Source organism: Balaenoptera acutorostrata, chromosome 20 (genome assembly GCF_949987535.1).
Source record: "Balaenoptera acutorostrata chromosome 20, mBalAcu1.1, whole genome shotgun sequence".
Classification (NCBI taxonomy): Eukaryota; Metazoa; Chordata; class Mammalia; order Artiodactyla; family Balaenopteridae; genus Balaenoptera; species Balaenoptera acutorostrata.
Window position 1 is genome coordinate 36,914,747 of NC_080083.1, and position 67,733 is coordinate 36,982,479.

At 51.6% G+C, this 67,733-nt stretch overlaps 3 protein-coding genes across 9 annotated transcripts; 2 read left to right on the forward strand and 1 right to left on the reverse strand.

The window, feature by feature from the left end:
- Positions 1-4,553: 4,553 nt before the first annotated feature.
- On the forward strand, positions 4,554-11,453 carry PNPO (pyridoxamine 5'-phosphate oxidase). 2 transcript variants are annotated; one of them, XM_007183659.3, is made up of 7 exons: positions 4,554-4,854; positions 5,747-5,871; positions 6,963-7,062; positions 8,266-8,319; positions 8,572-8,700; positions 9,024-9,094; positions 9,316-11,453. In XM_007183659.3, the coding sequence occupies exons 1-7, from the start codon at positions 4,717-4,719 to the stop codon at positions 9,482-9,484; spliced, it is 786 nt and encodes a 261-aa protein (XP_007183721.1). In that variant the 5' UTR covers positions 4,554-4,716; the 3' UTR covers positions 9,485-11,453. The 2 variants fall into 2 exon arrangements, with proteins under 2 accessions (XP_007183721.1, XP_007183722.1); XM_007183660.3 differs by having other exon boundaries at positions 8,572-8,664.
- A 2,095-nt stretch (positions 11,454-13,548) lies between these two features.
- On the reverse strand, positions 13,549-18,607 carry PRR15L (proline rich 15 like). 4 transcript variants are annotated; one of them, XM_007183662.2, is made up of 2 exons: positions 18,372-18,607; positions 13,549-14,714 (listed from the first exon to the last, which is right to left on the reverse strand). In XM_007183662.2, exon 2 carries the CDS (start codon positions 14,683-14,685, stop codon positions 14,383-14,385), a length of 303 nt encoding a protein of 100 aa, XP_007183724.1. In that variant the 5' UTR covers positions 14,686-14,714; positions 18,372-18,607; the 3' UTR covers positions 13,549-14,382. The 4 variants fall into 4 exon arrangements, with proteins under 4 accessions (XP_007183724.1, XP_057392272.1, XP_007183725.1 ...); XM_057536289.1 differs by having other exon boundaries at positions 18,567-18,589; XM_007183663.3 differs by lacking the exon at positions 18,372-18,607 and adding an exon at positions 16,527-18,348.
- A 10,435-nt stretch (positions 18,608-29,042) lies between these two features.
- Positions 29,043-38,807, forward strand: CDK5RAP3 (CDK5 regulatory subunit associated protein 3). 3 transcript variants are annotated; one of them, XM_007183667.3, is made up of 14 exons: positions 29,043-29,159; positions 29,417-29,462; positions 31,575-31,706; positions 31,988-32,088; positions 32,448-32,496; positions 33,165-33,343; positions 33,569-33,705; positions 33,869-34,013; positions 34,397-34,507; positions 35,218-35,296; positions 35,870-35,958; positions 37,277-37,482; positions 38,210-38,381; positions 38,472-38,807. In XM_007183667.3, the coding sequence occupies exons 1-14, from the start codon at positions 29,154-29,156 to the stop codon at positions 38,535-38,537; spliced, it is 1,518 nt and encodes a 505-aa protein (XP_007183729.2). In that variant the 5' UTR covers positions 29,043-29,153; the 3' UTR covers positions 38,538-38,807. The 3 variants fall into 3 exon arrangements, with proteins under 3 accessions (XP_007183729.2, XP_057392760.1, XP_057392761.1); XM_057536778.1 differs by having other exon boundaries at positions 29,138-29,183; XM_057536777.1 differs by lacking the exon at positions 29,417-29,462 and having other exon boundaries at positions 29,068-29,159.
- The last annotated feature ends 28,926 nt before the right edge of the window (positions 38,808-67,733 follow it).

Genomic DNA, 67,733 nt, shown 5'->3' on the forward strand with positions numbered 1-67,733 from the left:
TGACACTGATGTGGCCCAAGCTTGCCCCAGGCCAGAGGCCTCCCCAGGACACCTGACTGGCCCTGGTTGAAAATCTGGGGGCAGGCTACTCCCAGCAGCTTGAGAGTCGGGGTCACACAGCCCGAGTTCCCTCCCCAGGGTCCTGTGCACCAAGGCCACCCCTGTCTGCTCAGTGATGCTCAATGCTGCGGCTCATCCAGATACTAGGATTATGAGCCCGAAATAAAAGGGGGCTGGGGAAGACCCTCCCCTCTTGAAGGCACATCGGGCAAAGTACTTTTTTGTTTTCTTAACTAAACCAGCAAATAGATCTCAGGCTTCCTTCAAACTACTCAGTCCATCTTGACAATCACCTTTGAGGCCCCACACTTGAGTTTAATGATGGGAGCTGCCTGCAGCATCTCAGGTCCCTGCACCCATCAGGGGCTCGTGGCTGAGGTCTAGATGGTGGTGGATTCCAGGGAACCTAACTTGGGGGTCAGACACTGCCTTGGGACAGAGACCTCCTGTCACCTGACCAAGGTCTCTGGGGCTGGGATGAAGCCACTAAAGGAACTGCAATAATCTCAGGACAGGTGGTAGTTGGGTTTCCTAGTGAAGAGGTCCTCAGGGAGTAGAAGAGCAGGAAGTGAGCCTGGGAGGATGGAATAAAGAAGAGGGGTGTGGGTGAAAAGAAAGCAAACCATGGAGGGAGAGGCAGAGAATCAGGGCTTGGAGAGGAGCGTCAAATACCTGCTAATCGGGATTGTGGCCAAGAGGAAATAAGAAATGACCACAGGTCAGGCCAAGAGGATTGACCAGGATTTCTCAAATGAGACTAAGGAACCACCAGGTCATATCCTTTGGGCCTGCTGAGAACTCATCAGGCCTCCTCCCCCTGCCTGTGGCCCACTCTCTGATTAGCCAGTACCCGGGCTAAGAGAGATGACCCAACCAACTCACCTTGGAAACCTTAACATCCCTCCAGCCAACAAAGACCCTCTTGGTGGCCCTGCTCCTACCAGGTGCCAAAAAACCCCAAGCCCCACTCACCAAGTTCAGAGAAGTTTAAGAAAAGCAGATTATGCATAAACATTACAGATTAGCATTTCCTGGCTGGGATTTTGAGAAGGAGCCAGAGAAATTAAGCAGTCCCTCCCATGAAGGAGCTTCTCACGGGGAACACATATGAAAACAATGGGACATATTTGGGGAGCAATCCGTGAGCACATGCAAAGTATTGTGTGAGGGGTTAACCCCATAACTGCAAGCAGGACAGTCGGGTAAGGGTCAGCCTCCCTGCATCCCCCTCTGGGTCACCTGACAACCAAACTCAGGGCTCAGGCATCTGCTGGCAGAACACCAAGTACCCACCTGTCTGTGTGTCCTGAGGCTCCACACTGAGTTCACCCAAAGGTAGGCTGGAGAATTCCTGAGATCTGGGGCCCCAGCACACCCCTTCTGGCCTGCTGTTGGTCCCCTGGAAAGCTGGGTGCTATACGTCAGGAGCATCTTTACCACTCTTCCAGGCCCCCTTCCCTTCCCAGACATTGTCATCCTCCCCCATGGCTTCAAGTGCCACCTTGGAGGCTCATGACACCTAAACCATCCCATCAGCCCAGACCTCTCCCCCAGCTCCAGAATTGATTTTCCAACCCGACCGAATGTGGTTGTCCCGTAAGTCCTCACACTCAACAGGTCTGATGGCGACTTCACCTTTCCCTTAAGCCTCTCCTCCAACATTCCCCCACTTCAATGAACAGCACCGCCCAAGTCGCCTAAAGCCATCCTGCTGAGTCAAAACCCTCCTCTCCACCCCACACCCCCCAAACTCAGGCATCAGGCTCTGATGCTTAGAGAGAACACGGCAGCGTCTTGCCCTCCTTCGCCTGTCACCCACTCCATCACCAGAGCCACATCCCAAAACAAAAATCCAATCACCAAGATGTAACTGAAATGTATAATTCAATCAAACAATTCGACTAAAAGGTGACCTAAGAACATAAATGCAAAAGCATCAGAAGAAAACAGGCAAGGCATAGCCCCCAAACTCACACCCAGCCTTTTGTTGCATATTAAGAAACCGGGGTGCCTCTGTACAATGCAGTATTGCAAAATAGCTTCTATTCACTGAAGACTCTCGAGAAAAGATTAGGAACTTTACAAAGTTGGGTGTGGGGGTGGGGGTGGGGGGGTGGGCAAAATGTTTAAGAAAAAGCAGTAACAATAAAAAATTCATTTCTCCCAAGCAGACAAACCCCTTGCTGGGGTTGCAGCAGTAGCAACACAGCCAGCGGGCTTGTTTCCCCCTCTGGTTTGCACTGTGGGGCTGCTTTGTGATCTAGACACCAAATCCCACTAGGCAGAAAAGCACAATACAAGCCTACTTATTATCTTCAAGATGAAGGAGCAAATATAAAAAGGCAACCAGTTGCAAACTTCCTCACTAACAGCCAACGATGGAAGAGGCTGTCAGAATCTAGAGCTTTTTCTCTCTACCTGGCCTTAAAAAAACAGGAATTAGACACCCTGGTTTGACAGCAGCACAGGATAAAAACTTAGAATAGTTGTCTAAAGCCTAGCCCTTGCTACCTACCTGATCTTCAGCAGGCACCGAGCCCCTGACTACTTGCCTGGTCTGTTTTCTCACCACTTAGCTCCAACAATATCACACTCGAGTTGTTCCCTCTTCCTGGCATGCCTGTTCCGTTGTCCATCTGGAGAACCCTTACTCATTAAGACAAATCAAATGTCTGCTCCCTTTATGAAGCCTTTACTGACTGTGTGACCTCTGGAGACCACTTCCTCCTTTTTGCTCCCCCTTACCTTGCGGAAACATCTGTTAAAATTCCTGTAACTCCTTAGCTTACAGATCTGCCTTCCGCTGTAGACTATAAGCCCCTCGTGGGCAGGAACCATGCATCTTCATCTTCATGTTTTCAGACCTAGCTCAGTGCCTGGTCCAAAAGAAGTCTTTAACACATGTCTACCCCACTATACCGAGCCCTTGGCTTTTAATTTTTAAGCAAACCATTCAAATGATCCTAGTCTTGGTGCCCTAGAATCTTGGGTCCAGGGTAGCATAGCCCAGCAGGGCTAAGAATGTAGCTGCATGAACAAAATCATCTGAGCTGAAGGGTACTAATCACTGCTTACCCAGGTTCAAGCGCAGGGCCTTGGGAGGAGGGGAGCAATGTTCATATGTGGAAAGACAACTTCAACAAGAAAGAAAGCCCAGTCAACTCTCTCTCGATTGTGTTGACAGAGAAAAATGATGGCAACACAAAAACTTTGAACCAGCGGAGGATCCATAGATCAACATCGTTAAGCCTTGAGACATGTATTATTTCTTTGCAGCAAATTTGTCTTCCAGATTCTATTTGGCTCAAGCTATGTGCACATGATAAAGGATGACAGGTATCTAATGTTGGGCTTAATGAAGCTTGGCTGTAATGCAGACACCTGGTCAGGGCAGGAAGTTTCCCTTACCTGGCACAGTCCTGGGGTGCCTGCCTGGGTGGCTCCTGCAGCTCCCCTTCCTGATGTTGGTGGAAACCAGGACTACAGAGAGGCCTTGACCCAAGGCTGCCCCAGCCAGGTCAAAGCTGGAATGGGCACTGGCAGGTGTCCTATTTCTCAGCCCTGAGTCCACAGCCTGGAAGTGACTTTTGCATAGCCACCTGCTCCCCTGTGCCCTGGTTTACAGCTGGCACTGACCTGGGAGCTAGACTCCAGCTACCTAGAAAGGGCAAAATGTGAAAAAGGGGAAACGACAAAGATGGGGGTGGCCCGGGAGAGGTGGGGCAATCTTTCCATCTACCAGAACACTGGCTAGTGTGAACTCTGCTGCAACCACAAAAGGGGAAACCATGAGGAAAGGGAGCAGCATGCTCTGACCCAGGTTATAGCAATGAGGCTGGAGAGAGGGGATTCAGAGCTGGAAGATGGTTCTGGTCTGGGATGGCTTGATCCCAAATTTCCCTCTTCCCCTTTCCCATTCAGCCATCTGCTTTCTTACCATAGTCTTGACCCACCCCACTGCTCCTCCCCAGACCCCAGAGCACCTCCCCATACTCACACACTATACAGCACCTATCCCGTGAGATCCACAAGTCATTTGCAACCTGTCCCACTCTTGAACGCCAATTTCTCCCCCCCCCCCCACCAGATCGCCCCTTTCTGTGTCTCCACATCACCTTGCCTCAGAGTCTGGCCCCTAATTCCATTTTCCATTTGTCCTTTCCTGGCACCAGCCTCCCCCGAGGGGTACTTTCTGCACTAAACTGGCCTTCAGGCACCTGCTAGGGGCCGACCCGTTGATACTGACTACTCCCCTCAAGTCCCCAGCGGCTCATTCCCCGCCCCGGGCCAGGGCCGCTTCATTTCCTATACCTTTAACAAACTCCACGTGCGTGTTAACGGCGGTGACAGCATTTCCTTGTCTCTCTGCTCCCGCCCCCGGAGGCGCCGTCCATTGGCTGCAGGGTTCCTCCGTTCTTGCTCTAATTGTCCTCGCTCTTGGAAAACTCTGGCCAATGGCATCTCCGCGCCCGGCTCCCCCCACCAACCCTGGCTTCCTATTGGCTCCCATTGGCTTGGAGGACTTGGGGCCTGTGGCCCTGGTTCGGCAACTGGCAAATTCTTCCTTGCCGGCGTAGACTCCCGAGCTAAGAAACTGGTTCCGAACCCAACGGAACCCAGCGCGGAGCGACGCTGGGTCACGTGGCCTGCGGCCCCATGACGTTCGGGCTGCGGGGCGTCATCGTGACGTTCGGGCGACCCGCCGAGTGGCCCCGCTGCCTCCGCCACCTGTGCAGTCGCGGTGCTGTCATGGACCTGGGACCGATGCGCAAGGGTTACCGCGGGGACCAAGAGGTGCCGCCGCCCCGCAGGGCCTCCGCAGGGGCGGGGGCACAGGGGATCCGAGTCATCTCCGGGGCGGAGGGGAATGGGAGGGATCACCTGGGGTTTCTGGTCCACCCCTTGGGGCTCGGGGTCACCTCCGTGGAAGAAGGGGGTTCAAAGACAATCAAGGGGGAAGGTGTTCTGGGGAAACGAGGATGAAGGTGGACTCCAGAGGCAGCTTGTCATAGGGGCTCAGGGCGCGCACTCGGGGGTCTGCCTGGATGAAATCCTGTAGGTCGCTCCGCGCACCCTTTGGGCGGTTTACTCACCTCCCTGGGCCTCAGTTTCCTCACCTGTGAAGTGATAGTACTGACCTCACGGGGATATTATGGACTTTGATATTTGAAAAGTGCCTAGAACAGTGATAATTAGCTTATAAATGTTTGATAAAGAAGTAACACGTGGGGCAGGAGGACTATTTTACACAGGAGGGGAGGAGAAAGCTCCTGGCTCTTACTGGCTTTTCCCTCCTCAGGAGAGAAACCAAGAGAATTATTTTGGAATTGGGGCCCAGGGCCTGGTTACCAAATCTGGTTGCATGTGAGCATTTCCAGAAATGCATGTTAAACATGCAAGTTTTCATTAAACCTCAGACCTACTGAATGAGAATTTACAGGGTGGAGCCCAGGAATCTGTCTTTTTTTTTTAGGCTCCCCAAGTGATAGGTTTGACACCCATGACATGAAACCCTGATTTGTCCATCAGTAGGTGTGGGACCTATTCACCTTTTCGTGTTTTTTGTTACGAGATAGTTGTTATGAGGACTAAATGAGTTAATATTTGAAAAGTGCCTAGAACAGAGCCGTGTACACAGTATGCACTACATGTGTTTGTTAAGTGAAATAAAACTCTCCCTTCCCAGGCGTTTGAGGAGACTCAGCTGACCTCCCTGAACCCCATGAAGCAGTTTGCTGCCTGGTTTGAGGAGGCTGTCCAGTGTCCTGACATAGGGGAAGCCAATGCCATGTGTCTTGCTACCTGTACCAGGTAGGCATAGCTGTGGGCCCTTCTGAAGGTGGGTACAGATGAAGTAGGAAACTTAGGAAGCTCTCAGTTTGATGGATGACAACTTTATGATTCTAGTTGTGTTATTAACATGCTGTGTGACCTCAGGCAAGTAACTTGTCCTCTCTGGACCTCAGTGTCCTTACCTCTAAACCAAAGATTAGACTTTACTCAATTCCATTTCAATGATAAAATGTAGTGCCTCATTCATCTCTGCCCTTGATGCACCCACCCCCCAATACACACAACTTTGTCTCCCACATCTCCCGGTCTCCCCAGTTCCCATCTGCTCTTTGAGAGGCAGATCTCCTGGAACCTCTCCATAAAGCCCTCTTCCTCTCTTGAAATCTAGCACAGTGCTTGTTTGTGTCATTCATTTGACAATCAGTCATAAACCCCTTGAGACATCTCTTATATTAGCCTCTTATTCAACTCTGCTTGTCCCCTGCTCACTAAAGCATAAGGCCTTGAAGGCAGGGCTCTTGTACTGTGCCCACAGATATCCCCCAGAGCTAGTTTGCTTGGGCCACCATAACAGAGTACCACAGACTGGGGGCGCTTAAACAACAGAGATTTATTTTCTCACAGTTCCGGAGGCTAGAAGTCCAAGGTCAAGGTGCTGTCAGAGTTGGTCTCTAGTGAGGCCTCTCTTCCTGGCTTACAGATGGACACCTTTTTTGCTGTGTCCTCACATGGCCTTCCCTTTGTGTGTGCAGGGAGAGAGGTCTCTGGTGTCTCTTCCTCTTCTTATAAGGACACCAGTCCTACTAGATTAGAGTCCCACTCTTACGGCCTCATTTAACCTTAATTATCTCCCTAAAGGCCCTACCTGCAAATATAGTCACATTGTGGGTTAGGGCTTCAAAACTGAATTTTAGGGGAACCCAGTTCAGTCCATTACAGAGCCCTAGGCAGTGGTGTCATACTGCACCTCCAGGACAAATTCCCATGGGCAAGCGGGAATGGGCAGCCTGAGTGCACAGACAGTGCAGAATCAGGGGGTACACGTGTAGGGGTGCTCAGACATCCTGTGGGGAGGGGCTCTGACCACAGTGCTCTGCTCTTTGCCGCAGAGATGGGAAACCGTCCGCCCGCATGGTGCTGCTGAAGGGCTTTGGCAAGGACGGCTTCCGCTTCTTCACTAACTTCGAGAGTCGAAAGGGACAAGAGCTGGTGAGGGTTCACGGTAAATCCTTCCTGGGCCTGCAGGGTCCAGCCTTCCTGGGCCTGCAGGGTCCAGGTCATTGGTCACCTTCTCACGCCATAGCTGCCCCAACCCACTTGCCGGCTGTGCTCAGGCACCGTCCCGCCTGCGGGCCTTTGCACTTGCCCTTCTCTCTGCCGTGGATGAGTGCCCTCTGTAGGCACCCCTACCTCCCCATGTTTACCTGAGTAGCGCCTGTTCCTTTGGGTCCAGCCCCCATGTTACCTCCTCAGGAAAGCCTTCTGGACTCCCAGGCTGAGTCAGCCCCTTGCACTGTTTGCAGTCATTATAACTTGAAACTTTCCTTTCTGCCATTTTTTTAGTTTCTAACCATGCATGTATTTATGGGATTATGTGATTAATGTTTGTGTCCTCTGCTAAACCGTAAGCTCCTTGGGGTCAGAGGCTGCATCTGTGGTATCTCTGTTATACCCCCAGCACCTCTCCTGGTGTTGAGCACAGAGTTGGCACTTCGTATGCATTCAATTCGTGAATCCAAAATGAGTACCCTTCCCTGAGTCCAGTGCAGCCAAACATACATTTCTGAGGATTTGCAAATCTATGAGTGAGAGAAATGGCAAGCCTCACTTTGGAGTCCATCTGGCCCATTTACCATGTGAACCTGGGCACGTTATTTAACCTCTCTGAGCCTGTCTCCACACCTGTAAAAGTAGGCCTACCTTTGAGGATTTAAAAATGAGACGTTACAGGACTTCCCTGGTGGCGCAGTGGTTAAGAATCCGCCTGCCAATGCGGAGGACACGGGTTCGAGCCCTGGTCCGGGAAGATCCCACATGCGGCTGAGCAACTAAGCCCGTGCGCCACAACTACTGAGCCTGCGCCCTAGAGCCTGCGAGCCACAACTAATGAGCCCACGTGCCACAACTACTGAAGCCCGTGAAGCAACAAGTGAAACCACTGCAACGAGAAGCCCGCGCACCACAAGAGTAGCCCCCACTCGCTGCAACTAGAGAAAGGCCGTGCACAGCAACAAAGACCCAACGCAGCCAAAAATTAAAAAATAAATAATAAAATAAATTTATTTTAAAAAAAAGACGTTACAGTAAATGCATCTGCAGTGGACCTGCGCGATGCAAACTCCCTTCCTTCCCCCCATGCTGGAGGCATCCTCACTCCTGTCCTGATGACTGTGGATTCTGTTTCATTTCCAGGACTCTAATCCCTTTGCTTCCCTTGTCTTCTACTGGGAGCCCCTAAACCGTCAGGTGAGTGTGCATTCCTGGGACAACCTGGGGTGGGCAGGGGTGGGAAGGGCCTGAGTTTATGAATGAACCTGGTGAGGGTCCCCAGGCTGGGCAAACATCCTGCCTTTCAAACGGCTCTCACTTAGCTGGGCTAGCTGGAGTCAGGCGTGACGGGGCAGCGGATAAAGAGAAGAACAGATAGGACTGGGGCCTGTACTGGTTGGGGGGGCAGGTGGCATTGAATGCCGTCTAACCAGGACCATCCCTGTGCAGGTGCGAGTGGAGGGTCCCGTGAAGAAGCTGCCCGAGGAGGAGGCCGAGTGCTACTTCCACTCCCGCCCCAAGAGCAGCCAGATTGGGGCTGTGGTCAGTCACCAGAGTTCCGTGATCCCCGATCGGGAGGTGAATGGGGCTTCTCCTTAGTCCTCTGGGTGGTAGTGCTTTGGCTCAGCCCCAGAGGCTGTCCCCAGGGGATGCCAGGGGCCTCTCTCTCCAGCAAAGTGAAATGGATGGTCTCCCTGGGGTACGTGGATTTGGAGAGCAGGGAACAGGCCTCCTGTATCTGTCTGACCCTCCCGTTGGACTGTGCCCCTAGAGGACAGAGGCCGGCCGGCCTTGCTCACCAGTGTCCTCAGCACCTGGCACAGAGCACGTGCTCAGTAAGTGGTGATTAAACGAATCACTGACTGGGTCTGGCCCTTCCTCCATCTCCTTCCCCTGGACAGTATCTGAGAAAGAAAAATGAGGAACTGGAGCAACTCTACCAGGAACAAGAGGTGCCGAAGCCAAAATACTGGTGAGTGATACCTGGTGGTCGTCTAGAAAGGGACACTGGGACCCTCGTGCTTACTTAAAGCCACCCTGTCCATGGAATTACAGATCTGCTCCTTCCCGGCAACCCTTGTTCGATGTACGCCAGCAACTCCCTTCACGGGGCGCTGGGATGGCGCGGAGGGTGGTGGGGTTGCCTGGCTGGAAAAACGCACAGAGCATCGAAGGCTCTGCTTCTCCTTGTAGGGGTGGCTACATCCTGTACCCCCAAGTGATGGAGTTCTGGCAAGGCCAAACCAACCGCCTGCATGACCGGATCGCCTTTCGACGGGGCCTACCGACAGGAGACTCCCCCTTGGGGCCCATGACCCACCGAGGGGAGGAAGACTGGCTCTATGAGAGACTTGCACCCTGACTCCCAATCTGCTGGCGCTGACTGGAGCTGGGATCCGTGCTGAGAGAGGGTATGGGATCAGGAGCCAGGCCCTTCTAAACTCAATGCATTTCCCTTCCCACCTCTTATATTCAGGGCCCTTCAGAGAGTTCTCTGTAGTCAGCTGGTCTAGTGGAGTCTAACAGTGGCATGGACAATCACAAATGTAAAATAATCCCATAATTATTCTTGACCTTAACTATGATTTATTGGAATAGCTCCCTCTAGGGGTAGCATCTGGTGTGATTCCCTTTTCTGGTGACAGGGGGTGGGCCCACAGCAGCCTTGTCTGTTATCACGTGACAGTCATACCGGCCAAAGCCCATTGGTCCCAGCAGAAGCACCTGAGCCAATCTAGCCAATTGGTTTTTCTTGTCACCAATTTGAAATTTGAAACGGAGGGACTCAGAGCATAGGAGTGTTTGTAGCCAAGTCAATAATGGCCGCCTAGAAGCAACAGCCTCTGGTTGCTGCTCTTGCAGCTCCCTCAGCAGTCCCTGGATCCCTCCTTCCCGTGTCTGGGTTGTGCAATTCCTCCTTCTACCTCAGAAAACCCATTATCTCTTTTAAAAAAAATTTTTTTTTTCTGCTTAGACTAGCCATTATCTATTTGTGTTACTTGCAACAAAAAGAACCTTAACTAATTCATTTACTAATAGGATATTTTTATACCACTTACCCAACTGATAGCTGCCTTCCATTATCCGAAGCACAGCAATGTGGAAAAGAGACTAAATTTATTCTCTGTACCTCCAAAGGACCCATAGGTGGAAGCTGCACGGAAGTAGATTTCATCTCAATATGGGAAGAGATTTCAAACAATTGGGGCTGCCTAGGAGGGTGTAGGTTAGGTAATGAGTGCTCTGTCACTGTCAGACAGGAGTTTTGTAGAAGGAACTCGTGCTGGTACCTATGTATCAGGAAGCTTTTCATCAAGCTTTACTTTCCATATTTGGTTATAAAAACTATATGTATGTGAAATACATATATACATACATTTATATGTATTTTACTTTCCAGGTATAAAATTAAATAACAGAGATTATACTTTTCTGACACTCACACATCCTTTTACCACCACCACCCCCACCCCCCGCACCTGATGATGACTCCTAGATCACTGGTTTTCATCCTCACTGGAATTACCGAGGAGCTTTAAAACCCTGGTGCCCGGTCCCACCCTCAGAGATGATTTGACCAGTGTGAGTGCAGCCCAGACTTGGGGAAGATTAAAAGGTCCTCGGGGAATTCTGTGCAGCCGAGGTTGAGACCCCCCCGGTAGTAGATGCTTGCTACTTGCAGTGTGGTCCACAGGCCAGCAGCATCAGCATCACTTGGGAGCCCAGCCCAGACCCACTGAATCTCACTCAGCTTTCAACAAGACCACCCGCACCCCCAGGTGACCCAATGCACCAGCCTCAACTTCTAAACCAACCGCCTCCCGCCCTCACAGTTGGATTCTTCAGTCACCCTTGGCTGAGGCCTGTGCTGAGCTGTAGTATTGGCTTTCCTCGAGCCCAAGTCTGGTGACCAGGGACAACCTGAATGAGTGGCCTACAGGCTGTGGACAGGAGCCAGGCTGGGCAAATGTTTGCTGTGACTAAGCCAGGATCAGAGAACTATTTGTACACATTGGCCTTGAGCTTGCCACCCTGTAAACTGCTTCATTCCACTGCATGGGCGTGTGCTTCCGTGTCTGTTACTGACTGCCTCCTCCAAGGGCGGCCCTCTGGGTGTTGGCCCCCCTTAAGCCTGGGTGCGGGAAGGCACAACAGTAATCCTGTGGCCACCTGCAGGAGAGGGTGCTGGGGTGCCCTTCCCTACCGTGTCCTGTTTGCATTGTTGGGGGCTGTGTATCCCCCCTGCTTTGGGCCTGGTCTCAGCTGTTCCTTTCCTCTCCTCTGTCTGACAGTCACTGTGCCAAGTCTATAATAAAAGCTCGTCAGCATGATATTAATGTTCAATCTAGCCCGGTCTCGTCCCCGCCCCCCAGGACTGAGGGGAGTTGGGGACTTAAACAACTCCTCCCAACTGGCTTCTCCCCTCCGGGAGGTTGGGCGTCCAGCAGGGGGAGCCCGAAGCCCAGGGTTGGCCCCTCCTGGGCGGCGCAGGCCAGTTCTGGTCGGCCCTCCCTGCCTCCCCCTTTCCCCCTTTCCACGCCTGGGTCTTGTCCCAGTGAAACTGTGGTCGATAACCCGTAGCCTCTCCCAGCTCCCGCACATATTTGCACCCTCGCTTCCTCCTCTGGCCTCGTGAAAACTTGCAGCCGCCTTGGCTCCGACTCCCTGGGCAGCCAGATCTCCCTTTGGCTTTTAGTACCTCCCCCCACCCCCATTCATCCATCCCCCAGCTTAGGGATATATGTGGAGTTTCCCTGGAAGATTACGCAGACATCACTTTGGGCCGTGGAGTGGGGTGGTAAGCATGGGACAGGGGGGCCTGCAGACACTCTCACCTAAGAGGGGTGGTGGTGCATGCGTTGCCAGCATGAGATAGAACCACGGGTCAGTGGCCCAGGGCCCAACCTCACCCCCCCTTGCCTCAGGGAACCTCAGGATGGCTGAAGTGGCAGGTCCCTATGGTCTGGGGTCACAGGGGACACTCACCCTTGAAGCTGGTTGACTTTCCCTCACTGGTTCCAGAGTCTGGGCAGCCCCATCGGGTGGTGCTCACCTTCCAGGATCCCGAGGCCCAGGCATAACCCCACCTCCCCTTCTGCAGAAGGTGACTGTGCTCCTTTCCTTGTTCTGAGCCTCAGTTTCCCTTCCCTGAGCAGATAAAAATCAAGTGTGGAAGGGGCTGTGTGGTGCAGCAGTCATGTGCACAGCTCTGGCCTCCGTCCCAGCTCAGCCACTGCAAGCCCTGACCTAGGGCTAGTGACTTGACCTCTCTAAGCCTCAGCTAATGCACCTGGAAAACTGGAAAACAGCGATAATGACAGCACCTGTGATGAGAGAGTTAAAGGAGGACCCTCGTGGAGGACTTGTCACAGGGCCTGGCCTGTTAGAAGCCCTCTGTGAGTGTCAGCTGCTAACCCTAGGCAGAGCTGCAGCCCTGGGAAAGTCAGCTCCTCCATGGGAGGCTTTATGGACTGAGTGATTGATGGGACCCTAGAAAGTTCCATGTGGTGGGGAGGGATGGGGAAGAGGCTTTGGGGAAGGCGGCACACCTGAGCCCGCCTTCCCTCCCTCCGGCCCCTGGTCTCCCACACTCATCCTCAGAGTTCCCTCTGGCCTGGGTGAGGCCACCTAACAAAGGCACCCTTGTACAGGTCTGTTTGTTTTGGTAAATTTCCTGAGTAACCTCCCTGGGGTGGCCCAGTAGCCTGCGAGGAGTTGACCTGGAAGCCACAGAATCACATTGTTTAGTTGTCACCTTGGTCTCTCTCTGTTCCCACCATGAGCTCCAGAGATTTGGCCAATTTTTTCCAGTGCTCGGCTCCTGGGTCTGGACCTAACAGCATAGGGAGTAAGCTCTCTCCATGTCCTTAAACGGTAGCTGTGGGCTATGGTGGAGTTCCTTCATAAAGGAAGGGGAAGGAAACCGATATTCACTGGGCACCTACTATAGGACTACTTACGGGCCACTTAATACTGACCACCCCCTGTGAAATAGGTATTATTACAGTCCGTTTTACAGAAGAGGAAACTGAGGCTCAGAGGAGGTGTTTTTTGTTATTGTTGCTGTTGCTGCTTTTTTTTTTTTTTTTTTAATGTTCCCCCAAATCACACAGCTACTAAGGGGGGAACTAGAATTTGAATCTGGATCCCAAACCAAACCACTGAGATTTTGGGATTGGTCACCAAAGTTCTACTCCATTGTCTTGGAGCCCCTGACAGCCTCTCTTGCTGAGGTGTAACCAGCTCCCTCCTTCACTCTCTTCATCTCCAGATGCTAAAGATGGCTTGGTGGTGAAGTTAGTGACCCAAGTATTACATTTTTACACCTGGGGACACTTCCTGGTGCTTGAAAGGAATAGTTTGAACACAAAAAAGAATAAAGGCATGAAAAACAGCATCTCAGTAAATGCAAGACAAGAGCATAAATAGGTTCTCTGCTTTTGCAGCATTGTTTATTACAAAAAGAAACCTACGATGATTTTTTTTAAACAAAGTTCAAGGCTGCAGGACTCATCTCTGAGGCTGATCCATCTTAAATACTAGTAGGGGGAGGAGGGCTCCTGTCAGAGCCTCCCACCCCGTTTCTGAGTTTGGACCCGCGGGGCAGTGTAGCTTTCCTTTGAGGGTATGTGCAGGAACCCACGGGGTCCCTAATCTGGCCTTCTGCAGCACCCCCTAGGGAGTGCCATGGTTGCCCTCCCCCTGCACACCTGGGAGCAAAGTTCCAGGAAGTTTCCCACCTGAGTTAGGAGGTGAGCTCAAGTTCAGCATCTCTGCCTCAGCTCCAGGAAGCCACCCCGCATCACGTGGCTTCTGGAAAATGCACTCTCAGAATGGATCCAGAGAATAATCACAGGTAGAGAAAGTAGAGGGAGCAGCAATTCAAACTCACCCTTGACCCTGTGCCCCAGGAGCGGGTGAGGTCTGTCCAGCTCCCTGTTCCATTCCTTCCACGCCCACCTCCCTGCTGGTGCTTCCACCTCTTCGAGGAGGGCTGTCCTTCCTGAGTGGGACTTTTCATCCTTGAACTGGAGTGCCTTTGTGTGTGGTGGGGGAGGGCGGGAGGACCTGGGATCTCTCAGGCCTTCCAGAAAGCTGGAGCACATAAATACAAACCTAAAACCAGATGTTTCCTGCCAGCAGGCATCAACTGCCCCCGAGGCTTCAGCTGTGGCCAAAGAGGCTAGCGTGGCGAGCTCCTGTCTCAGATCCAGCTGATGGCAGGGAGTGGGGAGGTGCTAGCACCTTCCTTGGCCCCATTCACTGTCCTTTGCCCTCCCTGTCATCAAAGAGGTTGGGGTTCTCTGCTAGCGTGGCTCGGACTTTTTTCTTCTCCTTGAAGCGGCCCGAATTGGAGACTTTGACGTGCTTGCCCTTCGTGTTCTTGTCCACAATCTTCTCCAGGCGGGTGTTAAAGTTGCTGTTGGGGCCCCCGCCATCAGGCCTTGGGGGCTCTGCGCCACCCTCAGTTTGGGTGTAGGTGTCAGGGATCTCATACAGCACCTTGGGAGTGGATTTCTTTTTCCGGAGGAAAGTCAGCTTCCACCAACCAACTTCGGTCATGGTGCTCTCAGACCCGAGGGTGGGGCTTTCTGCAGGAGCAGGGGGTGTAGAGAAAGGGGTCAGTGGGGAGAAGGGGTGGGGGCCTCGGAGCAGCCCTTTCTAGTCTCCCAAACGTGGGCTCTTTTCATAGCCTGGGCTTGAAAGAATTGAAGCCTGGGGCCAAATGAACCCAGGGTTCAGGTAGGTGATGCAATACTTTTGGGGTATATCAGGAGAGAGAGGGGTCTGGGGAAGGGGTGGCCAAGAAGACATCCATGGGGAAGCCATCTGAGCCAGGCGGAGGGGACAAGGGGACAAGCAAACACCACTGCCAAGCAGCTTTGACACTCCAGGCCCCTTGGGGCTGCAGGAAGGGGAACAGCTCTCCCAGTCACACAGCAACAAGGCCTTTGCCACATTCCCATGCTCTTCCTGCTATACCGCCAGGCCCTGCTGCCAGGAATGGACAGATGGTCAGCTGGTATCAGACGGACAGAAACACCCTGTGCATTTTACTTGGAATTCATTACAAGATTAAATAGGATGTGTGATGTTCAGAGTAATTTGGACTTCCCAGTGGTCACCACCACGACTAAATGAGCAGCCGGGGTTTTTCTAAGGGGGAGAAATGTCAGGCTGGGAGCGGGAAGTCCCGAGGACTGTTCCAGCCTCGTGACCTCTGGCAAGTGACTTCTCTGGACCTCGGCGTCCTCACCCGTCCCTTTCAGCCCTAACGTTTCGCTCTAACGTTAATCCCTGCCCGTGAGGTAGACATGCTTTGCAAAGTATTCAATAAAGTTTATGCTAATGTGATCATTATTGAGGGACGGCTCCCCTTCCCCATACAGCTTCCACAAGGACAGGGGTTTGACGGGGACCTGAACATTTGGAAGGGAGTTTGGTGCGGCCAAGAGGTACATGTGGGATCTGGTCTTCACAGGCTGGACCCTCCCTAAGGATGCCCCACCAGAGGTGGGGCAAGGGGGCTGAAATCCAGCCTTCTCCCCTGACAACATAATGTGTCGTGACACAGCTGTGGCCTGGCCTTTTACTAATTTCCACAAAGTTGCCGCCTGAGCTAGTGGAACTTCTGGCAGATGAAGTTGCCTGGACAGCACAAGAAGAAGAGAGCATAGGCTGGAGGAATTAAGATCAATGAAAAAGCAGGCAGAGCAATGAGAAATGGAGACATCTCTGGGCCTGGAGGGGTTGGTGGTCTTGTTCTCAGGACACCGTGGCGTGGGCTGTGAAAGTCCTGAGGAGGAGGGTGCGATAGCCACAGTACACAGTACAGAGAGCTAGGTGGTCAGCCAGCCTAAGCCCAGGCAAACGTGTCACCTCCTTTTACAAACTGATGGTCTTGGGAATTCCCTGGCGGTCCAGTGGTTAGGACTCCACGGTTTCACTGCTGAGGGCCCGAGGGCCTGGGTTCAGTCCCTGGTTGGGGAACTAAGATCCCGCAAGCCGTGTGGCGTGGCCAAAAAAAACAAAAAACAAACAAACAAAAAAACCCTGATGATAAAAAAAAAAAAAAAAAACCCTGATGGTCTTAACTACATTTACATTTTCTAAAAAGACCAGAAAGAAATATGACAAATGATTAATATTGGTTTTCTTTATGTAGAAGGAATAGGGGATGTTTTCTCCTCTCCAATTTTTGATTCCCAGATTTTCCATAATGAGTCTGGATTTCCTTTAGAGGGGGAGCATATCAAATTCAGAAAAAATGAAAGCAGGATACTGACCTCGGCTTGGAATGAATTGCGTGCCTGCCTCCATGGCCCCCTTGTTGCGGTCATCCCCTGGCCCTCCGTATACCCATCCCCTTGCCCAAAGCAGATGCCCAGTGGATTGCTTCCCACCTCTCTGTCCAGGAAGCAGATCCCACTTTGTCAGCTCTGTCCCTCGAGCTGAGCTCAAGTAGCAAGAGAATCCCAGGGAAATCTAGTGCAGCTCCCAGTTAGAAAGTGAAGGAGGGGTGAGTAGTCAGATAAATACCTTCAGGGCACCCTGGAGAGCTGAGCGCACCAAGGGGACAGCCTGAGAGCTTTGCTTTGGCAGTCTGCCCCACCTGGGCTGAGCACAGCCTTGCACAGAACTTGGTGTGCCAGAATGGGTTTCTGGAAGGAGTTGTGGGGAGGGCTGGGAAGGAGGGACAGGGCGCTTGCTTGGCCTGTGGGTGCCCCAGTCACCACCTGGTCCGGGGCAAAGTCCACAGCCCCACCACCTCCCACTGCCAAGGAACGTCGGGAGTGGAGGATCCAGCTCCTGAACCGACAGTAACCACCAAACTGCCTAGCTCCATGAGAGCAAGTGGCCTGTGCTTGTGCCAGTTAAAATATACCCACTTTAACAGGTATTTGGACTTGGCATCCACAGGGCTTAACTCTCCTTGGCGTAAAGGGAGCGACAGATCACAAGGAACTTGTCAGAAAACCACAGAGAGAGGTCAGAATAGCCCTCGGACCCTGCCCTGGAGCCTCTACCACGGCACCAAGGCACTGGTGCCCTTGTCTCCTGGCCTTGAACTCTGGTCTCTCCAAGATGCTTTTTGCTACACCTTGTTGTCCCTTCTGTCCAGGAGGACATGCGTGCACCAGTAAGCAGGTGTTTGGCCCTCTAGGCAAGCCTGACCTATGGAAATCTGAACTTGCAGAACAGATAAATTAGTAGACTATTCTTTGTTTTACAAGATAACCTGGCTATAAGATTCTTTTAAATAGTGAGCTACCCCAAAGTAGTGTAAAATCTGATTTGCTTTAGAAAAAAAAAAAGTGACACAATAGCCAAACTTCCCAGGTATCCAAAGTTGCAAAGAGCCAGATGCCTACAGCCACATGTGCATGCCTAGTCACAGGAGGCTAGGGGGGCATGGGCGGAGGGAAGGTACTTGGGATTTTGAGCAGACGCAGCATTTGGTGACACGTCTGCTTGTGCAGGACCCTGAGCAGGCCGCGCTGAGGGCAGGACCCTTGCCCCGGGGCCTTGCCACCCATGGGATGATAGAAATCAGCCCTGAAGCTGTAAGCTACACCTCTGCTGTTTGCACAGCTTGGGAACCCACAAAGGGCCTCACGGGACAGCCTGCCACCCCCTGCCTATGGTGGTCAGCACCCTGGCATGCATTAGGCACCCCAGGACAGCCCCCACCATGCCAGCTGGGTTCTGTGAGCTCCCCTAAGGGCCTTGCCCAGACTGGGCTAGGCTCCTTCTCAGCTGGGACAAGTTAACCATTGACAGGGGTGAAGGTGGAAGGGTGGAGGAGGATTGAGGGAGCAAGTCAGCATCCATGTTGCAAGACAAAACTCAGAACCCCCATCCCCCATCTCTCTGCAGGACCCCTGTGGTACTCCTTCACTCTGCGTGAGACTGGGGGACCCTGGATAGGACAGGGAGATGGTCCTACCAGCCATCCAGAAACATCCTCCAGGCTGGGGGGTAGGAGATGGTAGGCTCCAGCTCAGCAAGAGTTAACAGAGCACTGCTCTGGAGTTAAACTTTCCCAGAAGGAGCTCTCTTGGAGGCCTGGATTGACTCCAAGAAGCCAATGGGATGAGTGGAGTTCTGCCTGCCCACCTAGCGAGAGATGGGGGCCTGCGTGCCTGGGTCCCCCTCCCAGCTGGGCTTGTCAGCTGTGGAGGCAGAACTGGGTCCCCTGACAGAGGTCTGTGCCTTGGTTTCCCCTCCTGCCCACCCTCTGCCTGTACCTGTGATCCCGACTGCTCCGGGCTGGAGGCGAGAGCTTCCCTAGAGAAGGAGCTGAGTGGAGGAGCTGCCCCGAGGCAGACTGAGGGAGGTAGGGGTGCCTCCGAGGTGCCACGCCAGGCAAGGCTCAGGCCAGGAGAGCTGAGTAGGGGCAGCTGTGCGGCAGGTGAGACAGAAACAGGTGCAGGAGCGGGTACCTGCTGGGCGCTGCAGCTCCAGGAGTCAAGGTGAACCTGAAACCCAGCCCTTCCCGGCTAAGTAAACAGAAGCAGAGGCTGGCTTGGCTGATGAATATTCATCACCCCAGAAATCCAACCCCAGCAACACCCCCCACCCCCCGCACCCACCCAGAAGCCAGGGTCCTCCAGGGACCGCCCAGCCAGGAGGAGGCAATCCTGAGAGAAGTCTGAGGTGGGGAGAACACGGGAGCCTCTCTCCTCAGTTTCCCCACTCTCAGGTGCCTGGTGGCACCCCCCAGCCATAAGCAAGGTCACCCCCACCCATTTCATGCCCCAAAGAGACCACACCCTTCCCCGGAGTGAACTGCCGCCTGGACATCGCCCCGGGCACAGTTGGGGAAGGGTTAAGGGCCGCTGCTCGCATTGGCTGGGAGGGACGGGGTGCACCCAGCTCCTTTGAACTCCGGAGTCGAAACCAGTCCCTGGTTAAACTGGTTGGCAGACCGGTTCCCAGGCTCTCCTCCCAGGCTGTCCGCTCCCACCCCAAGCCTTAGGCGGGTGCTGGCTGGGGGGCTGTGGCTGCCTCCTGACCTGAAGGGCCTTCCTCCAGATCTCCCTGGAGGTGGGGTTGGGCGGTACCAGCCCCTCCTTAGGCCAGGTTCTCCAGACCCACCCCAGCCTCAGGCATCCTCATCCCCTCCTCCCTCGCTTAGAAGTAGGCTTCAAAGACCTTGAGATCCTACCTTCCTCCATGCACCGTGTCCCGTTCCAGGCTCAGAGCGAGGCACTGGGTAGAGAAAAGGCATACGATTCCCCCTATCCCTGGCTCTCCCTCCAGGTTACGTTCTAAATTCTAATTAACCAACTCTCAGACCTGCCCTACCATCTCCAACCCTGCATCTACTCGGTTCCGCTTCTCATGGCCTCTTGAGTTCGTGTTTGCCTCCATCCTAAATATCCCCTTGTGCCCCTAGGCCTCAGGCGGACAGTCCTTCAAAGGCTCCCCATGGCCCATAGTGGAAAAGACTTGGCCTGGCCCTCCTAGGAAGGGGCCTCTGCAGCCTCCTCTTCCAACACTCCCTGAATGTGCACATGAGGTCTTTCTCTGCTTACCTTCCTGGGTGCAGAAGCTGCCTAACAGGACGAGATTAGGAATGGCCTCTCCACCCTCTGAGTAAACCAAGACAAACTCCTATTCATCCCTCAAGGCCTAAATTAATTATTATGCCCCCTGCTCCACCAGGAATTTTCTTGTTCCAACAGGGCTTACTCACATGCTTCTATTTAACATGCTATATACCACGATTGATTAAATGTGTATACACACTCACACATATATACATATATAGTATTATTTTTTAATTTATTTATTCATTTATTTATTTTGGGCTGCTTTGGGTCTTCGTTGCTGCTTGCGGGCTTTTACTAGTTGCGGCGAGCTGGGTCTACTCTTCGTTGAGGTGCGCGGACCCCTCATTGCGGTGGCTTCTCTTGCTGTGGAGCACAGGCTCTAGGCACGAGGGCTCAGTAGCTGTGGCTCACGGGTTCTGGAGTGCAGGCTCAGTAGTTGTGGCACACGGGCTGAGTTGCTCTGCGGCACGTGGGATCTTCCCGGACCAGGGCTCGATCCCGTGTCCCCTGCATTGGCAGGTGGATTCTTAACCACTGCACCACCAGGGAAGTCCACGTGTATAGTATTGTAATGATCTAGTCATGTATTTGCCTCCTTTATAGAATGTTAGCTCCTTGAGCCCAGAGTTATCTATCACTGATACTGACCTGATACATAGCAGGTACTTAATGCAAACTTTAAAATACAAATAAGAGGGGCTTCCCTGGTGGTGCAGTGGTTGAGAATCTGCCTGCCAATGCAGGGGACACGGGTTCAAGCCCTGGTCTGGGAAGATCCCACATGCCGCGGAGCAGCTAGGCCCGTGAGCCACAACTACTGAGCCTGCGCGTCTGGAGCCTATGCTCCCAACAAGAGAGCCCGCGATAGTGAGAGGCCCGCGCACGGCGATGAAGAGTGGCCCCCGCTTGCCACAACTAGAGAAAAGCCCTTGCACAGAAACAAAGACCCAACACAGCCAAAAATAAATAAATTAATTAATTTAAAAAAAAAAGAAACTGCCGAAGTGTTTAAAAAAAAAAAAATACAAATAAGAGGGACTTCCCTGGTGGCACAGTGGTTAAGAATCCGCCTGCCAATGCAGGGGACACCGGTTTGATCCCTGGTCTGGGAAGATCCCACATGCTGCGGAGCAAATAAGCCCATGCGCCACAACTACTGAGCTTGTGCGCCATAACTACTGAAGCCTGCACGCCTAGAGCCCACATTCTGCAACAAGAGAAGCCACCGCAATGAGAAGCCCGTGGACTGCAACAAAGAGTAGCCCCTGTCGCCGCAACTAGAAAAAGCCCGCGCCGCAGCAATGAAAACCCAACGCAGACAAAAAATAATTAATTAATTAATTAATTTAAAAAAATATAAATGAGATACAGAAGTATTGTCTTTAAGAAATTCTTAATGTAGCCACTTGCCTTTGTCCTACTCTCCCTGGGGCAGGTAAATGTGAGAGAAAACCCATTTATTTCACTTCTTGTGGTTTCAGCTGCACCAGGCTTGCTGATACGTTATCAGTTCCCCTGGGGTCTATGTGAATTGAGGATATTACTTTGTAAGGTTCTCCTGCCTCTCATGAGAGGTACACACAGTCGTCCCAAGAAGGTTTCTAGATCTGTCACTTTCTCCGAAAGCCTAGTCTTTTTGAGAGTGGATGTCCAGTCCAGAAGACACCAGAAGAGGCTAAAAACTTAACTCAGGTGTTGGGAAGATACTGGAAGGATGATGGGATGAGCACTGGCCTGGAGGACTGTAACCAAGGGCCAGGACACCATTTCCATCTGTAGGAGGAAGTGGCTTGTTCTGGAAGCGCTCACTGCCCCCGCTCCAAAACTCAGGGCTTTCTGATGTGTGGGACCCAGGAGGGCAGAATTCTGTTCTCTCAGCTCCAGTCTGGAGGATGCACCCCAGTGGGTGGGATTCAGTGGATACCCACGTAGCCTGCCCTTCGAAGAATGCCAGCAGGGCCAGGTACAGGGGTAGAGGCCCGCCCCAGCTCCCCTTCCTGGGAGGGACCAGCCTGGGAAGTCAGGCCCAACCCCTGACCTTTGGTAGGTTTGTTTCTGGGAGGAGCAGGGTTGGGAGGGGAGTTTGAGATAAGGCTATAAACTATGAACATCCCTTAAACAGATCACCCTCACAAGGCCGCTTTATTGCTTTCTAGAATTCTCCACCTTTTTTTTTTTTTTTTTTAATAAATTTATTTATTTATTTATTTTTGGCTGTGTTGGGTCTTCGTTTCTGTGCGAGGGCTTTCTCCAGTTGCGGCAAGCGGGGGCCACTCTTCATCACGGTACGCGGGCCTCTCACTGTCGCGGCCTCTCCCGTTGCGGAGCACAGGCTCCAGACGCGCAGGCTCAGTAGTTGTGGCTCACGGGCCCAGCTGCTCCGCGGCACGTGGGATCTTCCCAGACCAGGGCTCGAACCCGTGTCCCCTGCATTGGCAGGCGGATTCCCAACCACTGCGCCACCAGGGAAGCCCGAATTTTCCACCTTTTAATGCACCTTCCTAAAACTAGGTTCAAGTATGATATTCCAAATACAAACATGCAGTGTGCACGTTTTCAGAAAGGTGTCTTTGTTGAGTAAAGCAAGTAAAATACACCTAAGGGAGCCTCAAGGACCTTGGTGCCTGTTGGGACATGCAGCCGCCGGGCCCTATGGGATTATAGATCTAATCTGGCCCAACAGATCATTCCTCTCTTACTGACCTCTGCCCAGGGAGTAGATCTAGGCTCCAGGGATATTGATTTCCCAAAGCAGGAAGAAGAGAGGGGCTGCCATTCTCCTCAGCACTCCCCCTCCTCTGGAAGGCCAGAAGATGGGAGATCCTGGGGGTGGCCAGTCTGGCTGAGGGGATAAGTGGGGCAAGGCCAAAGACTGGCCTCCGGGAGCTACACCAGGCGCAGCCGGGAGGTGGGCAGGGGCAGGTCTGAGGTGGGTGTCGAGGCTGCCATTGGAGGGGTTGCTGTTGCTGCCCTTCAGGGAGACCTCAGTGGGGCGTGGGAATGTGAGCAGCCAGTATTCACAGGGACTGTGTTCCAGAGACTGCTCCAAATGCTCTACGTGTGAGAGCTCTCGATCCTCACTGCCACCCCAAGGTAGAACCTCTGAGTGGGTTCCCCAACTTGCATCCCCACCAGCAATTTTCCCATTACTCTTTGTTTTAGTTCCCTGTGGCTAATGTAACAAACTACCACAAACTTGATGGATTTAAACAACAGAAACGTATTCTCTCACAAGTTCTGGAGGTTGGAATTCCAAAATCAGCTTCACTGGCCAAGGCCAAGATGTTAGCAGGGTCATCTTCCCTCTCGAGGCTCCAGGGACAGTCCGTTCCTTGCCTCCTCCTGCTTCTGGTGGCGGTAGGCATTCCTTGGCTTGTGGTCGCATCACTCCCGTCTCCTCCTCCATCCTCACAACACCTTCTCCTCTTCCATGTGTCTAATCTCTCTCTGCCTGTCTTTTACAAGAACACTTGGGAGAATAGTTAGGGTCCACCCAGATAATCCAGGATGATCCTTACTTAATCACATCTACAAAGACTCTTTTTCCAAATAAAGTCATACTCACAGGTTCCAGGGATTTGATGTGGGCATCTTGCGGGTCGGGGGGAGCATTTGTTGGCCTGCCTCACTCTTCATTTTGACCATCTCTGTATTGTCAGACTGTGGTAGACAGTGAGACTCCCCCCATCCCGTGAGGAAGGGCTTGCTGCCTTCCTTGGAGGTTGGCCTCCAGCTGTCAGCTCTTTCAGGGCCTGCTGCAGCTGCAGAGAGCACCTCTCCCAAGAGCCTGCCCTTCTGGGGCAGCCTGCATCTGGGGATATAAGGACCAGCCATTTCACCCCCATGAAGGGCAGTCGGAGGGGCAGTAGTCACTCCAGAGCTCCCCACCAAATTGACTGAAGCTTTGTCAGGCCCGCATTACAGTTGGATTTCTCCCACTGCTCAATCCTACTTCTGTCTGGTTCCTCTCACAGAAAGTGATCCCTAGTAAGCATCTTGCCCCCCCAAACTTCACCTACTTCTGGAGAACACAACCTGGGTCACAGACATTATAATATTTGCCAGTATGATGGAAGTGAAGTAGTAATTTTTGTGTCTTATATATTTTCATTTCCCTAGTGCACTGGATTGAATAGTGTCCCCCAAACTCATGTCCACCTAGAACCCCAGAGTGTGACCTTATTTGGAAATAGGGTCTTTGCAGACGTAATTAGTTAAGCTGAGGACATACTAGATTAGGGCGGGCTTTAAATCCAAGGACTCGTGTCCTTATAGGAGGAGAGAGACAGAAACACGCAGGGAGAATGCCATGTGACGACAGAAGCAGAGATTGAAGTGATGCAGCTGCAAGTCAAGGAACAGCAAGGGTTGTCTGCAACCACCAGAAGCTGGGTGAGCGGCCAGAACAGATTGTCCCTCAGAGCCTTTGGAAGGAATCAACCTTGCTGACACCTTGATAGCAGACTTCTGCCTTCCAGAACTGTGAGAGAATACATTTCTGTTATTTTAAAGCACCTAGGTAGTGGTAATTTGTTACAGCAGCCCTAGCTAAGTATACTCCTAGTTACTAGTAAGATTGAGCATCTTTTCATACATGTATTGGTCATTTGGGTATCCTGTTCTCTGAAAGCATCCTTTCTCAACATGGAAAACTTCTCCACCTCCCCATATGATTGTCGTCTTTCTAGCATGCACCAAAATAATACAACTGCATTTATGGATTCCTGGACTCTTTGCACAATTCTATAGCTTTCCAGGGGTCTGCTGCCTATTGGTTGGGAACCCTGATCTACAGGATTAAATTTCAACCCTTTGTCATGGATCTGAGTATTCTTCATGCTCTCACCTTGCCAATCTCTTCAACCTAATTTCTCTCTATATAAACATCCCATGTTCCCACAATAAAGTTCTGGAACAGTCATGCTCTCTCTTACCTATGTGCTTTATCCATGTTATTTACTCTCCCTTCCTAGAATGACACCCATCACTTATACACCGCTCCTCTGTCCTCTCCCTTCTACCACAATTCATTCCCATCCTACCAGACTCAGTTCAAGCGTTACTTCTCCCAGGAGCCTGCTCTGATAGTTTTCCTTCCCCATCCCATGCCTTTACCCCCCAGTTGAGTTGGATACTCCCCCTTTCTGTCCCCTTAGCACTCCGAGCATCCCTCTTATTTTGTTTGTATGGATTTTTTAAGCTCTTACTATATATGAACACAGGGCTAGGCTCCGGGTGTGCTGTCACAGGATTTAGAATGTGGTGGGCCCCTCACACATCATACTATCACTTTCTTTGAGGGCTGGGACCATGTCTTCATGTTAAGGTCCCCAGCACCTTGGCAAACAGTGCTTGACAAATAGAGGGTAACTAACACTGAACTGCATGGGAAAGGAAGCTGATAGATGAGTGGTTTGGCAGTGGACTTGGTTTTCCTTCCCTTGGAAGAGCAGATTCCCTCTACCTGCCATGATGGGGATGATGAAATAATGAAATGCAGTGGCATCCTTAGAAGATGAAACCTTGGACCCAATTCATGAAGCCACCCAGTGAGTTGTTTTCCCCCAGATGACTAACAAAGGTGAAGGGATGGGGAGGGCACAGTGGCCAGGGTTTATAGGGCAATTACTGGCCCCAGAGGACGACCCAGCTGACTGGGCCCTCATAGGCCTTCTGGCCTGTGTTAACTCGTGAAGCCAACCAGCCCTGACATCTTCGCCTCAAATTCCTCCCTCTCCCTCCAAGTGACTCCAAGTCCTGAGCTGTAGGGGGGAAGTGAGGAATAGAGTTGGAGAGTGCACAACCCGCCCCCCAGACCAATGGTCTGGTCCCCACTCATCACTAAAGACCTTCCTGCACCAGCGGCACCTTCTCTCATTCCTTCCTTCACAAGCATCCATCAAGCACCTGACACTCAACATGGGGTGTCATGCCAGGTGCTAGGGTTACAGAGATGAACAGGCCTGTACTTCCTGCCCACACGGTGCTCACTGACTAGTTACGGAGACAGACTGAAAAAACCAACCCCGAGACTACACTGTAAGCAGCAAGAGGCCCAGCTGAGGAGGCTGAGTTGCCAGAGCTTTCAGCCCAGCAGGTAGATACACCACACACACGCGTGCACACACACACACACACACACACACACACACACAGCACAGTCAGTGTGGCTGTGAGCAAACACACACAAGACATGGACCATAAAGTCATAAACCTATGGTAGATAAATGTCTGAATGTCAAGGGTAAGCCCTCCTTTTATGGATATTGCAGGAACATAAGTAATGGGCCTTCTTGCCCGGAATGGGGCGTGGTAAGAAAGAACTCTGGAAAAGGGCAGGGACTGCCAGGGTGAGGGTGCTAAGTGTCTGACACAACCACAGGGGAGAAAGTGGGAATCAGGCCGAAGAGGAGGGAGGAAGAGGCCTGCGCCTGTGGTGGCCAAGCTGTGGTGCTTGAATGGAGCAGGCAGGGCTGCGGGAGAAGCCACATCCCACGGAGAACAAGAATGAGGACTGCGGAGCCAGACAGGCCTGGGTTTGGATCCCAACCTCACCAACTCCAGCTCTATGATCTTGGACAAGTTACTTAATTCCCTAAGCTTTGGCTCCCTTGCCTTTAAAATCTGCCTAATAACAGTACCCACATTATAAGGTTTGTTTGGAAGGATCAAATTCGATAAGGCTTGTACAACATTTAGATCTACACTGGCACAGGGCACATGACTATCGCTTAATAAGCAAACAAACAACAACAACAAAGGATGACAAGGCAGTCTGCATACATACCACCCTGGGGCTCTGTGCTTTCCTGTCCAAAGCTGCCACAGGCCTGCTCTATCCTTCCTCACTTTCCTATGTGCTGCCTCACCCCCACCTGCTAAATCAGTAGAGAATTGAGAGATTCACAGCCAGAAGCCTTTCACAGCCTCTCCCTGCCACTTTCCAGATGATGGGAGTCCCAAAGACCTCGATGCCCTGGATGCCAGACCACTTGTGTGCTTATCTGCCCATCGGCCCTGAGGTTCTCTATGGCCTCAGAAAAGGACAGACTGTGCAGATACTGTGCAAAATCCACACTCCTACGCTCTCCGGGGCCACCACCCTGAGGCCAGCAGCCAGGCAGAGCTGTTCTCAAACATCCTTCTGCCCCACATGAGCCACCCGGGGTGCTGCGGCGGGGGGGGGGGGGGGGGGGGGGGGAGGTGAAGTGCTGGTGGTCTCTGCCTCCACCAACCCACCAGCGCTGGGCCTTCTAGACTCCTCCTGCCCTGCCCTGCCTGTTGGTTCAAGGAGGAAAGATGCACCTTGAGGGTAGGGCAGGGCCATGTTTCCTGGGATGTCCCAGGGAGCCAGGAACACATAGTTGGAGCCCGGTAAGTGTTTGTTTAATCATGGGGGAGCCCCGGCAATTCCTATAGCCTGAGTCAGGACTCTAAGATGGGAGCCAAATTCCCACGAGAGAACCCTGAAGAGGCCCTTAGTTCTGCCCTATGAACCATTTTTACGGAAGTCTTTCAACCCATTCTATAAAAATAATGATTAATGTTTCATACACACACATACTCACACCCACACAGTTTGCAGATAATGAGAAAAATCTATGAAAGCATGTTGTAAGCTATAAAGAGTTACGTACATCTAGTATGTTTATTTATTTAGGTTTGTAAATAGAAATACTCTGAGATGGTCAGGATAGGTGTTATCTCCATGTTGAGGAAACCGTGGCTGGCAGAGAGCTTCTGGAAATGGTCCAAGATCTCACTGGGCAGGAATCTAGGTCTTCTCGCTGCCCTATCACATCACACAGTTCAATAAAAAATTTACTAAGTCCCAAGTGATGAGACGGGGCAGAGTGGGGGGGGGGTGAGTGGGGGGTCATTTAGAAAGACCCAGGCAGAACGCCCTTGAGGAGCTGACAACCTGGAAGGGGAGGGATGCAAAATGGCATACCCAGCCCTGTGAGATCCCCAGCCCGCCCTCTCTCCTCACCCTCCCCACTGCTTGCCCAATCTCCTGCCCTCTCTCAGCTTCAGCCACCACCTGGACCACAGATCAGTCAGCCTACGGCCCTCCAAAGCTGCATCCCCAGTCCCCTGAACTCCAGAGCTACAGACCCAAGTGCCTCCTGCACACTTGCCACCTGGGGGTCTCCCAGGGCCACCAACCCCACAAATTCAAAGCTGATACGCCCTCCTCCTCAAACCCTGCTCAGCATCCTGCATCCCTGTCTTAGGTGGAGGCACTCGCATCCAACCACCTAGGTGTCATCCTGCTGTCCCCCAACCACACAGCCAATCAAATGCCAAGTCCTGTCCATTTTCCTCCAAAACATCTCTGAAATCCAGTCCTTCTCTTCCTCCTCATGCCTCTGTCCCAGGTCAGGCTCTAACTCCTGCATGATAACCTCCTGACAGTCTTATCTCCCACGAATCCATCTTCTTTGCAGTCAATCTGTACAGGTCTCTCCTGTCTCAAGGCTCAAACCCTTAAAACCCTCCAATGGTTCCCCTCTGTCTGCAGGGGTGAAGTCCAAGTTCCTTCGTGAGATGATACGATACGATACTACCCTTCCACCTCTACAGTCTGTTGTGCCTCAAACCTTTCACGGCACAGAGGCTGGCCTACCTGCAGGGCCGGCTTCATGCGTGTGAGACCTCTGCAGTTCATATTTTTTAACAAGGGCATTTTAATTTTGCACTGGACCCCGCCAATTATTTTGCTAGTCCTGCCTGCCTGTTTTTCCCTGTACCCCCTTGCAGTTTGTGGCCTGCAAAATTTTGTACAGTCTCCTCCACCCAGAACACCCCTTCCACATCACCCTCTTTCTGCCGCTCTTCTTTTAACACTCAGTTTAGGTGTTATCTTTGGGACGCCTCCCTTGACCCTCCTCCCTCCCGATCCCTGCCCTAATCACACAACACATAGCAGGTGTTCAACACTTGTCTATTACATAAACTGAGAAGGCAATGTGTGACAAGTGCCACAAGAGACCTTCAAACTACGATCGATCGATCGACGGTAAAGCAAGGCAAGGAGAGAGAAGGCATTTCTAAAGACCTCCAGGTTCTTCAGGGCGGCGCTAGGACCTTGTCCGCAGACGCGTTAATCCTTGAGCAGAGGGCTCTACTCCTGCCTGGCCGGAAGCGGCCGGGATCGGCTCTTGGGCGCCGCCTGCCGCAATCGCGTCGCCACTGCAGCCCTTTCCTGGCGCCCCCGCCCCTCCACGGCCGTGAGCCCGCCTCGCGCCTCCCATTGGCTGTCTCCTCTTCTCCCGCCCTTCCCGGGCTCAGCCACTCGGAGCCCCGGGGTGGGTGGGGCTTGAAGCCCGGGTGGAGCGCGCGCCCCGATTGGCTCTGAGGAAGGCGGTGACGTGGCCGGAGGAGACCTAAACTGAAGCTCAGCCACACCACCACTGGATCAGTGGTAGGCGGGGCGGGCCTGGGTCGGCGGCCGGAAGCGGAAGTGGAGGAAAGATGCAGGTGGGGGGGACAATAGCTGGGGAGGTGAGGGGCTGGGGAGGTGAGGGGCTGGGGAGGTGAGGGGCTGGGTTGGGACCCCTGAACTGAGTTCAGCCCGCCCGTCCCTGACCTGCTTCCTGGGCTCCCTCCGGCGCGCGGCCCTCCCCGGCTCGTCGTGCTGGCCCCGCAGGGTGGCGGTTGGGTCGGTGAAATGAGCGCGCGAGTGGCTTGTTCGCACCCAGGACTCACGCCCCGTTCCCCGCCGTGTTTCCCGCCAGGACCATCAGCACGTGCCCATCGACATCCAGACCAGCAAACTGCTCGGTAGGAGGGGGCACCTCCGCCCAGCCAGCTGTCTGGGGGAGCCCTGGCCCCTTTGCCCCTTGTCACCAACAGCTGGAGCCCCGACATCCCAAGGCCCCTGTTGAGGCACTGACCACTCGCCCTGTTCTATGCGCCCATCTGTGGCCGGATTGCCCCGCTAAGAGGAGCGGGAAGGAAACAGACATAGAGTCTGTACTTGACCTGTGTTTTCTACTTTAACATTTATAACATGTGTTGTCAATCATATCTTTCAGGCACAGAGGGTGAGGGCTTACCTTAAAGATGGTCAGCTACTGAATGGCAGATCTGAAGTTAGGCAGAACCTAAGTCTGTCAGGTTCCAGTATCTATGCTTTTTGTATTATGCCGAAAAAACACCTTTTTAAAAAAAAAAAAAAGGTTCCATCTCCCCTTGATTTTAGGAGGAAGAGGGACATAGATCCAGTTGGAAAGAAAAACCTTTTAGTGGCCAGGCCATCTCCCTGCCACCTGTATCTGATCTATATACCTCCTCCCCAGTTCAGAGCCAGGGAAGGACCTCTTCATTCTGACCCCTCCAGGGCCATGCACAGCTCTTGGGTTTGTTTTTATATATATATATATATAAATGTATTTATTTATTTTTGGCTGCGTTGGGTCTTCGTTGCTGCGCGTGGGCTTTCTCTAGTTGGCGGCCAGTGGGGGCTACTCGTTATGGTGCGCTGGCTTCTCTTGTTGCGGAGCACGGGCTCTAGGTGCGCGGGCTACAGTAGTTGTGGCACGTGGGCTCAGTAGTTGTGGCTCACGGGCTCTAGAGCGCAGGCTCAGTAGTTGTGGCGCACGGGCTTAGTTGCTCCACGGCATGTGGGATCTTCCCGGACCAGGGCTCGAACCCGTGTCCCCTGCATTGGCAGGCGGATTCTTAACCACTGCGCCACCAGGGAAGCCCTGGATTAATTGTTTGATGCTGGTTTGTCATTAAGATGACATCTGTTTGCCTCATCTCTTTGCTTCTACTACTGTGACGTCTACAGAATTTTTCTTTCTGAAGATTTTAGAGGACTACAGTGGAGGGAATATAACTGGTAACTAATGTGGGCCCTCAGTGTTTGACCAGCTGGCAGATTTATTAACAAGGGCAAGGTGGCCACTTAGTGGAGCTTCTTTAGTTTCGTTGCAGATTTTTCTCAGCTCTTCAGCACACGTACACTCTTGATGTCATGAAAAGGACCAATAAAACAACAACCATTTATTGAAGGTTTATTCTATACAAGGTGCTGTTTTATGTGCTTGACATTATGAAAATGAAGATCACTACAATTCATTGAGCCCTTGCCATGTGACACAGCGCTCAGTGTTTTACCTTCATTCCCCCTTGTACTCAGTATCTTTATCATCCCCATTTTACATGTAGGGAAACTGAGGCACAGAGAGGTTGAGAGACTTGCCCAGGAAAGTTGATAATTAGAAGCCAGGACCATCTGACCACAAAGTCTAGCTCTTAGCTCTCTCCGACTGAGGAAATGTACATGGCTCTTATCCACCTATACTCTCTACTAAAAACACAGATCTGGGCCCAGAATCCAGGAGGTCAGTCACATGGGTATTCATGTGTGCAGGATGGTACTTCACTGGTAAGAAGAGACCAGTGTTATCTAGTCCTTAGGGCGCTGTAGGTAGTAGGGGCTTTGCAGTTGTTCATTCATCTGGTATTTGGCATAACCATCTTGTATTTTCCATTGTCATGGTTAATCCCAGCCCTGAGGAAGTGGAAGTTGAATAGCGTCTGCTGTCAGTAAGAAAGATATAATTATCCGTGGAAGCAAAAACATCATGGAGAATATGGTCCAAATTGGCACTTTGATGTCAGGACCAATTTAAAGTTTTACTTTATCCCTGTGTTGAGGCAATCGCTTTATGAAAGTCACACTGTGGATGAAGTCAGGTTGCCGGAGTCTGTTTAGCCCCAAGCATCCCTTTGGGCCTGTCTTCGTTCCCATCTTCCCGTGACCCCCACACCTTAACCAATATGAATACAACTTTTAGCCAGTGCCTTAGCATATTTCACTTGAATCAGTGATGGAATTTTGGCCATGGGAATGGGAATGCTGTGATTTGGGTGTTTCTCCTGTAGACTGGCTGGTGGACAGAAGGCACTGCAACCTGAAATGGCAGAGTCTGGTGTTGACCATCCGAGAGAAGATCAATGCCGCCATCCAGGACATGCCAGAGAGCCAAGAGATCGCCCAGCTGCTCTCTGGATCCTGTGAGTGCTTTGGGGCTACATTACTGGACACCCCCTCTTTCCTGGGGCGGTATATATCAGCTGAGCTGCTCCCTTTTCTATAGCCATAGGGCTGACCCCTAAAGAAAGAGAGGTTTTTATTTGGGGTATAGATGCTTGTTTCTTTCAACACAAAATGATGAAGGGGAGAGCTATGCCTGCTAAAGTTACTAGCATATACGTGAGTCAGCCATGCGTGGTGGCCACAGTGGGTGGGGAAGACACTGTAATTCTCAAAGTCTTTGTTCTCCCTTGCTTTCCAGACATTCATTACTTCCACTGCCTAAGAATTGTGGATCTTCTCAAAGGCACTGAAGCCTCCACAAAAAATATTTTTGGCCGGTACTCTTCACAGCGAATGAAGGCAAGTGTGGGCGACGGTGGTAACACGCAGCTGGAGACCTCCAGTCCAGAGGGTCAGAGCCTGTCTGGTCTCGCTGAGGATCCAGTGGAGACGCCTACATGGAATATTTCCTCAACTTTCTCTCCGTCCCCACAGTTTATGCCAAAAGTAGATCCTACCCCTGGGTTTACATTTGCTTTGGGGATCGCTTGTTGGCACCACACTCTTAAAATAAAGTGGGTGGTCCAGCCAGGATTATGAAGGAGGACGAGGAGTTTGATGTGATGCAGAGACTGGGAGAGCCAGTTGGGGGACTGAGCTGGGATGCGCTCAGCGGCTGCTGAGTGCTGTTCAGGCCCACTTCCTGTTTCTTTTCTTAGGATTGGCAGGAGATTGTAGCCCTATATGAGAAGGACAACACCTACCTAGGTAAGGTGGCCCAGCCCAGGAGTCCCAGTGTCCATGGGGAGGTCCACTCCCCAAGTTCTGAGACAGTGGGCTTCTAGGAGGCACAGTTCACGTGGGGGAAGAGGCTGGGGTGTAGATGTCTGTGAGGTGGGAAAATAAATTCCACGAAGAGTGTTGGGAGGAGGATGACCACCAGGCAGGTCGTGGGCATTTGCCAAGCAGGTGTGTGCAGATCTTCCACCCGCACCTCCTGATGACCGACTCCCACTGCACCCCTGTGCTCCACTGAGCACAAGAGGCACGGGTTGTCCTGGGAGCTGTATCAGGGGCCTGAGGGAGTAACTAAAGGGCTGACTGTAGTTTGGGTTGTGTTTTCTAATAGTATAAATAATTATAATAGCTAATATTGACCGAACACCTACTAAATGCAAGGAATCGTACTTGTGTTTTATATGGATTCTCTCTCTTGATCTTCATGATAATTATTATTGCTCCTGTTTTGTAGCTGAGGATTGGATTAGAGAGGTTAAATGACTGTCTTAGGTTCCACAGCCAGAAAGGGGAAGAGCTGGGAGGCCAACCCCGTGCTCTTCGCCACCCGACTAGGGTATGTTTGTGCATGTCCTTGGGGCATGCCTGCCTTATGGTGTGCAGATCTGGGGTGAACTTCCTGGGCCCTTCTTTCTCAGTGGAACTCTCCAGCCTCCTGGTTCGGAACGTCACCTACGAGATCCCCTCCCTGAAGAAGCAGATCGCCAAGTGCCAGCAGCTGCAGCAAGAATACAGCCGCAAGGAGGAGGAGGGCCAGGCGGGGGCTGCCGAGATGCGGGAGCAGTTCTACCACTCGTGCAAGCAGTATGGCATCACGGTGAGCGGCGGGTATTTGCCGTGGCAGGAGGACGGACACCTGGGGCCTCTGTCTGTCTTCCTGGGCCCAACGCCTTTGCTTCTGGGAAGGGCTTCCCTCTCCGCCTGGTTGGGCCCTTCTCAGGCCATTTTCTTGCCTGTCTCTAATCTTCAGGCGTATTCTTTAATCTGTTGTACTCTGCTTCCCACCACTTCTGTCTAAGCCCACCTCGTGGATCCTCTCTAGGGGGACAACGTCCAAAGAGAACTGCTGGCCCTGGTGAAGGACCTGCCGAGTCAGTTGGCTGAGATTGGGGCGGCGGCCCAGTCCCTGGGGGAAGCCATCAACCTGTACCAGGCCTGTGTGGGGTTTGTGTGTGAAAGGTACCGAGGGCCTGTTTCTCCCCAGCGGGGGGGACAGTTTAGCTACTTCCCCAGCGGTGCTCTCTTCTCCACTTGTATTTTCCCCACGTGACATTTGAGAGGCCGGGCCCATGCTGGCCTCATGAGTGGGCAGCAGGAAGGTTAGCTGCCTGCTCCGTTGCAGCCCCACAGAGCAGGTGCTGCCGATGCTACAGTTTGTGCAGACGCGGGGGAACTGCACGGTGTATGAGTGGAGGACAGGCACGGAGCCCTCGGTGGTGGAGCGGCCGCACCTCGAGGAGCCCCCCGAGCAGGTGGAAGAAGACACGGTAAGACAGGCCTAGTAAGAGCCGCTTCCTCCCCTCCTACGCCGTCCACACCCCACTTGAATTCAGAGTCCAGAGGGAAGAAAGGTGTATTCCTGTGAGAGAAACTGTAGGTGGAAGGGCCCAGAAGGCCCTACCCTTTTATTTTTCTGGCTTTCTTGAGACCAGAGAATAGATGAGTTCTGAAGAGGCTCAGCAAGCTGGTCAACTTTGAACTGGGACCCTTTCAGTCCCCTGAGCTCTCTGAAGATGGGCTCTCCTTTGGGAACTTGGAGGCCATTATGCTTAAACAGCGCACTCCCTACTGAAGCAGCTGAGGCCTAGGGGAAGGCAGCCCCCTTTATTCACCCATCTTCTGCGAGCTAACACTTTTTTCCCCCTTCCAGATTGACTGGGGCGACTTTGGGGTGGAGGTGGCGTCTGAAGGGGCTGACTCTGGCATCTCTGCCCAGGCTGCTGGAATTGACTGGGGCATCTCCCTGGAATCGGACTCAAAGGTTAGGATGCCCTCTCGGTCCATCTCTCTGAGGACTTTCTGTGATTGCTGCTTTGGTGATAAGAAAAGTGTTGTCTCTGTCTTTAAAGACATCACATGAAGTTCATAGTTCTTGGACCAGGTGTAGTCCAGTGTGGGGCAGAGTTTCCAAAGTGACATATCAGAGGTTTGACCTCTTTCTTCTGGTGTTCGGGGCAGGTATGGGGATATAGGCAGGTGGTACCTACATGCACAGGCCCATAGTGCCATCTTTGCCACCTCCATCAGGGCTGCAATGTGCCGTCATTGAATTTTTTTTTTTTTTAGAGCAATTTTCTTTTTTTTTTTTTTTTAATTTATTTACTTTTGGCTGCGTTGGGTCTTCGTTGCTGCACGCGGGCTTTCTCTAGTTGTGGTGAGCGGGAGCTACTCTTCATTGCGATGTGCAGGCTTCTCATTGTGTTGGCTTCTCTTGTTGCGGAGCGCGGGCTTCAGTAGTTGTGGCGCACGGGCTCAGTAGTTGTGGCGCACGGCCTTAGTTGCTCTGCGACACGTGGGATCTTCCCGGACCAGGGCTCAAACCCGTGTCCCCTGCATTGGCAGGCGGATTCTTAACCACTGTGCCACCAGGGAAGCCCCGTCATTGAACTTTTGAGGGCTTTGGTTTATTCCGGCTCCCTTTGCTGGGGAAAGTTCTCCCAACACTGCTGGGGTTCTTTACTCTCCACCCAGGAAGCTGGGGGTGATGAGATAGACTGGGGAGACGATGCTGCTGCTCTGCAGATCACCGTGCTGGAAGCCGGAACCCAGGGTGAGTGCACCCCTCCCTGCAGCCCTGGCAGAGCCTGCCCCCGTGTCTCCAGAAGCAAAGAAAAAGTACACTGCCAAGATTGGGCTTCTCGGACGTTTACCTGTTTTTTCAAAATCTTGATGATGTGAGTGCAGGCGGATAGAGAGAAGTTCTTAAAATTAAATCTAGAAACTCTCAACTTTTTGGATACTGGATGTGGGTCAGCTGTTCTCTGGGGAGGTTCCGAGAGGGCTGATAGGCTCTGAGGCCTGACCTGGCCCCCCCTCCCCACAAGCTGAGAGTAGGGATCTGAGCCACTAGAGGGCAGTGCAGGATGAGACTTCACGCCCACTAGAGCGAAGGAACTTTCCGTTCTTTGGAACTCAGCTCTGTGGTCCTCCTCACAGACTTGGGTTGGCACTAGTGCCTGATTAGGGCTGAGACAAATGGGAAAGGGTAACCCTTCCCACTTGGGTTGGAACAGGAAGTGGCCTTAGTGCAGTGTCTGTGTCTATATTAACCCACCAGGACTTCTCAAACTGAGAGTCTTCTCCAGTCCTCAGCAACTTTATCACTTCTCTCTCTTCCTGGCAGCTCCCAAAGGTGTTGCTAGGGGCCCAGATGCTCTGACACTTCTTGAATACCCTGAGACCCGGAATCAGTTCATCGATGAGCTTATGGAGGTACCTTTGTCCTCTGGGTGATGCGGGGGGAGGCCTGGCACCAGCATAGGCGGCATCGCTCCAGATACCTTACTTGACCCTTCCTTTTTGTGTAAGGGTGCTGAGCACTTTCCTTGTTCTGGAGCAGGGACTCACATATTAGGATGCTCCCCCATTCATTCAACTGTGTTTATCATGTACTTCCTAAGCCCCTGGCACTGTCTGAGGTGCTGAGCAGCGAACAAATCAAAGTCCTTGACCTCATGGATCTTATATCCTAGTGGGGAAGGCAGACAAGAAACAAGACAAACAAGTAAAATATGTAGTATGTCAGGTGTTAACATAAGTGCCATGGAAAAAGAGAGCTGGGGAGGGAGATGGGGTTACTGGGAAGGGCTGCAGTTTTATGTTGGTGGTCAGGGAAGGTCTTGTTGCCAAGGTGACCAGTAAGTCAAGACCTGCAGGGGGTGCAGAGAGAGCCATGCTGATATCTGGCAGAAGAGCTTTCCAGGCAAGGGGAGCAACGCAGAAGCTTTGAGGTGGGAGGTGTCCTGCACGTGTGATGAACAAGGAGGCCACTGTGGCTGAGCAGGGGAGCTGGGGGAAGTAGAAGAGCCCAGAGAGCTGAAGGGAGTCGGAAATTTGGCTTTTACTCTGAGGGAACTGGGAAGCTGTTGGAGGTTTGGAGCGACATGTTCTCATTTGTGTTTTAGTATCATTCCTGTGGCTAAAGTATCCAGCAACCTAGAGTAAGGAGCCAGTGTTCTCGGATCTTCTTTCTGGGACTGGGAAGCGGGGGGCTTGTCTTTGTTAATCTCTGGGTCTGTCCACTTCTCGGTGGCCTGCTGGCTGGGGAGGGCCTCATGGAAGGCCTTGTCCTCACCAGTCTAGTTCAAGTTTCCGTGGTCCAATAAAAGTGACAAGATATGCGGCTGGTTCTCAGATTCTTCCCAGCCTTTTCTTAATCCAGGGCTTCTCAAACATGGATTCCTATTCCCTGAATCTCATTCTTCCCATGGAGAGAAAATACCTTCACTGGGCAGAGAGAACCCTTTGAATCTCTGCATCGTAGTTATGTGCCCCATAGCCTGGGAGGAAGGAGAGGGGTCCAGGGCCAGGTAAGGCCTGAGACAGCAATGAGGGACTGAAGGGTGATGGTGGAGGCTGCCCCAAACTCCCACGTTATAGTTGGTGAGTTTTTAGCAATAAAAATGTTCAGAGGAAATAACTGCTCCTCAACCAGAATCTAACCCTCACTTTATTCTTCATTTTGACCAGCCTGAGGGCCTAGCTTCTGAGTTCTTTTCTCGGTTTGAACCAAATCCTCTTCTGTCCTCAGCTTGAGATCTTCTTGTCCCAGAGAGCAGTGGAGATGAGTGAGGAGGCAGACATCCTGTCCGTGAGCCAGTTCCAGCTGGCTCCAGCCATCCTGCAGGGCCAGACCAAAGCAAAGATGGTCACCATGGTGTCGGCACTGCAGGATCTGATTGGCCGGCTCACCAGTCTTCGAATGCAACACCTGTTTATGATCATGGCCTCACCAAGGTCTGGCTTTCCCCTTGTTGTTGGGCTGTTCAAGGGCATGCTGCAGGGCCCTGCCATCTCGGGCAGCCCTGACTCCTTTTTTTTTTATAAATGTATTTTCTTCCTTCCTTCCTTCCTTCCTTCCTCCCTTCCTTTTTTCCTTCCTTCCGTGTTGGGTCTTCATTGCTGCGCACGGGCTTTCTCTAGTGGCGGCAAGCAGGGGCTTCTCATTGCGGTGGCTTCTCGTGTTGTGGAGCACGGGCTCTAGGCACGTGGGCTTCAGTAGTTGTGGCTCGCGGGCTCTAGAGCGCAGGCTCAGTAGTTGTGGTGCACGGGCTTAGTTACCCCGCGGCATGTGGGATCTTCCCAGACCAGGGCTCGAACCCGTGTCTCCTGCATTGGCAGGCAGATTCTTAACCACTGTGCCACCAGGGAAGCCCCAGCCCTGACTCCTTGTTTCCTCATCTCCATGACCCCTTAGACCTCATCCCTTCCTCCCATAACTGCACCATCCCAACTGGGGATGGCGGTTCTCTTTGGGGCAAGATGGGGTGGTTTGAGGTATGCAGGCAGAATCTGCTTCCCCTGTAGGATGGGGAAGCGGGAGTGGTACTCCTTGCAAGAAAGGATTGAAGGATGTGGAGGCTGAGAGGTCAATTAGAGACTTGGTTTCCTGAGCCTCAGCAGTTGGATGGGGACACCCAGGTTGCACAGCAACACCGAACCCTTACCTGAGTGCCCGGCCCAGGTATGTGGACCGAGTGACTGAGCTCCTCCAGCAGAAGCTGAAGCAGTCCCAGCTGCTGGTTTTGAAGAAAGAGCTGATGCTGCAGAAGCAGCAGGAAGCCCTTCGGGAGCAGGCGGCTCTGGAGCCCAAGCTGGACCTGCTGCTGGAGAAGACCAAGGAGCTGCAGAAGCTGGTGAGACAGGAAAGGCAAACCCGCCCAGTTGCTGCAGAATGAGGTCCCTTTGTCTCTGCTTCCTGCCCACTCTGTATCACTGTCTTTCAGATTGAAGCTGACATTTCGAAAAGGTACAGTGGGCGCCCCGTGAACCTGATGGGAACCTCTCTGTGACACGCTCCCGCTCCCCGTTCTTCCTGTCTTCTCAGCCTTCAGGATGGAGGAGGGACAGCCAGGGGCCCTTCCCAGCCAGGAACTAGGCTGACTGGAGGACGGAAAGCCCCGTGATGGAACCATCACCCAGATGGTTACCTTGGCACTCACTGTACTCTCTGCAAGAAGCTGTCTTAATTGGTCCTGTGACCCATCAGCCTCAAACCACAGCTTCTGCTCTTTCTCATTATCTAGTTGGACTTAATAAAAGAGGAAGGGACTCTTGTTTCACTACTGATAGTGCCGTTCTCCGGGCCTGGGGTTGAGGCTGCATGGGGTTCTTGATCCTGTGGAGTGCCAGGTTGGGGACTTTTCCTCTTTGCTTCTGGTGGCCGGGGGGGCGGGGGGGGGTGCCGATTAGTATCTACAAATGGTTCAGCAAGGGGCTCTGGGGTAGCTGAGTCAGCTGGGCCCCTTTCTCTCCATAGCCAGGCCCAGACTGCCCCACTCAGGCCAGAAGCCCAAGGGGAGCAGTCAAGTGGCAGCCTTGTTGGAGCCAGCAAAGCTGTATTTTCCTTTTAATCACAGCTTACCTCTAGGCGGAGGGAAAATGCGGTTTGCGGAGGAAGGGTCTGATAAACAAGGTGGAGACAGGAGTTGTCACCTTCACAAGCTGCCTGTCCACTTCCTACCCATAACTGGCTGCTCTGTGATTGGGTAGAGCCCACCCCAGGCTAGCACCCTTCTCCCCGGCCACCTACCCATCCCCATTTCCCAGGAAGGGTAGGGGTTGGGGGTGGCCAGCAATTCGATTTTAATTTCATAGCAGAGCAGTTGATTCATGGCTCTTTGTCGCTGGCGTTGACTCCCGTAATGACTTTCCATCAAAATGAAAAGTGGAGTGACACCACTCATTATTCCTGCTGCTTGTTATCTCAGCTCTGGGGAGGGCCGCCCCCTCCCTGCTGCCTTTCAGCCGTCCTGGACAGTGAGTGATGGCCCCTATTAATCACCGACCCCGCGGACTCCAGCGGACACACGCTATCCAGAGGAGAGAGAGATAAGGCGGCATGAACTGCTCGAAGCCGCTCCTATCAATTAATGTCAGCCCATCGCTTCCCCCCAATCTTTGCCTGTTCACCTCCCTCCTTTTGGGGGGATTGAAAGTCTAGGAATTGAAGATGGAAAAATATTGGTGTGGAACGTCGAGGTAAAACTGTCCTTGGAATAGAAGGACATCGAGGGGCCTGAGCGGGCTGCATCCTGCCCTCAGCTGCTGTGAAGGCTTTCGGCGGGGGGCGCTGTCTGCGTCTCTCAGTCCCTTTCTCTCTGAGAGAATGTCCACTACCTCCTGGCCCACCTGTTCGGCGGCTGGCTCCATTGGCCTTCTGGCCTGCTCCTTGCAGCTGCCACCAGCTCACCGAGGCATGCTACGCTTGCCCACTCTAATGTCCCTCATCCAGTCACCAGCTATTACATGGGCTCTTTGCTCACTGGCACCCGACTTTGGGGAGAAGCCCTGTGGTCATGTGACCATGGCAGGCTGGGTTCAGGCCTCCAAAGCTCTTGCTTCTGCCCTCGCAGAGGAGTGCCTTGCTTGCCTTCTCTGCCCTGCCTGGGGCCGATGGGGGACGTCGGATGTGCTGAAATTTGGCCATCTTTGCAGGACAGGAAGTGGGTTTAATAGAAAGTTTTCTCAGCAGATTTTGGACACCTTGGTAAGCAGTGGGACTAGGGGACTGTTCTCTCAGAGGAATTGGGCTCATTTCACTGCTTATCTGGTGAAACGAAGGCCCACCCAACCCCTAGGTTCATGTAACTGGTTTCTTAAAAGCCTTTGACTCCATAACATTGGGTTTATTCTCCAGAATCTTTAGCCCCATTTGGCTTTGACCCTGTGCTTTGCTTCCTGGGTCCCACTTTCCCAACCACCCTATGGCACTGAAGATCCTACCTGGCTGTTTGACCCCACAGGAGGGCAGCTCTGTGTCTTTCCGATCTGCTCCCAGATTTCCCTGAGCATCACTCTGATTGCATTTAGGTTCCTGCTTGTTCGTCTCAGAGTTGCCTCAGAAGTTGTGAGAATTAAATGAGTTAATGTACGCAGAGCTCTTAGAACAGTGCCTGGCACAGAGTAAGTGCTCACTGGACAAATGTGAGCTTTTACTTTGGGTTTGTGAAACAATGCTAAGGACTCTTCATTCTGTTTCCTTCTTGGAAGGGGGAGGCGAGAGGCTCCTTGTAGAGCTTGAAGACCAAGTTCTGAGCAGTCAGGTTTCTGGAATTGCCAAAACAAACAAACAACAGGGAATTCCCTGGCAGTCCAGTGGTTAGGACTCCACGCTTCCACTACCAGGGGCCCAGGTTCCATCCCTGGTCGGGGAACTAAGATCCCGCAAGCCGCATGGCATGGCCACAATAATTAATAAATAAAAATTAAAAAACAGAAAACATTCAGGGAGAGAGAAAGAGGAGAGGGGCCCAGATTACACCCTTGGAATCCTTAGTTTGATGCGAATTGTATTGCCAAGAACACATTCTACTTTTATGATTACTTTGGTGCTGCCTCTTCCCAGAGAAGATTTAAGGCTCTCATTACTTAAGCTAAGTCCAGTCATTACCTACTTCAGATAAGGAAAGAGTCACCTTTCCAAAATCCTCTCACCTAGTCAAATCCAGCCACTGCCCAAGCCTACTCACCATCTCTGCTCAAATGAAGCCTTTCTTCCTACATAGACTCTACTGTGTCCTTTCAAAGTCTGGTTCTCAAAGCGTGGGATCCATTTGCACTGCAGCCCACGATGGTTGACCATGAATGTGGGCTAAGTAGAGTGCTAATGATTACTCATCTGGGTTCTGGCTGCCCACTAAGGGCTTGCCAGGGAGATGTGGGGTCCTACACATCTAGAACTAGTTTCCCAGTGCCAGTGCGGGGCAGGGGATTATCTGCATCATTCAGGCCAAAAATCTCCTCACTCATATGATCTGTTCCAGAGAATGCCTGGAGCTGAGGACCAACAAAAAAAAAAGCAGATCCCAGGCCTTGGGGAACAGGAGCTAATCCTGCTTGCTCGTGTTTCTCTGTCTCCCTCGTTAATTCTCCAGGTGTTGCTTACACAGTTTCTCCCCTAGAAACAGATCCTGCGGCTCTTCCTGCCTTTTCATCCACACCTGCCTGTCCTGTTACTACAATTCTATTTCATCTTTTTTTTTTTTTTTTTTTCAGCTGCACTGCGCAGCTTGTGGGATCTTGGTTCCCCAACCAGGGCCCGGGCCCTCAGCAGTGAAAGCACAGAGTCCTAACCACTGGACCGCCAGGGAATTCCCCTATTTCATTTTTTTTTTTTTTTTTTTTTTAATTAAAAAAATTTTTTTGGCTGTGCCGTGCAGCTTGTGGGATTTTAGTTCTCTGACCAGGGATTGAAGCCGGGCCCTTGGCAGTGAGAGCGCCGAGTCCTAACCACCGGACCACTAGGGAATTCCCATCCCCTATTTCATCTTTTAATTGCCACTTGTTTATTTTCTTCTCCTCCCCATTCCCGTACACACACACACACAATCTAATAACAGTAACAGGAAGACAGCAGGCAAAGCAAAGCGGTAGTGATTAGCATCTTCTCTAGTTCTAGACTGCCTGGGTCAAATCCTGGCTCTGCTCTTGCTACCAGTGTGATCTTGGGTGAGTCCCTGGAGCTCTCTGCACCTCATTTCCTTCACCAGTGAAATGAGGACACACAACACTACCAACCTCAGGGTGGGTAGCTGTGGTGAACGTGTGCAGCACCCAGATGGTGCCTGGCACAGGGAGATTCACCTGTCAGCTTGTGAGGGGTGGTGGGCTGCAAATAGCCTGGACTGAGGTTAGAAACTTGTGTTCGGGTCCTGGTTCCGTATGTCCCAGATATCCTGACATGTCCCAAGCCAACCCCATTATCATCCCCATCCCACCCTGCTTCCCTCCCTGATATCTGCTATTTCTATTCTATCAGCAGGCTCCCAGTCTCTGGTGCCTCACCTCTAATCCACCTTTTCCATGTGCTTTGTCACCCTAATCATTTCCCTACTTACAAACTCTGATGCCCCCTCAGCTCCCCAAATTCCTAGTGTAGCAGGCCAACCCTTGATATTCGGACCTCCCCCTAACTTTCCGGCCTGGGTATCCACCCAAAACAGCAAACCCACATGTGTCCCCAAACCTCTTCTTGGCCCCTCCTAGCCTTTCTGACCCAGCTCAGTTGAGGCCCAAACGCATCTCTGTGGACATTGCCAGTTCCCAGGCAGAATGAGTCCCTCCCTCCTTGGCAGCATCCGTGAAGCTGTGTGTAGATGCCCTTCGGGGAGCACCTATCAACTATATGACAGTGCCTTCGTATGGTGTGCGCCCCAGACTGAACTGCTTAAGAGCAGGGACTGGGTCTTGCTCATTTTTGTGTCCCCTTTGGAATCTCAAACTTAGCTTCTCCTAACTTCAGTTGACTTAATGATCTCTCAATTGACTTTGCCTTCTAAGATGTTATGCTCACGTGGCTCACAACTAAGCAAAAAAAGACAAGTCCCATAAAGAAGTTTGGGAAGAAAATTGGGTTTAAGCAGGCTTTTAAAATGAACCAATGGTCAGACTAAAATCTGATCCACAGCTGTCTCGTGAGTGTGCCTGCCCTGAGGATCTCCTGGGCCTGCCTCTCTTCTCTCCCTGTTTGGTTGAGGGCTCTTCTAGAGAGGAGAGCTGCTGTCCCATCCTCTTGCAGATCTCATTGCTTCACAGACCCAGGTCTGCTGCTGAAGCTGGGGTCACCCCCCGCTTACTGAGTGCTGCCCACATGCTGGGCTCTGAACAAGCTGTTCTGCACCCCGAGTAATCAGGCCCCAGGAGCTGCTCCCAGGCTGCCTGGCAGATCCCAGGGCCCAGGAGGAGGGTGTCAAGCCTGCTCCAGGGCTAAGAAGCCCAGGGTGCCAGCTGACCACAGATCTCCATGTCCTCCAGATGCCCTTCCTCTCAGGTGGTCGGCAGGGCCCCTCTGGGTACATCGGGCCCTGAGTAAACTCTTACCTATCCTGCCTGCCACCCTCCTCTCATTCCTCAGGCTCCAAAGAAAACCAGTTTGAATATTTAAACTTCTCCTGCGTGTCTAATAAAAAGTTCTGCACTGTTTAATGCCCCAGCTATCCATAACTGTCGGGAGCTGCCCTCTCCCTTCCAGCCTTCCCCTCCCTCCCTCTCACCCAAACCTCGCGCAGCAAAGCCATTTGTCAAAGCCCTCGCCGCAGGCTGCGCTTGGCTGTGTCTGAAAGGACAAGCGCCCCACAGGGGGAGGCAGGGGATGAATAAAGGGGCTATGCAAATTGCTGCTTAATCTGCAGAGAAACACCCAGGCTTTGGGGAGACGCTCATTACTTCTTTTAACTGTGATTAACGGGCAAATTAAACCCAAGCCCTTAACTCTCTCCTGGCAGAGGACTCGAACGCAGAGCCCTGGGCCGGTGTGGGTGGAGGGAGGCGCTTGTCTGTAGCTGCGGCCCCGGGGACCAGGATCGAGGAGCACAAGGGCTGCCCCTTAGCCACCGTCGTCGTTGTGGAGTAGGAGAGAGGGGAGCCCCAAGTGGCGGGGAGCAGATCCAGCACAGCTTCACACGTGGGGAAGGGGGGACTCCGTGCCATCTTCTGGGTTTCTTTCAGCCACTCAAGAAAGAACAAGGTCGTGGCCCTGGATTTGCTGCACTGCTTTTCCCTGACCAAAAAAAAAAAAAAGTGAGAGAGCCCCTTAGGTCTCACCTGCCAGGACCTGCTGATGGTGTGACCAATGCGGCTTTAGCCCCAAACCTGGGGCTGGAAACATGTGTCTAAGGAACCTCCAGAAATTCAACTCCAAAAATGACCTTGGGCCCAGGGAGGCAGGAAGAGGCAAAGAAGCAGGAGGAGGGCGGCGGACTGTTTTTATGGGAGTAGAGACCCTGGGAATAGTCTTGCTACAGGTTATACAGGTCATAAGTTTACACGGTCGAACACCCATGTTAGAAGGGATCAAAGGTCCAAGGCATCTCTCTCTCTCTTACTCCATCCAAGTGTGTGTTTGTGTGTGTGTGTGTTAAAATACCTGACCCAGCTCAGAACATAAAATTTACCATTTTAACCCTTTGTGCAGGGACTTCCCTGGCGGTCCAGTGGTTAAGACTCTGCGCTTCCACTGCAGACAGCACGGGTTCAATCCCTGGTCAGGAACTAGGATCCCACATGCCACGTGGAGCGGCCAAAAAAAACCACAAAAAAACCCCTTTGTGCAGGTACCATTCAGTGGCATTAAGTGCATTCACATCATTGTGCAACCATCCCCACCACTCATTCCATCTGATTTTGCAGATTATCTAGCTGTCCCATCAGACCTATAATCACCTCTAACAAAAAGCAACAAGTGAGGCAGAACTCTGTAGGTAGAAGAGTTCTGTTTGAAATGGAGAAAATTGGGGAACGCCAGCTGGAGCACTGGTGGTTGAAAGGCCTCATGCTCAGGAGGCAGACTGGGTGGAAATCCTGTAGGGACTCCCCGTTAAAGGCAGGTCCCCTAAGCCCGAGTGATTAGGAGGTGAAAGATGACATACAATGGTGACGGACTGTCTGTCAACTTGACGGGGCCGAGGAGAGACACGGCCCCGTATTTATTTTGTCGTCGTTGAGTGGATCAGTAGGTCTGTCATAGAAACCAGGCCTGACAGCTCTCTCAGCAACTCAGCTCTCTTCTCTTAACTCCCGCATCCCGGCTCCACCATCTATTAAAACATCCCGGGCTGTCAGGGATATTAAAAGGCTCTGTCACTCCTTCTTAAAACAGTCATAAATACAATCTGGACACGAGCATTTGGGCAGGAGCCCCAGTGCTGAATGGGAAGAGACAACAGCAGCGACGTCTGCCTTTCTTGACAGCCAAGGCTCAAACAAGGAGCCCTGGAATCCACTCCTTTTTCTCTCAAATGCAAGAATCAGGTCCGTCTCCAACATCTGCTGAAGCCTGGCATTTTGAAACAACTGTTATCGAGCATAGGATGTTGCCTTTGTTAGCATGACCACAAGCCTCAGCTTATCTCTGCTGCCCAGCGCACCCAAACTGCACCTGTTCTAAATGTTTGCCTGTGCAGCTGCTTCCAAGGCCTCCCGAAGCGGGGCAGTGCGGGGAGGAATCAAAAGGTAACGAGAGAGCCCCAAGTTCTTCTTCTTCCATGATGGGATTTGCCTTCTGTCCCTCTTCTATCCTTCCTGCCCCATGCAGCCTCATGACTGACCAACCTTGGAAGGAGAGCCTTAGGCCAGAGGCTTCCCAGGTGGGCTCCCCAGAGTACAGGCTGGAACTTGTAATTTTGCCCAATTGGAGGACCCCAGTCAGCTCTGAACCCTTTTTTTTGTTGGGGGGGAGGGTGAAATCTTAGTTCCCTGACCAGGGATCAATCTCAGCAGTGGTTGAGATTGCCAAGTGGTCCTAGCCACTGGACCGCCAGGGAATTCTCTAGCCCAGAATCCTTGAGTCTCTCCAAACTATGGAATCACAAATCTTTCTGCCTGGAAACTTCTGGCTCTCAAAGAGGGCGTTCCTTTCCTTTCTACATCTCTGATAAGCACACATGGCCTCTGGCTTCTTGCTAGGAGCTAGCCCCTCTTTTCAAGAACATCCTATCTGTAATGGAGGACATTTCTCCAGGTTGCTGCAGAGATACCAAGGCATAGAGCCAAAGACCAGCCACAATCCCCTGGCAAATTCCGACTCTGGGCTCTATCTCTGTCCGTTGGGCTAGGTATTCACCAAATGCCTAGTTTACGGAAACATACAAAGGCCCTGCGTTGACATCAGGGCAGCACCCAGGACACTGGCATCTTGAAATGTCCCATCTTCTGCCCATCCAGTGTTGTGTTCGATGGCTGCAATCACTTCCCATCCCAGTACTTCCACTTAGCTTTGGATATTTTTGTAAACTATGGACTGGTTTTTTTTTTTCCCCCCCCCAACAAAATTACCTTCTCAGCAGCTTTTTCCAAATAGTTCATGTCAAGGAGTGTCAGACTTTTATCCTTTCTTTCTACAAGATGTATTACATGCCTACCTTATTCGGTTGTGCAGCCCCAGAGGGCAGAACTAGGCCTGTGTGTGGAGGTAAGAGGAAGGCAGGTTTCTACCTAATATAAGGAAGCCCCTTATGACAACCAAAGGTGCTCCTCAGAGCGCACACAGGTGAGACAGTCACCATCACTGAGGACCTTAGGCTGACACGGGGTCAATATCTGGTGGGGACACTACAGAGGATGGGAGATTGGGTAAGATGACTCTGAGAGTCAATGACTGGGGGCACTTGGTATGGCCAGAAGCTGGACAAGGCTTAGCAGCTGTTCACCAGCTGCCTTCCACGTGGCCATGTTGAAAGGTAATCCCAGATGGTCGGACCCCTCACCCTCAGAGGTCACAGGGCCAGCTGCAGGGTAATGGGCAAGGCTTTCTTTGCCCTGGTAGCCCCCAGGCAGTGTCTGTGACCCAGTGGGCAGGATGTGGAGAGGCTGCCATGAGAGAGAGATCCCTCCAGCCACTTGGGTAGAGAAAGGCTCAGCGGTCTTCCCTCTGGCCGGCTCCCCTCTTCCTCGTGCTGGCTTCTACTCCCACCTCCTGCCACCTCCTCCCGTTTTCACCTGCCTTGCCTTCTCCCTCCCTTCTTTGCTCGCCTAACCCCCTCCCCTCCCCCCACCGCCTCCCTCATCTCCATGGCGATAAAAGGGGAGGTGGGGGGAGCTGTGCCCTGTATTTTGAGTCGCTCCATAATAGCTCCTTTCTCTGGAGACACAGGGGCTGCCTGTGGAACTAATCTCCCCCTGCCCATCAGCTCACAAAGGGCCAGGGAAGCCCCTCCCTCAGCCCGGCCGCCCCCAGTGACCCCGAGCTCGTTTCCGGGTGCGCTTCCAGCCCTCCGGGGCCTGCAGCTGGGCCTCTCTCACGGGATCCTGCACACAGGCAGGGTCACCCCGGCTGACCTCCCCCGAGGACAGAGGTCAAGCCCCCTCTGGGGTCTCTAACGTGATTGGAAGGGAGCTGAGGCAGGGGGAGGGGGAGGAGCATGGGGGAGGGAACCTTCTCTTTTAATGTAAAATTAAAAGACTCCCTGTGCCTTCCTGTCTGTGCCTGTCTCTGGCTGGGTCGCCTGGCCTAGGACCCCACCCTTGGGAATCTGGGCATCTTAGAAATGAGTTAAACTCCTGGCAATGGGGCTTGGTCAAACCTGATCCCGGAGTATCAGAATCATAAAAATCTTGGCATGGGAAGTGGGAGAAGCTGCCTGTATGGGGCAGCTGGGCGTGCAGAGTCAGCCCTGGTTTTGACTGTGGTACTTGCTAGTTACAGTCTGCCTTTAGACCCCTCTGGGCCTTGATATACTTAGTTGCAGAGTGCGAACGTTAATAGCACCAACCCCGTGGGTAACATACTAAGTGAGATCATGCACATAACATGTTTCTTAGCTTAGTGCCTGGCTCAGAGGAGGTACTCAGGGTACCAGAGGTGTGACTGTATTAGGCAGGAAGGAGTTCTCCGACTTCAGGAATGATCTACTCAGCTCAGGCCAGGAATTCCCATACCTGGAGAGGAATAGTCAAGGCAGTGTAGCTGGTGAAAACACAGACTGGGAAGTCAGAATGGCTGGGACTCAATCCCAGATCCACCACCTACCAGCTATAAGACCTCACTTTGCTCACTCATAGAATGGGATAATAATAGTACCCACTGCCCAGGGTCATTATGAAAATCAAATGGTTTAACGCATGCAAAGTGCCCAGAGGGAAACTAGCTTGTCGTCCATGCTTCATAAATGTTCGTTATGAAGGTTATTTATGTTATTATTATTGGATCTCTGTGGACCTGATTTTCCAGAACAATGCTTATTTCAAATATTCAAAGGCTTTGTCCCTAGAAGTCCCCTCTCTTTTCCATGTCACACAGCACATTCTGATTTCTGGCAAGGAATAATATACAGTCACTCTCACTTGCTTGGCTGATGAAAAAAAGGCACATTTTGCCTCTACAGACGGCAGCTCTAAACAAGGGACACAGCTAAGCCAGAAGGGAGTCACTGGCCCCTTATAAAACAAGGCCAAGTAAAAGATAGGAGTTCAGAAAGGTCGAAGGAGGTCTGGTGGGAGCTGCTGACAGCTCTCCTAACCCGCCCAACTTATTAATAGAATCATTTCAAGAGATAATTAAATGTTCTCCCTCGGTGGCCCTGTTTGCTCCTGCAGGGAAAAATAAATAAATAAACAAACCCAACCATCGCAACCAGCACCTGCTTTAGGAGAACTTCACTTGCTAGTTTTTAATGACACAGTTATTAATATAACTGTCCTGGCACCTCTCCTACATCTGATCACTGGTGAATTATGGGCCTTGAATTCTGATTGCAGCTCCCATTACTGCAAACAGATCCACTCTGTCCTGACAGGAAGGAAGAGTCAGCCTTTCACGCACAAGGAGAACTCAGAGGCTGGCGCACGGCCTGCTGTCCCAGAGTTGGGAGCAGGAGAACTTGGGTGAGGGGTGGGGCAGGAGGGTGAGAAAGAACCAGCCAAGGTGGGGCAGGAAGGCACCTGTCAGGTTTGGTTGTGGAGAGAGCACTTGACTGAGAGTCCGGAGACCTCACTTCAGCGTCGTCTTTATTTCTATGATTCAGTCCAATCTCTCACTTTCCGGGGCCTCATTTCTTCACCTATAACATAAGGATTTTTAAAAATTATTTTTTCCTTTTGCCATTTTTAAGCATTTATAATGTGCCAGCCACTGTGCTAAATGCCTTATGTTAATAGTATTATTATTGTGTTTTTTCTTTCTGGCCACGCCACGCAGCTTGTGGGATCTTAATTCTCTGACCAGGAATTGAACCCAGGCCCTTAGCAGTGAAAGCACTGAGGCCTAACCACTGGACTACCAGGGAATTCCCAGTATTATCTTATTTAACAAATTCTCATAACCAATGTGTATGATAATGCTGGTTTAATCCCCATTTAGTAGATAAAGAAACTCAGGCTCCCAGAAATTCAAAAGCTTGCCCGAGGTCACACAGCTGGTAAGCAGGGATGCTGGTGTGCAACCTCGATTTGTCTGACTCCAGGGCCCAAGCCCCTCACTGTTAGGCTACGCTGCCTTCTGGGGACAGTAACATCTGTCCTCCCACCTGGCAGGGTGGGGAGACTCAGACACGCCCATGGCAGTGGAAGGGTGCTGTCAAGTGCACAGTGGTCACACACATGGTGATATAAAAGGCTTTTCCAACGGAAGGCAAAAGAAGAGGTTGCGGTGGGATGAACTGAGATTAGAGGCATGGACAACCAGAGGAAGCTGGCAACATCCCCAGGGGACTGAATTTAGCAATGAGCAGGCCACACCATAGCAATACTGCCTTTGGAAGAACACGTGATAGTTGATTTAATTTGTCAATGAAAGGGAAGACTATTCTCATGTTCTGAGTCTTCCCACCCTTATTCAAGGTGTTTTTGATTCTGGTCTTGCCTGGTCATCCTCAGAGGCTCTGAGCTGAGCAGGGCTCTGGTCCAGTTGAGGGGGCAGATGCTGCTGTTTCCTGCTACCCAGGACTCTGGTACCACAAAGGGTTGACAAGCCTGGAGAAGGTGAGGTCCCCAAGGACAAGCCCCCCTTAGGCCCTGGGAGTTCAGCCGCAGTGGGGAGTTGGTAGAGCTGGCATGAGGGTACAGAGGTGGCCAGGGGCTGTGGAAGGTGGGGACGACGGACCCCCCCATCCCCCGACTCCATGCCTTTCCTGCCCTGGCCCAGGTTTGCTGGCCACGAGGGGCAGCCTCAGGCTGAGGCTGGCTGCTTGGTATTCTGCTCAGGCGCCTGCGTCCGGGCTCCTGGCTCCCCTGCCGGAGGGCCTCCTCCCCCAGCCCAGCCTGGGCCATGCATTATCCTCGCAAGATTGAGGGCCTAATGGAGGCGATCAGCACTGGGGGAGCCACTCCATCCAGGCTCGGGAAGGAGGGCAGAGACGTGCTAGTCGGTGCCTCTGCCCACCCTGGGATCCGCGTGCACTTGAGGGGGCCCCTGGGACTGGGGAGGGGATCCTGGCACCTCCTCCGGGAGGACTCTGGACTTCAGTCCAAGAGATGGCACTGCAACAACCCCTCTCCTCCTCTCCCTAGGATACCCTTGCCATCTGGGCCCCCTGTGGGGAGACCCCAGCCACCACCAGCTCTCCTGGAGGACTTTCTGCTGGCTGTGGGAAGGGCGTCCTCCCCCCACCGCCACACCCCTCGCCTGACTGCCAGCTGGCCGGCGTCCTCCGAGCCAGCGCTCCTCTGCCCATTGTTTCTCGGCTCTCCTCCCACGGTGGGAGGTGGGGGGCTGAGCCGGGCCCCCCCAGGTCGGGAGCACAGGGCAGCCCCTCCCCTCCCTGGGCTTCAAAGGCCCCGAGGGACGAACCCTTGCCCCTGTGGGGCCTCTCCTCTGGGAGCTGTGAAGGGGGGCAGCTGCCCCCAAAGCAGCATTCACCAGCTCCCTGGGTGAGCAGACAGGCGATCCTGGGCATGTAGGAGGTCAAATGAGGGGATGTCCCGAGGCAGAAACGCCTGGGAAAAGCCCAGGGATGGAGGAGAGGCCACAGAGGTGATACCAATACAGTAACAATACTCTTACTACCAAGAGCAGCTAAAACTCAATGAACACTCATGGTGGGCCAGGTGCTGTGTTTTCCATCCACCATGGCATTTCATCCTCATAGGAGCTGGGTACTATTAGATCTACATTGCATAAAGGGAGAAAATCAGGCTCAGAGAGGTTGTATCTAACCCGGGCTCACACAGGGAGGATGTAAACAAGACTTGGACTCACACTGTTTGACTCTGGAGCCCTGCTCCTAACCACAGTGCTGGGCCACTGTAACCGTCAGCTTTGAGGGGAAACAGGATGGGTCCTGGGCACACACTCCAAAACACTCACCTGACTTCATTCACATCAGCAAGATAGTGTTTCTTGCCAAAGAGCATCCAGGGATCCAAGAAGCAATTTTTTCACCGAGCCCACATAGACAGGGATTCTCTTCCCTCTCCTTCCAGCCCTTCTCCCCCTTCTACGCTTCTTACTCCTGCTCCCAGGCTAACAGTCTCTCCTCCCACCATCTGCTCCCAAGATGGCCGACACTGCCCACCTTGCTTCCCTGGGGATGGATGGGTCCAGGACTCATCCCTCCCCCAAGTGCCATAATTTGAGGGGCTGCCCAGCTGGAATGGACCCAGGGCTTCCCAGGCTGCCCTCTCGCCCCTGTGAGCTGGCTGGCCTCTGCCCTCCGCCCCCTTCTGCCATTAACCCTGTCACCTGCCGGACATCAGCCCCCGGGCCCAGTCTGTCAACCGTGGCCAAAGATGGATGGGGGGCGGCTGGGAAGCATAAGCAGTGACCCCTTAATGAGATCTGGCGGGGGAGGGCTGGGCTCTATCAGGCAGCAGCAGGGCCAGGTTGGCGATAACGGCCCTTGTTGGGTGTGACCCGTGTTCCTTCTGTGGAGGGAACAGTGGAGTGAGAAGATGCAGGACAGGCTTGGGATTCTGTTGCCACTTTCCCCCACCCTCCCTCCCCTCTACTGGCAACCAGACTGGAGGGGGGAGAGATGGGCAGAGGCTGGGAAAAAAGGATGATTGCCTCACCTCTCATTCCTTCTCCTTGGCACCATGACCCCAGCACCTCGGGAAGAAACACAGACACAAAGAATCTCTAGGAAACAGGAGACCAGCTGCCTGGCTGGGGCAGCCCCAAGGCAGTCCTGGGAGACTTCATGTCTCCTATCCAAGTACAGAGAAATCGGAGGGAGGGAGCCTTTGTGGGGTGTTGTCTGTAGAGTGGGGAGCATCTTCAGAGTTGCAAGGAAAGGGCCCTTTTGAAGCAAGAAAAAGAGTGGGACAACGGGTGGGGGAGGGGAGAAGAAACATTATTGGGTGGCCTCCTACACATTTCCCTTAGTGATTCATGGAATTTTAAAAGCAAGAGATCCTGGAAAGCATTAAGTTCTAGCCTTTCATTGTATAGATGGGAAACTGACACCTAGAGAGGGGAAGAGACCCACTCAAATGAGTAGCGGAGCCAGAGTTAAAATCCAGCATTTTAGAAGCCCAAGCCCCTTTGCTCGGCATCGCACCACACTCTCTCCTTGATGCTTACCCAGTAAGAACATAAAACAGCTGCTAAAATAATCATTTCTGGACTTGTCTGAAAGGGCTTGTTCTCCCCCAGTTCTTCCCCCGCCCCCCTCAATTCACACAACACATTGCCCAAGGGTTTCCAGTAGGTTTGGGAGTTAGGCTGACTTGGGGAAAGGGGGTGAGGGTGCTTCCTGTGTCATCCTGGCTGGAAGTGGGGAGTAATTCACTCCCTGAGGACGTGAATGACATTGGTTGAAAATAGGGCTCTTTGAGTTTGAGGGCTTTTGATTTGGGTTTTTTTTTTTTCACCCCCATGAAGACTAAGGAGAAGCTTAGTCTTTGCTGGGTACCCAGCAAAGGTTGGCTGCAAGACCCTTTAGCCACTATTTTGACATTGTCCATCCCCAGAGCCACTGCCTGTGGTTACTTCTGGTTTCCCTCCCTGCTGCCTAGTTCAAGCTGAGCAGATTTGTGGTGCAGCATCAGAGGCTTGGATGCTGGTCCTGGTTAGCTGTACGACCCTCAGCAACTCTTTTTCTGGGCCTCAGTTGCCTCATCTTTAAAAGGTAGTGCTAGACAATGGTCTTCACACTTTTTTTTTTTTTTTTTTCTTTTTAAATAGAAGGCCCAGAGCTAGTGCTGTGACTTGCTGACTTGCACTAACTCTCAAGAGCCTGTTATGTGCATTTCCCAACTTTGCCCTGGGTGACTTCCAGTCTGTCGCTTGAAATGGGCTTTGGTGGGAGTACTTACACCACAGAAATTGGCAAATGCTACAGATCAGAGCTTCTCCATCACCACCCCAGAGAGAACAAGCTGTTAAGCTTTTACCAGCACACCACTGACCAGAACGTTAATGTGTTAAGTGCTAAAACAGAGAAAAGCAGAATTGCTTTGGTTAAAGCAGAAGTGCCCCTCCCCACCAAACTTTGCCCCAAGCCAGGACTTGAAAACTGTCACACCAGAAGACTGAGATTCGTTCCAGCTCTAAATTCTCCAAGTCTAAGTAACAGGCCACAGAGGCGACTGCGGGCGGGAGAAAGAAGAACAATAAAGAGGTTTGGGGTTTACAGCTGGACTTGGCTAATCAAGACTTGGCTGGGTGGGCAAATCGGCTTTGATGAGTCAGGAAGTAACTCCGGTAATTGCTTAATGCTGCAGGTCCCAGGCCTCTGGTGGCCTCTGGAGCAGTGTCGCATCAGGAGGTTTCTCAAAGGGAGGCCGGAGGATGAGATTGCCTTAGGGGAGGGTGTGTCACCCATCTCCTCTCCCTGCCTCACCTCCCCACCCCAGTCCTCCTGACCTGCTGGAGGACAGGAAGTCATGTGCCACTTGGGTGCATTCAGTTACACAGAGAGCTGGAGCATCTGGGGGGAACACAATGGGCTTCACCGACATGGGGTGGGGACACCTCCGACCAGGAGAGGCAGTGACCAGAATTCAAATGCAGGGCTCAACCTTAAGCTCCCGCAGTCCCTGATCTTGACGACTTTCGCATTTCAGTACCATTTTGTGGAATGGGGCTGCTCAACCAGGGTTAAAACCATATTCATTTCAAATTTAGTCCTTTCAATGGAGAAAGTAGAGGGTGGTCAGCAGGGACCAGAACCTCACTCAGCTTGTGGTGAAAGGGCCCACTTGACGAGCAAGCCTCACTTCTGTATTTGCCTAGGTTCCGTGAAGAATACAGAAGTCAATATCCCCAAAGCTTGCTTTCTTTCAGGCCTATTAGAATCAGCTGATTCATTCTTGCGGGGGTGGAGAGGCAGGGGCAAGCAAAAGAAAAGAAAAACAAATGTTCCTAGCTGAAAGAAATCTGGTATTTAATCTAGTGGTTTCTAAATCTGCCAATCATCAGAATTACCTGGAAAGATTTAAAAAATACAATTTCTTGCCCCTGCTGCTAAACTTACTGATTTAAAAATCTCCAGCTGGGGGAGAGGTTCTAGTGTTTGGTCCACTCTCAAGAGGTTTACTCTCTCGGCTGCCCGCAGTGGAGACGGAGGGCTACGATCAGTGCTGACCATCAATTAGACTTTGTCCTCTTTCTATTTCTAAAGGAGATTTCCTCATTCTCCCTTAATAAATAAAGATTTTTAAGTTCTTACCCACAGCTAACCTAAATCTCTGCTGCACGTCTAGCCCTCTCATCTGTATAATAACTTTACTGATGACTTTTGGAGTTTGCCAGCATGCTGAATGTTCTGGGTTTATTTCTTCATTCCACAAAAATTAATTCAGCACCTACTAACTACCAGGTTCTACGCTTGGTGCTGGGGAGACAGCGATGAGTGAAATGGACTTGATCCTTGGCCTTTGAGCTTACAGCCTTGTGAGGGAGTCAGAATTAAACTACCAGTGTTGGGGTGTGGCATAGGAGAGATGTTGGGATTGGGGAGAGGGGGTGAGGGATAGCGTCCTGAAGAAATGAGAGAGGGGCTACGGCCTTGGATAGTCCTGGAAGGAGGATGCAAGTGTGGGGAGCATAGTTCCCGGCAGAGAACAGCATGTGTAGGGCTGAAGGTAGGACAGCAGAGCAGGCCTCAGTGAACCCAGTGAAAGTCCATACAGTTGAAACTTTCTATCATTTCCTTGGCCCTTCCCAGAAACCCCTCCAAGCTCCTCCGTGACTCTCTGGGCTCCATGGAGTCCAGAGCAAGACAAAGAACTTTTGTCTGATCAGCTGAGCTGTAATGAGAGAATGACCCCCAGGTTCTTTATTTATGCATCCAGCACTGAGCTTGTTTTTGTAACAGCAGCACTGTATTACTGACTCAGTCAGCCATGCATTTTACAATCATTCCACATTGTCTGCCTTGGATTTTATTTCTGCCTAATTTCCCTTTCAGCTTTCTTTTTAAAAGCCTTGTCTCTTTGCTCCCTTTTTACTTATCTCTTTCTTTGAAGTGGAACACGTGGAGAACATGTGGGTTTCAGGGAAATCTGCCATCCCAAGGGTCCTTCTCCAATGAAATGCAGGTCAGACTGAGATTTGGAGTTGAAAGCTGATTAGTCTAAATGCTCACATCTTAGAAAGTCTAACCAATCTGCCCATCAAGGCTGCTGATCCCATCCTGTCTTATTTGCTGCTGGGGAGGGGAGGGGGGAGGCGTGGATGGGAGCAGAGTCAGCACCAGACAGCGATGTGGCAGGCAGAATAGCATCTTTGCACAGTGCCTCCTGGAAGGGAGGGCAGTGGGGAGGGGGCAGATGCTGAGAGGCTCATGGGAGCCATGCCAACAGATGGGTCCGCGTGGGTCCCTGTCTAAACCAACTAACCCTTCCCAAGCCGATCCGCATGCGGGGCCAGAGCCCATTATTCTTCCGTGAGATCCCAAGTGAAGCGATAGGGGCCACGAAGGAATTCATCCGTCAGTGTTAGTTTGGTGGGTGGGAGTGGAGAGGTCAGGAGGGGCAGGCCCGGGGGTGGGTTTGCTGGAATTAGCCCGTGGGAGCTGAGCCAGCCTGGGCAGGCAGGGTTGCTTTGGCATTCTCCTGCAGTTACCAGGCCTCCCTGCCCGCCAGGCTGCTGGTGTGCAAAGCTCAGCCCCCTCCCCAAAGAGCCCCTGAGAGGGGCCAGGAAAGGGGGGAAGGCCACCCGTGGCCTTGTGAGGCTGAAGCGCAGGCTCCTTCCTCAGCTGCCAGGGAAGAATTTAATTACCAATTAAAGCCCCCTCCATCTGTTTGGGGCCTGCCAGAGAGCTCTCTCTACCCTTTAATTACATCTCTGACAACAATTTAACTCAATTAGCTGGTAAACACAGCAGAATGTAGGCAACCCAGGGCACCCTCTCTTCCCTGCCATCTGTCTGTCCGTCTTATGCTTTCCCCATTCGCTTTCAGTCTGTCTGTCCTGCCCCTGCTTCCCCATCTCATTTTGATCACCCCCCTCTGTTTTCTCTTTTCCTTCTGTCGCTCTTCTCCAACATCTCTTGTCTGCCTCACGCCAGCTGGGCTTTTCCTCTGATCTTTGTCATTACATCTTCCTTTCCCATCTGTCTGTCCACCCCTATCTGCTGTCTGTCCATCTCCTTCCCCGGCTCTGTCTTGTTCCATCCATTCCAACTTTCCTTCCTTCTCTGCAGGCCAGTCTCCAGGGAGCCCTCCTTTTCCTTTCCTTCTCTGGGCTTCTTCCTCCTTCTCTGCCATCCCTCCCACATTTAAGCAAATCCATCCCTTTCAACGTCTCTTCTTTGAGTCTCCTTCCTGGTTTGTTTCCCTAACCATTACCATCTCCTTTTGTTTTGTCCACTTAGCACAGACAAATGTGTGCCAGAGGATTTGGCCAGTCACCGGCTCAGGGCTTTACGTATACTATTTGGTTGTATCTTTACAAAAATTCTGTGAAGTAGGTATAAGTATTCCCATTTACAAGTGGAATAATTGAGGCTCTGAGAGATTTTACATCTTGCCCAAGGTCACAGAGCTCGCAATGGTTAGAATGAGGATTCAAACCCAGGTCTGTTTACTCCAATGCTGAATAAGAGAGATGGCCCCTGTGAGGGGAGCAGCTTCGTGGATAGCAGAGAAGGCCTGAATACTGGGGAAAAGGCTCTGTGTTGCTCAAATGAAGGGCAAAGCAAGAGGTTCCCAGTTAACACTGGGGGAAAATTAGTGATGATTTCTGAGAATCTAACCTCACTATTTCTGCTGAAGGGAACCTTCCAGATTCTCATTTGCCACAGTGTTGAAGAAGTTTTTCAGTCCCCTAAGAAAGTAAAATATTTCTAGGACCCCAAGGAGTAGGAGAGGAGAGAGAGAAACAAGTAGGCTATAATTATCCTAGCAACCCTCTCCTGGAATGAGGCGGGGAGAAGGTGGGGGGAGGGCGGGAGAAGGGCAGACTGATCCGTCTTGTGGACAGGCAGGGACATGATGGAGACCCCAGGTCAGCCAGGTAGTCACATGGCTGCAGTTCAGGCAGACCCCAGCCAGATAAAACTCATCTGCTTTCTTCCCCCGTCCTTCCTTGGCTGACTAATCATTCTTCCTGTGATTAAAACAGAAAAGAATTGAGGGGAGACTACAGCAGAGAAGGGGAGCCTATTTCTTATCTCTGTTTTCTACCTTCCTTTGGTTTTAAGATTTGCAGTCTGTCCACAGGGGTTAGATCCACTTTGGGTTCAGAACTCAACACCTCTACCCCGCTTTCTGCCACCTGAAGCAGGAGAGCTGGGATCTCAACTAAATTCCTCAAATGCAGGAACTGTGCTCTGAAAGCAACTGGAAACATGGGTTATATAGTCAGCCTAGGGAGGGGACTGGTCCTTCGCCTAAAACTGTCATCGTTACAAATCTCTCAAAGGAGATCCTCCCTTCCCCAACAACAACAAAAAAAACAAAACAAAAAAAAAGGAGATCCTGTTCTGCAGACAGACATGAAAGTCTGGGCAGAGGCAGCCAAGGCGCAGATGGGGGGCTGGAACAGAGGCAGGGACAGAGAAGCAGAACTCAAAACGTGGAGGCTCCTTGTCCAGGCTTCCCAAGCCTCGTGGGCAGTTTTTGTAAACATGATATAATGAAGACCACAGAGTAATGAGGTTGGTGGGTTGTTTTTTTCTAAACAGACACTTGATTGCCTAGAATTTCAGATGTCAAGGGACTAGAGGGGTCTATCTAACCCAGAGTCCTTCCTGCTGCAAGAATTCTTATTACAGTAGCCCTGATAATATCTTTCTTTGAATATTTCCAATGACAGAGAACTCACTACCTCACAAGGTAACACTTTTCCATTTTCAGACTATTTTAACGTTTAGAAGAGTCTTTCTCGTATTAAGTTTCCCTGTAATTCCCATCATTCTGTCCTATTTTTACCTTGTGAAGCAATGGAGAATGTGTAAACTTTTCCTCCTCAGTTCAAATGCCAAGCCAATGTCTAGAAGGCAATCAATAGGAACCCTTGAGAATTTAAACATCCCTAGTTCCTTCAGCTCTTCTTCAACTGCTCTCATTTCAAAATCTCACTGTTGGGCTTCCCTGGTGGCGCAGTGGTTGAGAATCTGCCTGCCAGTGCAGGGGACGCGGGTTTGAGCCCTGGTCTGGGAAGATCCCACATGCTGCGGAGCAACTGGGCCCGTGAGCCACAACTATTGAGCCTGCACATCTGGAGCCTGTGCTCCGCAACAAGAGAGGCCGCGATAGTGAGAGGCCCGCGCACCGCCATGAAGAGTGGCCCCCACTTGCCGCAACTAGAGAAAGCCCTCGCACAGAAACGAAGACCCAACACAGCCATAAATAAATAAGTAATTTTTTTAAAAAAACTCACTGTTCTCTTTCTCTGTGCCCCTTTTCGTTAGCAACGCCTTTCTTTATAAACACTGCCACAGGCCTAAACTGAAGCTCTAGATAAAGTCCAATGGGCACAAGACAGAGAAAGACTATTACCTCCCTTGTTCTGGATACTGTATTTTTATTAATGCAGCTCAGACTGTATAATTTTCTATGGCCACTACAGATCATAGTAGCCTCTATATCGTATCAGCATACTGAGGTTGCAGTCAACTAAACTGATCTGTATTGGTATATGCCACCCTTAGGCCATGTCATCCTCATGTCTATTGAGTTAATACTTTTAGAAATAAATATAAAACTTATAATTTAACCCTTTAAAATTTTACCTCAATTCAATTTAACTAACACCGATAGAGCGTTATTGTGTTTCACTGTGTTCGATTTGGGCCAGTGTTCGCATCCTACTGATGTCTTAGATCCTGAACCTGTCACCCAAAATATTAACCAGCTCTGTATCAGCCTCAGATCTGATGAGCTCGTCTTCTGCATCTTCATCCAACCCCTTATAAAGCACTGATGAATACCGTGCCTCCTGAGAGGACTATTTTGAAAGAATCCACGTCTAAATGAGTCTCTCCTTCAAATGGAGGATATAGCTGGTTTTTTGATAACTGTTAATTTTGATAAAATTCAAGTAGAGAATATCAAAAAGAGTACAATGAACTCCCATTTGCTCTTTACCCAGATTCACCCACTGTTTACATTTACCTCCATTTGTTTTATTCCTCTCTATTCACATGTTTACATATGCATATTTTTCCTGAGCTTTTGGAGAGTAAGTTGGAGACCTCGTGTCCCTTTTTCTCTAAATACGTGAGTATGTATTTCCTAAGAACAAAGTCATTCTCTTATACAAACAACCTCAGTATAGTTACCAAAATTCAGAACTTTAACATTACACAAGACTATTATGTAATTCACAGTCCACATTCAAATTTCATCAACTTTCTCAGCAATGTCCTTTACAGCTATTTCCATCCCCACCTCCCTTCACCCGCAGTCCAGGAGCCAGTCTGGGATCATTCAGTAGTCAAGCTCTTTATAGGAGGCTGTGGTTTTATTTCAACACTTTGCTAAAAGCAGTTTGGAAACTTTTTGGAAAAATGCCAACCTAAGAAAAACAGTCAAAGCATCCCACCTTCCAAGGATGAAAATCTGGTACCCCTGAGGAGAGCAAAACAAATGAGCTACAGACTCTGAAGCTAATTCCCATGAAACCTTCCCAAATGTTTCAAGCAATGGAAGCATTTGTAACAAGTGCAGCCACCTGGTGAGATGAATTTGGAGGAAATTTCCTCAAAGAGAGGAATGACTCCTAGAGCATTTGTTTATAAATTTGCCTCATGACTTGATAGTCAAACTGCACACCATCTTAGAGTTTCAGCTCCTGGAGAATAGCGCCTATGTTATAGACACATTCTCTGGGGCCCATTTGTTAAAAGTACTGGGCTGCTCAAGCTGAGCCCCAGGTTTTGCTCCCCAAAAGGGCTATTTATACTTGCCACATAGAATGAACCCTTAACCTCTAAGTTCAGGCATGAAGGAGGTAGGTGGGCAAACGAAGATGTACAGGGTTATCAATTCCCAACAACTCAAAACACGTGTCACACTGATGGAGGATGGATAACATTGACTTCCCACCTACTCAATCCATAATGGACACCCAATAAATATGAAAGCACATTAACAAGCCTGTGGCAGCAGGCTGTACAGTGACCTGCTAAACTAAGGCATATTGGGCTCCAACCAGAACTCAAGTTAATGATGACCAAACAATGCTTCTGTAGATTTCCTCCCCTGCACCCAGGTTCAAAGCCTTAGAGCTTAGTGCCTAATTGTTCTCCTTCTCCCTGTCTGTCTTCCTAACATCTGGTCATCAAACTTTTTCACATTTCTCACATTTACTCTTTCCTCTCCATTCTGGTCCAGGTCCCACTTTACTGGCTCCCTGGTCTCCAGTCTCTCTCCTATTGATATATTCTATGTACTATCACTAGATTAATCTTCCCTTAAAAAAAAATATATATATATATATACATATATATACATCTCCCCATGTGTCTCTGTTTAATACTTTCCTCAAGTTTCCATTTTAGATCCAGCCAAAACCACTCATCCATGAGCAAGCCTTCTTCTTGGCCTTTGCTCTTGCCATTCATTCCCCTCTCCATACCACTCCACTCTATCTGTCACTTCCTTAGAGACCTAGGCTCCATGGCTCCATGGTGGGGGGCCCAAGCTCCACACCCTGCAACCCTTGTCTCAGAGCTGAGTGTTGAAAACATTTGGCATCTATACTACTTTTTTGGCACTTGGCACATGACTCCTTAGATGATTTGTAATTTTAATGTATCTATTCTTTCTCCTAAGAAAGACTGTAAGCCCTTCAAGAGCAGACATCATGTTTAGCTCTCTTCTCATCTTATATTTGATGTAATGCCATTTATATAATTGGAACACAGTGCATGTTTAGGTTAGTGATCATGAAATTTGTTTGAAAAAGGTCTATAACCAAATAATAATGTAACAGCCAACATGTATTGAGCACAAAAGAACCATCAAACACAGTGTTATACACTTTAGGCAGATTATCTAATTTATCCCTTCCACAACCCAGTGATCTATGGACAGTTATAATCCCCATTTTACTGATGAGGAAACTGGGGCTCTGAGAAACTAAATAATTTGCCCATGGTCATCCAGATAGTGAACAGAAAAACCAGGATTCAACCCAGATGGTCTAATTCCAGAGCCCTGGCTCTTAACCACCAGGCTATGGCCATGAAAAAGGTAATCCTCCCACCCCAAGACTTTAGATAATAATAATTGTGACACTGATGATAATAAATAAAAATTTTCCAAAGAAAGTGGGGCTCTGATCTGCTCAAACAGCTTTTTTTTTTTTTATTTTTTTTATTTTTAATTTTTTTTCAAACAGCTTTTTAATGTTTAACAACTTCACTCTTGAGTGTATAAATTTAATCCTTTTTTGTAAAAGAAGATAAAATGAGTTGCAAAGTCATATTTAAATTTGGCCTGGGCTTTAAAGGTCTACTTTCTTCTTTTTATTTTGTTTTTTGGCAAAGGATAGTAAAGAGGAAGCCTCAAACCTCAGAATGATCTACATTTACAGACCCATTCCTGTGTTTCTGACTCCCAGGCCTGGCCAGAAATCTGTAATTTTCAGCTTCCACCCGGCATTCCTAGTGGGCTGGGGCTGTGGAGGGTTTGGTGGGGAGGATGGAAAAGGAGTAGGGGTGTGTTTTCTCATAATTCAGGTCAAGTTTGGGGTTCCAATGGGGCACTCGGTTCCTTCTCCAGAAAGGAAGACACAAAATAGGATGCATTGTATGTGTTCAGACTGTGTTCACAGAAGACATCTCAGCAAGGCAGACCCTGTCACAGCCAGCTGATGTCACCAAGACAGGAGGGGAAGATGGAGGAAAGAAACAATAGGGGAAGAGACAAAGAGAAAGGGAGGGAAGATGGAGCAAAAAGGGAAGATGGCAAATATGGCAGAGGAGGTGAGAGCAAAGAAAGGAGGAAAGAAAGAAGGATTTGGAGCCATATTCCCTTCTCCCAGCCCGAACCCACGGGTGAAAGCTCCTCTGCCCTCCCTGTAATCCAGCGGGGACATATACCCTCCACCCTCCGGTGCTGTCTCGGGGCCCCGAGGTTGCAAACAGGGGAGATGTGTAAACAGTTTGTGAAAATTTCCTCCGGTTTCTCCAGGAGTTGCCCGTTTCCTGGGGCCATTCTATTCCTTGCAGCCCTCCGGGAGTTCCCTCCCCACAGACCCCAGCCAGGCTCCAGCAGCCCCCCCTCTCCTCCATTCCCCCAGCTCTCCAAAGGGGCTCGCGTCTCCCTGATGCGCTCCGGTCTCTGTCTGAGCCATCCATCAAGGGTGGCAGGCTGAGGGAAACATGAAAAAGAGCCTATTTGGCTATTAACATCCCCTCCTGCTTTGTTGTCTCTCTCCTCCCATTCCCCTTCCAGCCCCGCCACCCCCCACCCCTCCCTTTCCCCTTTTGCGGGAGACAAAACCAGACTGACAAGCTGAAGACTCAAACATTAATCAAACTGCGCTCCGGAACAACCTTTCCCTCGCATTAATAAATACATTTGCGGCCCCTCATTGGACAGTTGGCCTAATTTGTTTCTTTTTTGCGGGGTGGGGGGAGCAGCCGCGCCCGCGCCCCCGGGCTCCCAGCAGCCCAGTGCAAAGCAGATGTTCCGCCGCGGACGCCGAGCAGCGCCGAGCCGCGCGCCCCGGAGGCCGCGGTTGCCATGGCGACGGCCGGGCCGCCTGCTGTCGCCGAGCACGCTGTCTCGCCCGTTCAGTGATTACCTCCATCTCCGCAGAGTTCGCCATACGGCCCGGATTCTAATCAGATCCCCTCCCCCTCCTCCCTGCCTCCTGGCGGAGCCCACCCTCCTCTGCCCAGCCCACTACCCCTCCAACTCCCACATCCTCGAGGCTCATTAAAAACTGCGGGTGCATCCCTAATAGTGCGGAGGAGAGCGGAGTGGGAGAGAGGCGGTGCGCTCCCGTGTTTAGGAACGACTGGCTGCCCTTGGGAAGAGGTTCTGTGCACCTGAGGCCATCTTTGGTGGCACTGGACTCCCAGGGTCCAACTCCCGGTACTATCCCCTAGGGACTCCTCCTCCTCCCCCTTCTTGGTTATGTTGAGGCAGGTCACCGAAGACCCCCGAGAGAGAGGTGAAGCAAGCAACCGTAGGCCCCCTCCACCTGGGCAGAGCTCTTCCATTCTGATTCTGCAAGCACTAGGAATCATTTCTTCTGCATAGACTGGAGGTGAGGAGGGTTTCTGGAGAAATCAGAGCATGTGTCCCTGTGTTAAGCCTACTGGTTTCTCAGACTAAGAGGAGGAATGGAGAGGCTGCTACTCAAATGAGACAGGCCTGGCTTGAGTTAGGCCCATGTTACTTCAATCCCCTCCCCATCACATACACAGTGTGCTCCCCACGCTTCCAGGCCTGGTGATCTAGAGGTCTATAGGTGTTCTCAGCTACACTGCCAGCAGGCAGCCTTGCAAGTGGTGCACATGTGCCTTCTCCAGGCTTGGCAGTGAGCGAGGGGTGGTTGTGAGGCCACAGGGCCTTGGGGTACTTCGAGGTCTCTCTGTTGGGGGAGGAGGGTCCTCTCCCTGAGACTTTGAGGCTGCATGACAAGATCCCAAACATAGCCCCCTTCCCAAACATCCCTGGCTTCAGGACAAACAGGGTAATAACAGAGGCCGCAGGCAAAAGAGGACACAGGGGCTGGGGTGAGGCCAGCATGGAAGCAGGGCAAAGCATGTGGGACAGGGTGCAGATTCCACATTCCAGGCTAAATCACAAGCCAGGAAATCCAGGGTGGTTGGAGGAAAACATAATTTTGCTTTAAGGGAGGGGACCCCTCAGAGTGATAAGAAGTGTTGAAGTCCCCATCCCAGCCAGGGAAAGCTTGCTTAGACACTCCCACAACATCCAAAATGCCAGCCTCCCCGCAGTGTGTTTGCCTGTGAAGTCCTGAGCAGTATCAGTGAATGAGAAGAAATGCTACTCTGGGCTGTCTCTCCTGAGTCAACTAGGATCCTCCTGTTAGAGAGAACTCTAGATCAATCCTTCATTTTACAGATGAGAAAACTGAGACCCAGACAGGGACCATATCTGGCCCAAGATCCCACAGCCAGCAGAGTGGAAGCCGGCTTCGATTTCTTTTATGAGCCCGCTGGTGCCCCTCCCTTTCTTCTCTCAGAGGCAGTAGGCTGGGAAACTGGTTTCCAAGAGGCACAGGCAGAATCCCAAGAATCTCAGGCCTCTCTAAGCCCGACGTCACCCTGTCTCCTGAAGGCCTGTCACCTGAAGGCGCTCCACTGATGTGACAGTACCCGTTGGCCCGCTAGCCCAGGGCCCCTCTTGGGGGGTGGGTGGGGAGGGAGCTTTTGTGGGGCCTCCCTCAGTTGATTGTCTGCAGCTTTGTCATTGTCCGTCTGTCACTCAGAAGTGAACCTCTGGGGGGAGAGGTCAGGCTGGTTGGTGGACAGGGAAAAAGAGGCCTGTCCCTCTCAGAGAGGGGTGGGGAAGATGGGGGACAAGGCAGCTCCTTCAACCTCCTCATCCCCACCCTCTCCAACCCTCAGCTCCCCTAGGGAATTCCAGGCTTTGCTCATTTTAGGACCAGGACAGCAACTGCCCACAAGGACCCTTCTCTTCTTGGGCTTCCCTGGTGGCGCAGTGGTTAGGAATCCGCCTGCCAGTGCAGGGGACACAGGTTTGAGCCCTGGTTCAGGAAGATCCCACATGCTGCGGAGCAACTAGGCCTGTGAGCCACAACTACTGAGCCTGTGTTCTAGAGCCCGAGAGGCACAACTACTGAAGCCTGCGCTCTAGAGCTCGGGAGCCACAACTGCTGAAGCCTGCGGGCCTAGAGCCCATGCTCCGCAACAAGAGAAGCCACCGCAATGAGAAGCCCGCACACCACAACGAAGAGCAGCCCCCACTCGCCGCAACTAGAGAAAGCCTGCACGCAGCAACGAAGACCCAACGCAGCCAAAAATAAAATAAGTAAAATTTTTTAAAAAAATTAAAAAGACCCTTCTCTTCTTTTTTTTTTTTTTTAATTAATTAATTAATTTATTTATTTGGCTGTGTTGGGTCTTCGTTTCTGTGCGAGGGCTTTCTCTAGTTGCGGCAAGTGGTGGCCACTCTTCATCGCGGTGCGCGGGCCTCTCATTATCGCGGACTCTCTTGTTGCGGAGCACAGGCTCCAGACGCGCAGGCTCAGTAATTGTGGCTCACGGGCCCAGTTGCTCCGCGGCATGTGGGATCTTCCCAGACCAGGGCTCGAACCCGTGTCCCCTGCATTGGCAGGCAGATTCTCAACCACTGCACCACCAGGGAAGCCCCAACCCTTCTCTTCTTGCCATGTGAAATCTTGGGTCCCCATTGGAGATCTACTCCCTTACCCTGCCCTGTCTAGAAGAAGGGGCTGCAAAGGAGTCTAACTCAAACCTACTCGGGAGGGGGTTCCATTGCGCCCCCAATTCCACACAACCACCTTTCTGACCACTCCTGTGTTTGCCTGTGTCCCTGCCCCCATCTGCCTCATCAGATTTCCCAGGCTCCCCCATCCCCCAACTGTAATCCTGCACAGATCCATCCCCTGAGAGCCCCTGTTTTCAGGCTGTCCTGGCTTCCACTGTACACTGCCCCATCTCCCCAGATTGTGCGGTTTCCAGTCTCCCCTTGCTCCCCCTGCACACGAATCTACCTCCCCAGATTCAACTGTTTTCAGGCTTCTCTCTCTCTGCCCCCCTGCACACGAACTGTCTCCCCAGATCCTGCTGTTTCCAGGTCCCCCCATGTTTCCCGGGTACACAAATTGGCCTCCCTGGGTTTGGCAGTTTCCAGAACCCTCTTGCTCTCTCACTAGGCAGTTCCATTCCCCTAGATTCAACTGTTTTCAGGCTCCCCTCATTTGCCCTGTACATGGATTCCTCTCCCAGGTTCTGCTGTTTCCAGGCTCCCCAATTTCCCTTGTATACGAATCAGTCTCTAGCTTATGTTGATCCCAGCTGCCTAAGGGATTCAGTAGGTTTAAGGAGAGTGGAAGGAAGAAAAGAGTCAGAAAGAGAAGGAGGAGAAAGATTGTCATCAGGGAAGCTCCTTATTTCTCTTGCCACCCAGAGCTCTAAGCAGCTAGAACGCAGCAGACTCTGAGCCTCTGACTCTACAAATAGCTCCCTTGAGCTGATCTGCCCTGGGACACCCCAATTCCCCCCTCCCGGCTGCTGCCCAGGGTCTCAGCTTTAAGCTAAGCATCCTCTGGAGGGCCCCTTCTTGGAGGGGTGCTTGTGCATGCATGCGGTAGGGTAGACAAGAGCCTTCCCAAGCCCTGGGCTCTCTCAGCCCCAGCCTCCTGTCTCTCCCCTGCTACTTCCTCCTTGCCTTCCTAGCCCCTCTTTGTCTCTTTCCCAGGAGCTACACCTTAGCTCCTCTCAATTTATTCAGCTAGAACTTAAAGGAGACTCCAAATGCACCCCCCAGGGTAAAAGGGGTACAAAGCGAGAGACCTACCCTTTTTGTTTCTTTCAGTTTTTCAGGATGAAGTAGTATTAATCTCAGGTCCTAGAAATTCATTCTGTGCCTGGACTAGCATCCTGGCATGCTTCTGCAGCCTTCATAAACACTTGTTTCATCCTTGTTGCATACAAACAGATGCCCTACATCCTAATCCTCCTTGGGGGGAGGGGGGGCGGGGGTGGCACAGTGTTCTGCAAGGCTTTCCAGGACGCTTACCTTCTCTGATTCACTTTGGGGGCAATAGTGCCCCCAAAGCTTCTCCTGGAATCTGGGGAATTGTGTCTGATTCTCCATCTCCTTCCTCCACTCACGCACCCACCCACATACCCATTAGCCTGATCCCAGCCATTCTGTCAGTCATGATGCTCCATCTTGCCGGCTCCAGCAAACATTCTGGGTTCACCAGGGAACAAACAGGAAGGCAGACCCACTGGGTCCAGTGCAGTGCTCTAACAGAAGAGAGACCTTTCTTCAAAGTGAAGCCCACGGGGTTTCAGACCTCACTGCTTCTGCTCCCAAGACCAGAAAGCAGCTTCAGTTTCCCCACCTGTCAAGTGGGGATGACACACCTGCTTCCCTCACAGCAGTTGGGAGTGCAAATACAATTACTTATGTGGAAGAAACAGAATTCTTTCACAGAACTTGACAAGTGTGAGTTATTTACATAAATCCTA

Excerpts from the sequence above, each read along its gene's own strand:
- PRR15L (XM_007183661.2), bottom strand. The coding sequence starts at position 16,443 with ATGGAGGCAGGCACGCAATTCATTCCAAGCCGAG. Across the intron at positions 14,715-16,409 it reads GCAATTCATTCCAAGCCGAG|AAAGCCCCACCCTCGGGTCT; the intron begins GTCAGTATCCTG and ends CTGCTCCTGCAG.
- CDK5RAP3 (XM_057536778.1), top strand. The coding sequence starts at position 29,154 with ATGCAGGTGGGGGGGACAATAGCTGGGGAG. Across the intron at positions 33,706-33,868 it reads GTGGGGTTTGTGTGTGAAAG|CCCCACAGAGCAGGTGCTGC; the intron begins GTACCGAGGGCC and ends GCTCCGTTGCAG. Across the intron at positions 34,508-35,217 it reads CCCTGGAATCGGACTCAAAG|GAAGCTGGGGGTGATGAGAT; the intron begins GTTAGGATGCCC and ends CTCTCCACCCAG.
- PNPO (XM_007183659.3), top strand. The coding sequence starts at position 4,717 with ATGACGTTCGGGCTGCGGGGCGTCATCGTGACGTTCGGGCGACCCGCC. Across the intron at positions 7,063-8,265 it reads GTCGAAAGGGACAAGAGCTG|GACTCTAATCCCTTTGCTTC; the intron begins GTGAGGGTTCAC and ends TTTCATTTCCAG. Across the intron at positions 8,320-8,571 it reads GGGAGCCCCTAAACCGTCAG|GTGCGAGTGGAGGGTCCCGT; the intron begins GTGAGTGTGCAT and ends ATCCCTGTGCAG.